This window comes from Ochlerotatus camptorhynchus, unplaced genomic scaffold (assembly GCF_037179485.1).
Source record: "Ochlerotatus camptorhynchus isolate MF236.1 unplaced genomic scaffold, CSIRO-AGI_Acam_v1.1 ptg000070l, whole genome shotgun sequence".
Lineage (NCBI taxonomy): Eukaryota > Metazoa > Arthropoda > Insecta > Diptera > Culicidae > Ochlerotatus > Ochlerotatus camptorhynchus.
This window is the reverse complement of record NW_027040560.1, coordinates 7,688,630-7,760,718: the sequence shown is the minus strand read 5'-3', so window position 1 is coordinate 7,760,718 and position 72,089 is coordinate 7,688,630. Positions and strand designations below refer to the sequence as shown.

General features: G+C 39.7%; 3 protein-coding genes and 1 long non-coding RNA gene across 4 annotated transcripts; all 4 read right to left on the bottom strand.

The window, feature by feature from the left end:
* Window positions 1-13,935: 13,935 nt before the first annotated feature.
* On the bottom strand, window positions 13,936-34,136 carry LOC135697443 (melanization protease 1-like). Its single transcript, XM_065217177.1, has 7 exons — window positions 33,883-34,136; window positions 21,878-22,322; window positions 21,604-21,815; window positions 21,317-21,535; window positions 14,811-15,255; window positions 14,539-14,750; window positions 13,936-14,470 (listed from the first exon to the last, which is right to left on the bottom strand). The coding sequence occupies exons 1-7, from the start codon at window positions 33,959-33,961 to the stop codon at window positions 14,055-14,057; spliced, it is 2,028 nt and encodes a 675-aa protein (XP_065073249.1). The 5' UTR covers window positions 33,962-34,136; the 3' UTR covers window positions 13,936-14,054.
* A 3,801-nt stretch (window positions 34,137-37,937) lies between these two features.
* On the bottom strand, window positions 37,938-55,325 carry LOC135697398 (serine protease grass-like). Its single transcript, XM_065217013.1, has 4 exons — window positions 54,907-55,325; window positions 38,790-39,234; window positions 38,516-38,727; window positions 37,938-38,447 (listed from the first exon to the last, which is right to left on the bottom strand). The coding sequence occupies exons 1-4, from the start codon at window positions 54,983-54,985 to the stop codon at window positions 38,032-38,034; spliced, it is 1,152 nt and encodes a 383-aa protein (XP_065073085.1). The 5' UTR covers window positions 54,986-55,325; the 3' UTR covers window positions 37,938-38,031.
* Window positions 55,326-58,305: 2,980 nt separating this feature from the next.
* On the bottom strand, window positions 58,306-63,803 carry LOC135697308 (uncharacterized). Its single transcript, XR_010517421.1, has 3 exons — window positions 63,335-63,803; window positions 63,192-63,278; window positions 58,306-59,126 (listed from the first exon to the last, which is right to left on the bottom strand). It is a non-coding gene; the product is annotated as an uncharacterized LOC135697308 (long non-coding RNA).
* Window positions 63,804-67,593: 3,790 nt separating this feature from the next.
* LOC135697489 (serine protease grass-like) lies at window positions 67,594-68,660 on the bottom strand. Its single transcript, XM_065217238.1, has 2 exons — window positions 68,369-68,660; window positions 67,594-68,300 (listed from the first exon to the last, which is right to left on the bottom strand). Exons 1-2 carry the CDS (start codon window positions 68,631-68,633, stop codon window positions 67,885-67,887), a joined length of 681 nt encoding a protein of 226 aa, XP_065073310.1. The 5' UTR covers window positions 68,634-68,660; the 3' UTR covers window positions 67,594-67,884.
* Between the last annotated feature and the right edge of the window lie 3,429 nt (window positions 68,661-72,089).

The following is a 72,089-nucleotide window of genomic DNA, read 5'->3' as shown; positions in this document are numbered from 1 at the left end:
CTTCTGTGTTCTTGGATATCAAGGGGGCTTTTGATTCAGTATCCGTTGAAGTTCTTTCAGAGAAACTCCACGCTTGTGGATTGTCTCCATTAATGAATAATTTTTTGTACAATTTGCTGTCAGAAAAACATATGAGCTTTTCTCATGGAAACTCTACAGCTTTTCGATTTAGCTACATGGGTCTCCCCCAAGGCTCATGTTTAAGCCCTGAGTGGTGCGAAGTGAAATTTTCTTCATGTTGGTAGTGTTGAAATAAACGTTTCATCACCGTCGGTTGGTAGAGAGAAGTGTCAAACGGCTTTTTGTGCAGAGCCGATTCGTGACTTTGTGATTGTTTGTTGACATTGTTCATAGCTGGAGTTTTTACGGAGTGGAATAAAATTCAGAATGAAGTGTTTTGCTCACTTTTGCAATTATAAAGATGGACACGACGAAAAGCAAAGCCTATTCAGGTTTCCAAGGATTCAGCAGTACGAAAAGAGTGGCTCAGTTTCTGTGAGGTGGATCTCAATTTTCAAATCAAACCCAGTGACCGGTTGTGCAGTATTCATTTTGATAAAAATTGTGTAAAACATCTGAATTCAGTTGCTTATCGTGATAAAAATGCTTTCCTTACACTGCGAACATATGATGATGGTCCATTTATCAGTGAAACAATTGACGAAAGTGATAAAGTTGTTAACGATGAAGATTGGCGATCGCCGGAACTGGAAAATATTGCAAAGCAAAGGTGAGACATTTTTTAAATTGAATTTGAAATCAACAAACAAAATAGGGTAGAGAGCCTCTGCGGCCTAATCCCCCATTGTTGGTCTATCGTGCAGGAAGAATTAAAAATAGTGTCGGTCAAGTTGGACACCGAAACGATGAAATCTACGACTTCGGCATTAACGAGTCAATTAGGAGTCTACTTTGGTCCAAAATACGCAATAATACTGTTATTTTTAATTGTTTGAGTCGTTTCGAATCACGTTTTTAAAAAGATCAAAAACATTACTGAAAAATATTTATTTTTTATTTTGGACGATAACAATACTTTTATCTATTTCAACGAACCACAATGATAAAAAAGTGGTTCGATTTGACAGCTCGAAAGTGGTTCGATTTTGAGGTCCGTCTTCGCACCACTCAGTTTAAGCCCCCTTTTGTACAATTTCTACGTTAGAGAAATTGATGTCTGTCTTAGTGACAATTGCACGTTGAGACAACTTGCAGATGACGGCGTAGTGTCTATCACAGGGCCAAAAGAGGTTGACCTGCAAGGACCCTTACAGGATACCTTGGACAATTAGTCTACTTGGGCTATTCAGCTAGGTATCGAATTCTCCACGGAGAAAACTGAGTTGGTCGTTTTTTCTAGGAAGCATAGCCCAGCACAACCGAAGCTTCAACTTTTGGGTAAACCGATCACTCATTCCATGTCTTTTAAATATCTCGGGGTCTGGTTCGATTCCAAATGCACCTGGAGATCCCACATTGAGTATCTGAGACGAAAATGCCAACTAAGGATCAATTTCCTTCGATCAATTACCGGAACGTGGTGAGGAGCTCATCCGCAAGATCTTCTGACGTTGTACCGGACAACGATTTTATCGGTTTTAGAGTACGGTAGTTTTTGCTTCCAGTCGGCAGCTAAAACGCACATCATCAAGCTGGAACGGATCCAGTATCGTTGTCTTCGTATCGCGTTAGGATGCATGCACTCGACTCATACTATGAGTCTCGAAGTGCTGGCGGGCATGTTGCCACTATCGGTCCGTTTTTCAGAGTTATCTCTGAGGCTCCTCACCCGTTGCGAAGTAATGAACCCACTGGTGATCGAAAATTTTGAGAAGCTTCTGGAGCTAAATCCTCAAACATGTTTTATGACTTTGTACTACCTATATTTAACACAGGATGTCAGCCCTTCAAGAAATATTCCCAATCGTGTAGTCTTCTCCGATTTCGGCAATTCAGTGAATTTTGATTTATCTATGACGCAGGAAATCCGCGGAATTCCAGAGCATCATCGTCCTATGATTGCTCCGTCATTATACGCTGCAAAGTTTGGCCATGTTGATTCTGCAAGAACGTTTTTCACAGATGGATCTCTAATAGAGGAGTCCGCTGGTTTTGGTGTATTTAATGAATTTCATAGCGCCTCTCGAAAACTTGAAGCTCCTTGTTCTGTGTATGTGGCTGAACTGGCAGCAATTCACTACACCTTGGAAACTATTGCTTCACTTCTTCCAGACCACTACTTTATTTTTACGGATAGTCTCAGTTCTGTCGAGGCTATCCGTTCCATTAGGCCGGTAAAGCACTTCTCGTATTTTCTCTTGAAAATACGAGAACTGCTTAGTACTTTATCCGTGCGCTCTTTCATCATCACCTTCGCGTGGGTCCCTTCGCATTGCTCAATTTTGGGCAATGAGAAGGCGGATTCACTTGCGAAGGTGGGCGCTATGGAAGGCGACAATTATGATCGACAGATCGCCTATAGTGATTTTTTCTCTATTTATCGTCAGCAGTCGCTCGTTAGCTGGCAACATCAATGGAGTGAAGGGAGCTTGGGACGATGGCTACATTCAATTATCCCTAAGGTGTCGAAGTTTGCATGGTTCAAAGGGTTGGACTTGAGTCGAGACTTCATACGCGTGATGTCTCGTCTCATGTCCAATCACTATTGTCTAAACGCTCACTTGTTCCGTGTGGGGTTGGGAGACAGCAATCTCTGTGAATGTGGACAAGGTTACCAGGACGCTGATCACATCCTTTGGTCTTGTGTGGAGTATCGTGGAGTCAGATCACATTTTTATGATTCCCTTCGGGCTCGAGGTAGACAACCTAATGTTCCAGTTCGGGATATTTTGGCTAGACGCGATCTGGAGTTTATGAAACTCATATATGTTTACTTTAAGGATATTAACCTTAGATTGTAAGTTTGATTAACCTTGTGCTTAGTTTGTATTTTGTACGTGTGGGTTTTTTTTTCAATGTTTGTTTTCAAGATGAATAGAAATAATTTCATGCTTTAGGATTAATTAAATAGTTGTATCGTAAACCACATTTCAAACCTCCTTCTTCCCTTTTCCCATCCAAAAAATTGTAAATCTCCACTAACCTCGAGACAACCGCGAGTACTCGGTCCAGTTCCTTTAACTTTAAATTTAAGACACTAATAATGTATAACGCAAAGGATAACTCGGCTCTGTAAAGTTTATTCGATTGAGCCTGTACAAATAAAGTAATTATAAAAAAAAAAAGTTCCAATCTGGATCGGGTATCAAAATTGGGTCTGCTTGTTTTCTGACAAACGTCAGTTTGCTCGTTTGTTTTTAAAAGCCAGCTCCGGTTGAGGTTCGCTCTGCCAAAAAGTTCGGTTTCGCACTGATAATAAACGAATTCGCTATAAATGACGCTAAATAGTTGCCTCATACAGGCTTGTTCGAGGTTACTCAAACATGAGTCAGACATTTTTATTTTCATAACTTCTTTTGAAACGTCAAAGCATGAGTAGTTGGGATTTCTGAATATGAGCAACATTGACTCAACAATAAATAAATAAAGGCAGATCTCAATTTTAAGATTTCAGCACATTGTTGACTTAAAAAGAAACAAACTGGAATTTTGAGCAGGCTTGAAAAATCTCATTACAGCTAAAACGCCACTCTTCAATATTATGAAACTATGAGTTATAATAATAATAATATTTTTTATGTAAGATGCAAGAAGAGGAGGTAAAGTTTGTATAGGACACATAAATCCTGTCAATTTTGCATTCACAGGGTCACAATTAGCTATTTTAGCTGTAATGAGATATTTCAATGAGTGAATACCCTTCGTTATAACTAATAGCTAATAGCTAACACTCTGGAAGTGACATTGACAGGTTTTATGTCCTACACAAGCTTTACCTCCTCTTCTTGTAGCTTACATATAAAAATTATTATTTCAATATCCCATAGTTTCATAATTTCTAAAAGTAGCATTTTAGCTGTAATGAAATTTTTCAGCCCTGATTGTGAAAATGTAAAAATACGAAGTTTTCCTTTCCGTCGTAGAAGAAAATTTGAAAATTTCGAAAGAATTTATTCGAAAATGATGCAAATTGCAGCCGCCGTGGATGCAGAAACGTACCGCAAGTTAAATGGTAATTGTTTTGCATTTTGTTTTATTTGATGCTTGATGTAACTGTTTTTCAGTTTTTGGTTTATTAATCCTAAAGAAAAAACGAAAAGACACGAAATATTTGCCCATTTGTGTATTTTTGACTCATTTTCTTATATTTTGGATTCAATGGAAATGAGTAGAAATAACTCATCAACAAGTACCTCGCCATTTTACTCAAAATTTAGTTCTGGCAATGTTACTAAATTTAGAGAAGATCCGGTTGTAATGAAATTGAGTGAGTTTTCACTAAATTTTGAGTAGCCATGAACGAGCGTGCACACATGGTCTAATTACAACGCGTTCAAGATGCATTTTGCCGAAGAGGTGTTGCGGATTTATCATCGGTGTGACATAAATTTATTCGGCGGCGTGGAAAATTTTTACTGTGGTGGCGCGCCGGTGCAATTTCATCGGCGGCGGCGGCGTATGAAAATCGTCGGCGGCGGCGGCGTGGCGTGGCGGCGCACAGGTCTATTGGACTCTTCTCATTCGATCTCCATACACTACACAACAATAGGCTTCTAACGCTGCTAACGTACCGCAACAATGGGCCGTGTGAATAAAAAGAGTTTACTTTACTTTCCCGTGCTTTTCTTACGGGAAAAGTAAAGTAAACGCTTTTATTCATACGACCTAATAGCCCAACTAACAATTTTCGCAATGTAAACGCTTTACTCATTTCATTTATACAGCCTCAAGCTGTATTCAAATGTTATACGATATGAGGAAACCTTTACCCAACCTCTATACAAGCAAATCTGGCGAACTTAGTCAGCTACTTATGGCTGTTGTGACGGTTGGTACAAGCTCTTATTGCATGTCTATTTACACTTCTATACAGCTGTTATCCTGCTGTTTAGTTGTATGTGAACTTGAAAGGCGCTTACTCAACCTTTACCCGATCGAATCTGCTGAAATAAATACTTTTCCAATTTTTAATCAAAAAACCCGAATTTATCCACCTATGGTGTGATCAGACCCTTCTTACTTATTCAAGTTTATTTATTTTATTGTCATTATCAGTGACCAAGCCCCCCACCCCCGTGTCATCCAGTGACGCTACGCCACTGCCTGGGGGTACCCGGAATATATCCGGGTGTAGTCTATTTGGTGAGGCTACCAATCACCTTATCATCGTATTTTAATGTGATTTAATGGGTTTTAATTCAATTCATATTCAAGCAACTTCCCCGGGGTACCCGGAACATGTCCAAGTGTGTCCAATGTGGTCTGGAACCAGCGTTGCCAGAATGTTTTAAAGCTTATCGGTATGAAAGGTTTTAAAAAATCGGTATATATCGGTATTTACTATTTTAAATAATTTTACATTTTTGCCGTTTTTGAAAGCGAAAATTTTAACTTCTGGAAGAAGTTGAAAGTAGGAGGAAGCTGAAAACAACATCCAGAGAAAGAAAAAAAAGCTCTTCTGGAGGAAATTTGAAGAAAGTTCTGAGAGAAGTCGGAAAACATCCGCGGAACTTCCAAGACAAAAATTGAGAAACTTCTGGCGACAATTTAAAGAAACTTTCAGAAAAAAAATCATATTCCACATTCAAAGAAAGGTAGAAAAATTTCAGAAATTGGAAGTAAATTCCAGAAGTAGCCATTTCCAGGGGAAGCCAGAAGAAGTAAAAAAAAAACTAACTGGACAAAATTCCAGAACTATACGAAATAAATTTCTGGAAGAAGTTTAATTGAACTTCCTGGAGAAGACGGAAGAAACTTCCTGGAGACGCTGGCAGAAACTTCCCAAGGTAGATTGGAAATAAAAATCTGGAAGAAGTCGGAAGCCAGAGCGCTAACGGAACAGTCGAAAGAAACAAGGACATGAATCCGGAAGAAAGGTCATAAAACATCCCTGAAGACACCGCAATGCCCCTGAAGTTTTTGGAACATTCCTGAAATGTACTTAGGAATATTCCATATTTCCTCGGAATTCCTTAAAAGTTGTTGAAATTTTCCTTAAGTTAACAGGGCTGTTTTGGAGTACTCTGATCATCTTTGAAATCCCTGATTATAATGAGACTACCGGAATATCTCTAATCAACTTTGAAGGTCTCTAGACTTTCTTGAAGATTAGGAAATTTCTTAAGCGCTCTCACAATTTCCTTGAATTTTTTGTAACATCAGCATTTAAGTTCTCGGATCTTCCCGATTCTTTTTATTTTTAAAAGTTATTGACACTGCCATTAATCCGTGCTTATTATAACTTCCCATAAAATGTTGTCAAAATGTGCTAATGTTCATGTAACTTCCCTTACGTTTCTTAAATGTGCGGAACATTGCTGAAGTTTTCGGAAATTGCCTGAGTTTCTCGGAACTCCTTTCCTTGAAATTTATTGATCTGTCCTGATGTTCTCGGAGCTGTCTAAAGTTCTCTCAATTCCCCTGACTGAAACTAAACTGTCCTGAAAACCATTAAATTTTCCAGAAGTTCTTTGGACTTGTGAAGTATCCAAAATATGTATGGTGTTTCCTTAAATTCACTGGAGTTCGCTGGACTTTCCTGAAATTTCCGGGATTTAGAATTGTAACAGAAGTTTTTGAAACATTCCTTAAAATATCGAAACTTAGGCCGTTCGCAATGCTGTTGTATTTTATAAGGACTGTTTCAATTTGAAACTAGAACAGAAACGCACCTCTCGCACCTCTGCTGAGTTGCAGTTTCATTATTCGAGCACTATTTTGCACCAGATTTGCAACTGCTCGACTATTCTGTTTTATTTCTGAGCGAGTTTGAAACACGAATGGAACTCTGTTTCAAATTTCTTTGGATGTGTTGAAGATGTTTCGAAGAGCTCCACAAAAAAAAACGGAGAACATCATAGAGAACAGTAAAGTTTATGGAACTTGATGATTACAAACATGTTTTAGAACTGTGCGTTGCGCTGATCGTGTTGCAGTTTTATTTTTGACAGTTTCAAATTATAGAATTGACGAGTAGTTTGAAACAATTTTGAAACTCAGCATTGCGAACGGCCTTACTCTAAAGTCTGGACTTTTCTGAAGTTTCAGAACTTCTTAAAGGTTCCTGTAGCTAGTGTGGTTCCGCAATCAAAATCTGGAAGCATCCCTGGGAAAGTGGAAAATAATTAACGATGTACGGTGGAAAAAAATCCAGGAACTTGAATAATGTATAAAAGTATTTCCCGATTCCCCCGGAATTACCAGAAAGAGCCATCGACTGTTTATAGATTCATGGGTAGCCAAAAACGGTGAGGAAATTGAAACATTAATCGACAGAGTATCCATTAGACATATTTGAGGATAATTTTTTTTTTTAGAATTTTAAAGGCTAAAAAAATTGAGATAGGGGAATTTACGTATTCTCGGCAACCTAAGCAGCGACCTTCTTTCTATAGCCTTTTTCTCTAAGGAACGCACACATATGCAGTATTGGTTTGTTTACAATCTTTTGCTGCCAGCTGCTCTAACAATTTAAGTCGAAAGAATTGTCAAAAACTGTTTTGAAACGCTTTTACAAAGCTCCAATCTTCTCTAGTGAGAGCGAGTATTGTCGGCAACCAGTTTTTCTTCGGCAACCGTTCCATTTGAGCTGCATGTAAATCTGCTGTTCTATTATCGGCAACTCGAAATCAGCTACAATTTGTAGTGCGTGTGTTTCATTTCAAGAAAACCTTGCTAGATTGCTTTTTCTCAGTGGTAAAAATATAGTCAAATTGAAGCTGAAAGCATAAAGAATCGTTTGCATGCATTCAGCGAAGTGTTTTCTTAAGAAATTCCAGTGAAAATAGTGTTTCAATTTGGGTTGCCGAAAATAGTCTGGCATGCCGAAGCCGTCATTTCCCCTATTCAAAAAGATACAAGTCCCTCACAATAATTTTCTACGCAATTCTGAGTGCGGGCAGGCAATAATCATTTCGATTATTAAAAAAAATCAGTATAAATCGGTATAAAACCTCAAAAATCGGTATTCTGAGGAACCTTATCTGTGTATCGGTATCTAGTTCGGAAATCTGTATAAATACCGATAAATCGGTATATCTGGCAACGCTGTCTGGAACACTTAACACGACTTGCATTGATCTTATTTTTGAATTCTGTAGTAATTTGATGTGTCGCATGATGGTTTTAATACGTTTTCCGTTAAATCCAGCTTGAAGGTCCATATTCACCGGATCTTATTCCGGCCATATCTCCGGAACCGGTTCACCGATTCCAAAACCGTTCAATAGCGTTCAATGGGACCCCAAGACCTATCATTTGGCGCCGAGTTTGTCCAAATCGGTTGAGCGGTTGCTGAGAAACGTGAGCGCATTCATTTCGTTACATACACACACACATACACACATACACACACACACACACACACACACACACACACACACACACACACACACACACACACACACACACACACACACACACACACACACACACACACACACACACACACACACACACACACACACACACACACACACACACACACACACACACACACACACACAGACATGTTCCGATCTCGTCGAGCTGAGTCGAATGGTATGTGACACTCGGCCCTCCGGGCCTCGGATCGATAGTCGGTTTTTCAAGTGATATCTATACCCTTCTTTGTAAGAAGGGTAAAACATTTAAAAAATGCGCAAATTATAATTTTATCACTGTTTTCATTAAATAAACGTGTTCCCCAAACCCAGTCATCATAAATGAGTACCACTTAGTTGCACATCATTCCGCTTAAACAGCGCTGCTTTCCTGCCTCTGCTCATTACCGCTTCAGACGGCGTGGTGCTAGGTCCTGCAGCAAGCAGGACCATGTCAGCGGTTCACATAAATGCGGATAGTGTACAAGCACTGTGCGTAGCCAACCAGCATAATGTAAGCAGGTCATCAGTGTCAACCAGTATGTGCTAGTTGGCTAGTAAACTAGCACTAGCTAATCCACACAGATTTAACGATTCCCTCGAGGCTGTTGTCAATTATCCCATACCACTTTTAATTTTTTTGTATGGTCAATTGTATACGCAGGGGATCGATCACCTTGACAACCAGTGATGTCGAAAGAGAGACGGTAACTATGGTATGAACGATGGAAATTATGTACACAAAAAACACCCCCCTCCTCCCACCATAATGGCAACCCGAAAAATACATGAACTTTGACGATCACTTTTTTTTTTGATAAATCAACTAACAATTAAATTAAATTAATTCCACCCGCTTGCCCAGAAACAAATTGTTCACCCAGGACATTTTGATGATATTCTGACTAAAGCATATCTGGTACCTCTTTATATGCAATTATAGATTAACATCCGAAGTCCATCCTTTTTTACATATTCTGCACAAAAGATACTTTCTGCCCCGCGCATTCATAAAAAATGGCGGGAAATCCGTTCAGTTGCTGGGCTTAGAAAGTATTTTTTGTGCAGAATATGTAAAAAAGGAGGGACTTCGGATGTAAATATGTAAAGAAGGAGGGACGTCAGATGTTAACCTAAATGCATATACCGTGCATCAAAGAGAAAGAAGTGCGTGGGAACTTGAAACGGTAGATGTATATGTTAGCCGAAGTAAATAATCACTGAGATTATTTCTAATATAGTAGTTTGCTGTAGTACACAATGCCTCTCAAAAATAATTACAGTGAATATTCACTTCCGCTAAGAGATACACGTACCGTTTTAACTTGCCCTGGTGTACCTTAACCACAGACAAACAGACATAACTCTTAGAAGAAAATTCTTCAAAAAATAACGACAAGCGTATTTTGCATGCGCACTAGCACCATCTATCATCCACATTCCCTAGCAATGTTTTGCAACCGGAGAATCCCTCGAGCATGCAATTTTTTCACTAGTTGCTTTTCCCTCGTTCTGTCAACGCGTCAGCTGTGTTGAATAAAAACAAAACAGATGGAAGTCAGTGATGTCGGTTCTACGAAATTTTCCGAAGATCTATAGAATTGATTGAATTCTGCAGAAATACGGATCCGTAGGAAAAATTCTCAGAAGCTAAGACTTTTTTTAGGGATTTGTTTTGTTTGCTTGGCGTGCTTTTTCTTTTGCTGGAAACAAGTTTTTAAACAAGGTAAGGCATCACTTATTAGTGCCCTTTCTACCATCGTTCATCACTTCAATGTGTACACAGAAGACAAAAAATAATGTATCAATCAATGATATTCATGGTGAAGTATTGAACATCAATAACTGGTAAAAATTGATAGAATTTTGCAGTCTTCAACACGATTTGTTATCGAATTCTGTGTACATCGTACAACGTAATATTAGGAACGGAATGACTAATGTGCAGCAGTTGTGATGTAATAATCAACAACCTCTTTTGCTGTATTCGTCAGATGTGGTATGCGTCTCCAGTGGGATGCCGTGACCACTTATCATTTTCAAGAGCTGACATTTTATAACTAGACGTGAAAAAGAACTGGCATCACTGATAAGTTAGAAATTCTCCCAGCAAAACTGCTACTCAACGCGAAATAGTAAAGTAAAATTCGAACCACAATTTTATCATATGGATGAATATTGCAGATGCTCATTATGATTCTATTTTCAAGCCGTTCGTAATATTTCCCAACGTTGCCATTTTTGTTGTGATTAATGAGTATTTTCAGTTCAGTTTCAGGAATCATGTCAGAATGTCCATTTTCAAGCATGTCAACTTGAATATAGCTCAGTTCAAACATCAATTTGAACGGATCAAAAAAAAATAATAATTGCTCAATTCAAACATGGAAGAAGAATAAAATTCAGTGTTTGGAGTTGTATTTTATGCAATGCTACCAACTGTAAGTAAATACAGCAATAGGCAGGGTGTCGACTCAAAGTCGAAAATAAAATTCCCTGACTTTCCCTGACTTTCCAGTCAGTTTTCAGAAAAATTCCAGTCCACAAAACTTCGTTATTTTAACCTAAGAAGCTACAACGTGATGTGCTTTATTATACCGTAGCGTAAATTAAGGTTAGTTTAAAATGAGCAGCAGGGTAAGCTTTCGAAAATATCAAGAATAGCATACTCATGGCACTTACAACAGAACTTGATACTAATACAATTTTTACAGACCATATGACCGACTACCTACGAAGGATGTGAATAGACCTAGGGCTTTAAATACATATTATAATATAATAATGAATAACTACTGCTCACAACTAGGCTCCCTATTCATTACTAAGTAAGGGTTACCACAAAAGATCAAATAATGGACGCAGCTCTCAATTTGTGTTCATAATTTCACAGCCAAATAAAAATCAACCCGTAGACGATCCTTTCTCTTTACATATAAATTATTGTAAAATAAATACAAAAAAAATAAAAGGCATTAGTCAGTTTCGTACTCTCTAGAACTCCATATGACAACCGCAGACATGGTAAAATAATTTAAGTTTAATTATCATTAACATTTTATTCTCTCAGTGAGTTCACATTACAACGAGAAATTGCAAGTTGAATATGTGTTAATTTTCGGATTACTTTTAAAAATGTTTATCATGAACACTTTTCTCCTGCAAACGACGATCCTTGTCTACATGGAAAGCGAATGCGATTTTTCGAACTCGCTGAATAATTTCATTCAAAATTTGTAAGTTTTCGAACCCGCTTGCATGAGTAACACCATCATGGATCTGACGTCGCACTACGACTGAAGGTCCAAACGCAATGTGGGCGGAAGCGGAACGGAAACGGTGTCACAAATGACATCAAGATGCCTAACCGCACTCGATTTGATTCTAAAGGCCGGCGCACAATAGATACGTTTTCAGGTTTTTTGACAGTTAGCCCATGCATTATCTGTCAAAAAACCCGAAAACGTATCTATTGTGCGCCGGCCTTAACTAGTTTTCAATCCGACAAATAGGCTTACTCAGATCGGGCTTTTCCGCTTCCACTGCCGTTCCGCTGTCATTGCGCTTGGGCCTTGACTCTTCCCTCATGTTTTCAAAGATATTCTGCATTTACCAAAAAACCTCTCGCTGCATTGGCGTTGCCATGCGATAAGCAGCAAATCATTTTCACAACCAACAATAGTTCTGAATACGCCGACCAATAACCTGTGCCAAAAAACGTCCAGTCGTTCCGTTTTTGCGATGATATTGATCAAATGTGCATTTACCTGTGCAATATTGTTATTATTATTTATTATTAGTCCATCTGACTTTAAAGTCTTAATAAAACACTTAAAGCTAAAAGTAGTCATACATTAAAATTGCCCGACATTAAGCGATTACGAAATCTGGATGAAGTGATGCCAAAATTGAATTGGTCGGATACCACGTTGAATTCGTTCAATTCGTTCCAGTCTATCTCGGACAAGGAACGTCGCAGCAAACGTAAATCAGTCTTCCGGAAGTTGAGACGATAGACAATCGAAGTTTCATCAAAGTGAAGTTGAGATCTATTTGCGATAGAAATATCCAAAGCAGGATGGAAGTTGTCAAGAGGAACGATGACATCAGGCGCCTCAGTAACGGTACAGTCAAGAAGTGAATTTTCACTAACGAACACCAAGTCTAGGAAATGAGACTGAAAGTTGGGAACTAGATTTATCTGCCTCAATCCATGAAAACCAGTACCGTCCACAAGCAAGCTGCTGGCCGGAGTAGTAACAGATGCTTTTGGATCTGGATATGCAAATCCCTGACCTGAGTGCGACCAGATAAGCCCAGGTTGATTGAAATCACCGAGCATAAGAATCATGTCCGAATAATTAGCCCTAGAAGAAGCAAATTCTACAACATCCATATGAAGTTGCATTATGCAATGTGGGCGGAAGCGGAACGGAAACGGTGTCACAAATGACAGACGAGACGTCGTTCAGAATGTACACCGTTCAGATGGTTAATATTAATAAACCTTTCCATAACGCCTCTAACCATTTGAGACATTGCGTTGCACAAAAAAGGCACCATAAAATGTCCATCTGAAATTCGCATTGAAATGGCTCAACTTCGACAGCAACTGATTTAAAGAAAGCTAGCTTAATACCACGTTCAGACTACAGAGTTATAACATGTTATAACGTTTGTCAAAGCAACACAGAAACCACCATCAAGATAGTGCTATAACATGTTATAAATCTGTAGTCTGAACGTACTATTAGCCATCAGCAGCGAGACATTCAAACAGTTTTTAACATCTTGGTAGGAAGCTGACGTTGGCTCAATTTTGTCTTTCTGGACGCCTTGAATAAATTTTCGTATTTGCGGAGTAATTTTGATTGCCCTCTGAACAGCAGCACTATTTTCCAACCATCGGTGACCGCAAAACTTTAGCGGGAATATGGTAGATCTTGCTGGTACATCTTTGAAGATATTGTAGATACCACGCAAATATTTGACAACATCCCAACTAATCCTGCGAACACTATCCTTGAATGTATTATGCAAAATATACAGCCCACAGCTTCCCAGATCTATCAGCTTCTCGCCACCTTTTTGTACCTCTAGCTTCAATTCACATTGGGCCCATCCATGGACACTTGCAGCAACTTGTTCGACGAAATACCGGTAAGGGCGTCCATAAACGCAGCGAGTAGATCTGATGCCCGGGATCTTCCCAAAAACTTTGACGTCATGCACTGATAAAATTTCAAAGATTGTTTTATGTGTCCCACACATGATTTTTTGCAATGTGATAAACATTATTTTTTTCCCTGACCTACATTAAAATTCCCTGACATTCCCTGACTTTCCAGATCATAAATAGAATTCCCTGACATTCCCTGACTTTCCAGGTTTTTTCCAGGTAGTCGACACCCTGAATAGGCTATGGTCTTTCTTTCAACAATAAAACCCATATTAATTCCGGTGAAATTTTATATCGGGCTTATTACGTAGTTTGTAGTTTTCTCGAGACCTGATTTTACTAACTACTGAAAGTTTTTTTTAACACATGTGCAGACTGTCATAATCACTACAACATTAGGGTTTAATGTGTTCCGCTATCCAATCCATATAGGCTGCCACCCGACAGTATATACCGGGTACGCTCTTTTGCCCACAGGAATCCACTCCGAGGGAAACGATTCCGAACTGTACGAATCGAGCACCGTTATAATTGGCACTGAATCCAAGTGGTCCGCCAGAGTCACCCTTACAGGTATCGACCCTATCCTTACCCCCAGCGCACAACTGCTTATCGCTAAGCCGAATGCTCAATCGGTTTTCATTCATTTTCAGCTGACACTCGGATATGTCCACATGGCGTAAAACTGCCTCCAGCAAAATATTGGACCCCGTTTGAGCTTCTGTGGTTCCCCAACCAGTAACAACATAGTTTTCAAACGCTTGTCTTTGTAGATCCGCCGTAACTGGTAAACATATTGGTTTTATGTGATCTGTAACAAAATTATGGGCAGTTTGACAAACATATCCAGAAACAAGATTTGCTTCATATGGTATTTACCGTTCATAGTAACATCTTTATCCAGTCGAATCAATCCAATGTCGTTGCTGTATTTCGGTCGATTGTAATCTTGGTGAACATCGAACGATTCAATCCCGAACTCCTCAATCGGTCCAGCGCAGTCCCTTTCGATTTCTTCACCCTTGCTATCATGATAAATGTTGCAATCAATGTCTTGGCCCTTGGTATGTTCTCCGAGTACGACGCTATGTCTAGAACAAGGAAATGATACAATGAATAATTCTTCGAGCAAAGTAGTTCATTCAACTTACATTGGCATAGTACTTCTGGTCTTGAGACAATGTGCAGCCGTCAAGATGTACCGCTTGTTGATCAGCGATCCACCACATCCATCTATGATTGCACCATTGTAATCGTACCGTAGAACAGCCATCCAGGGATAGCTAAACACTTTAGTAATATTTCCGTAAGCGAGCCTATCGTCGACTCTTAGGCCACAGTCTCTGGGTAGTAGATTCAAGTTTGCGCCTAAAGCAGGACTGGCCGTTGTCGTAGGCGGCTCCGGGATAACTTCTGCCGGCTGACAGCAAATACTACGCGTCACTCCCGGTAGCGTGCAGGCAGCCCTTTTGATGTAGTTAGCAATGCCCGTAGACGGTGGAGTTGGATTGCTAACTATGGTGTAGATGTTTCGGCACCGTTCGATCGAGACGCACGAACCGGGGTGCTTGGTTGGAGTTGTACATGGGGCACTTTCTGTTGAGTGGGTTTCGAAACTAAGTATTAGAGATTACTTTTGAACAGAGAGCAGATTATGGCAATGGTTTAAAAGGGAAGGTCCATTAATTATGTCACGCAAATTTGGCCCATTTTCAACCCCTTCCCCCTTTGTCACATTTTTTATATGGACCTTAAATTATTTTGAATGACTCTTCATAGTTTCCAACCCCCCCTCCCTTAAAGTGTGACATAATTAATGAACAATCCCAAAGAAGCACCTGTGACACCTTGCTGTGAGTGTCTGAATCACAACCAAACTTCTTCATCCAGAATTCCGAGAAACTCATCAGTGGTATTATAAAATGTATCTGGGGTTATGAAATCCCCATTCATCATTCAGGCTGACTCAGAATGCATTAAACATTAATTACGATGCCATGCTCATCAGAATAAAATTATTAATTTTGTTCTAAATGCATCAAATTTCAGCCAATCGATAACAAGAATATTTCATAAAGAAAAATTGGTGGGTTTCAAATAATCGTTTTTTTTTTTTGCGTTTTCGGCATCCTCCTACCTGAATTATCTAAAATCTAACATAGGATGTTTTCGGATATTCATTTGAGTAGCGATTTTTTCAACGAACGCCACCATTTTGGTAATTTTGCGAATTTCGAAAAAAAATCCTATGTTAGATTTTAGATGTTTTAATGAAGAACTCAAAACAATAATTATTTATTTTCTCTGATGTTTCAGTGCTGACAAAACATCGCCTGCATCTGTCTGGTGGCAGGGCTGCCAACATCGGGAAAATTAATATTTCGAGCTGAAAATTTTCGAAAATAAAGCTGAATGTTGCCTAATAACATACTGAAAACCCAAAGTGATTGCATTTTACTAATGTTATAAAAAAATTACAAAACAAACTGTTTATTAGGTATCTCAACAGGTGTATCACCTAAGGTTTTCAAATATAAATCGATCCTTAAAAATCATCCATGTTTAGGGGTCCCACATCAAATTGCATCACGAAAAAACGCTGTAGAAAATTACCTATTTAACTGATCCTTTTGAAACATTCAGATAATAAAAAATAACCCATTAGTAAGCTTCTGGAATATTTATTTCATTCAACTTCAATACCATAACCGTACACTCGCACCTTACGCCTAACTCCACTCAGTAGGTTCTGTACAACATCTGGCTGTAGCTTCTTCTGTACGGAAACTTACTTCATGTCTTCCTCAGATTTGACCTCCTTGGGATGCTTCCGTAGTGCCTGCTTCATAATAGTCCAGTATTTTCCGATGGGCCTTAGTTCCGGTGCGTTGGAAGGTGGGGGGGGGGGGGGTGTTCCGTAAAGTGACCCCGTTGGCTTTGTACTACTCCAGGACAACATTTGAATAGTGGCACGAAGCTACACAAGTAGCAATTTGGGTTTTATGAGGGTTCTGTAGACTATGATTTAGAATGCTGTAAAACCTCGATAAAACTTGCAATGCTACTTGGAGATCCGGCCAGAAGTAGGGTCCTCGTGTTGCTTCAACAGAGGAAGCAGACGCTTCTGTAGACACTCCTTGAAGTAGATCTCCCCGTTTACAGTCGCGGTAGTCACGAACGACGCACTCCATTTGTCACATGAGCAGATCGCTTGCCAAATCATGTATTTCTTGGCAAACTTTGAAAATTTCTGCTCTCTTACTTCCTCCGGAACATCAAACTTGTGCTGGGCGGTGAAGAACAGTAGCCCCAGAAGTTGCCGGAAGTCCGCCTTGACGTAAGTCTCATCGTCCATGATGAGACAATGAGGCTTCGTCAGCATCTGGGTGTACAGTTTCCGGGCCCGTGACTTTCCCACCGTATTTTGCCGTTCGTCACGATTTGGAGCCCTCCCGGTCCTTGGCTCTCTGAAAGAAAGACTTGGACAGATTCAACTTTTAGGCCATATCCCTGACCGAAGCATTGAGATTCCGCTTAAACACTTTCACGACACGCTTGTGATCCTGATCACTAATAGAACATCCATTCTGACCGTATTTCTCCTTCCGTTTGATGCTCAGCGTTTCGTAGTAACATTTAATCACACGACTCACCGTTGACTGCACGATTCCGCAGTTGTTTTCCGATGTCCCGATGAGAGAGTTGAGGATTTTCCAGGTGCTTGCGCAAAATCAATTCGCGACGTTGCTTTTCGGGTGACGCAATTTTTTCCAACTTTTGAAAAACTGACAGCGATAAAAATACAGTGTAAACAATGCACTCTAAACAACTTCTACCCTAATTTTCAAGAGAAAACCTCAATGGGTAATTTCTACAGCGTTTTCCCGTGATGCAATTTTATGTGAGACACCCTTTAATCGGTCTTAAACCGTTGTATGACAGAGATATTTTTTTCTACTCGGGTAGGACATCACGCCTCCAAATGGGTAGTATCGAAAAACAGAAATTTAATTTAAAATTAAACCAGCCATTCAATAAAAGATGAAGAGCCTTGACTTAAGACAACTATGTAGAACAAACCGGTGGAAAGTAACGATTTTAAAATGGCTCACTACTTGGCTAGCCTATTGGTCCCAAGCAAATCGACTAACGTACCCCATTCTAGCCGAAATTCTAGTACTACACCATGTTTGTTTTGATTCGCTATGAACGTTTGACAGATAAAATGAGGGGTTCGTGGGTTTTCCTATGTTTCGAGGGGTGCATCGATTAGCTTGGGACCGATGTTAGTACAAGAGCTGAGCCAAAAAGTTGAGCACGTTTCTTCGGGACCTTCTGGTCTTACACGGATAGAAATCTCCTTATACCTTTTGGCAAATTTCTATTGCTGATTATTCTTAAAATGTATAAGTCAACTAATAAGCAAACGCCTTGCAAAAAGTTAATGAAGATCATGTGTCAAATTGAATGTATAAGCGGTCACACATACCTTTTATGCATTCTTATAGGACCTATGTAGTGTCTTATGGAATGTATAAAGCTGATGTTTTGGCAAAAATGTATAAGTGAAACACATGGATAAAATAATTTATTTTCGTTTCGTGTAGAGTTACCTCTATGGTAAAACGGTCTAAACTGATTGACAACACACAAATAAATAAATTGGAACACAGCCATTTTAACCTGTTTCGCCCCAACTACCATATTCTCAATAAGAACCGTATCAGGTTCAGTTTCATCGTCATAATTACAAGTTATGAGAGTTTTCTTTCCTTTATTTAATGTCGGTCTCTGTTCCGCAATCTAGTCACCGACGGACATCGATTGTCATCCATTGACGGCAATTGAATGTGCGGGAAAGACAGCTTTCACACCTGCGTAGGGCTGGGACCAATGGCTTTACTTCCCTTCCGAAGGAAGACGTGACTAGAGATGTTTATGCCTCAGAAAAATCCCACCGACCTCGGCTGGGATTGAACCCAGCCCCATTGGGGGTGAGAAAGCAGTCACGCTTACCACTACACCACCGGCGCCGGCAAGTTATGAGAGTTATTTTTTACAAAATAAGGGTTTCTGAAGCAAAAGTTGCCTTCACCCCGACTTGTGCTATTCTGTACAAAACGAATCCATTACATTCGATGTCTGAGACTAAGTCTTTTTCATGTAAGTACGACGAATTTGATTAAGTTCCTTCTGTGGGAACAGTACACTGAAAATAAAATTTCGTTTGTTCTACGAATAAAATGGATTCCCTAATAAACGAGCACCATACATGAACCATACCACAAATCGTTCTACAATACCCCATATTGTTGAGATTATAACCCGAATAGGTTATTTGGCACTCCTTATGATTATTTTCGATGCGGGTTTGTACATTGTATGAAGCTAATTTCGTTAGAAGTGCCACACTCGCTATCGCTACACCCAACCAGCGGGCCACAAGTGTTGGTTGTGGAGACCGAAAAATGTGGAATGTGTTAGTGAGGATGGGTAAAAATAACTTCATCATTGGATGAAATAAACATGATAAAAATAAAATAAAAAAGGGTTCAGACCAGACTCGTATCATGAACCTTGCGATAGTCATATCTGTGCCTTGTCCATCGCTCTATCTGTGCTAACGAGAAATGGAAAGGCAAATAAGAAGTACTCATGGAGCGGTAATTCGATTTCGTTAGCTTTTTCTGCTGCTTGCATGTATTTTTTTCCTCTGACATAAAACCACTGCGACCAGTATTTTGATTTATAATGGTAGCTTGCATGTATTGGTCAAACTGACAATATTTCAAACAAAAAAAAAAGTATCCCATCCCCAACGCACAATCAGCACTTTATGAGACAATAAGCGCAGTTGTTGGTTTGATTGTACGAAGATGAATTTGTATATTATACGAATAAGGCGTAATATTGACATTGCGCCAGATTACGAAACGGTTTTCGGAGAAATAACGAAAATACATTTTCAGTGTAGCTACTAAATTATGCGATATTTAGGGAAGAGTGAAAACACTTCAACCCGTTCTAATTTTGAATAAAGCTCAGTTCAAACATCAATTTTTGATGCGGTTTTTGCATTGGCTTAGAGAAAATGACTGCTTCGGTACTTTTTTTTTATCTATTATCGTCAAGAGGGTAAATGAAGTCTTAGAGAAATCATTTTTTTTATGCAGAACAATTCTCTAGAATATGATACCCCTACACAGAGCTGGTAAATATCACGGTCGTCATTTGACAATGAGAAAACAGGTCCTCTCTCTATCATGAGACGAAACTACCTATCATTTGCTTTCTTGTCATTTTCCAATGACAAGCACTCATGAGAATAATTCTTATGCGGTTTTGACATGAACATTTCTAACTGATTTAGAAATGATTAGAGATGAATTTAGCAACCAACCATATGTAATCGGTAGAGTGAATATATTATAAAGTTTTCCTCGGTACAAGTAACTTTAATAGCAATAAATGAGCTAGTAATTACGATGATCACAACACTGTCACGTTCTGTCATGACAAAAATCGAAGAGATTTTGAAGAAAATCTCTATCAAGTGTTGGTTGTGCGAACTCTCTATCAAAGTTTTCTCATCCGATGATAGTGACAGAAGTATCTCTGTAAATATCGCGTGAAAATGACATTTGCCAGCCCTGCCCATGCATGCAATAAGTCAGTGCTGAAGGACTTAGTTTACCCCCTGACCATGATAGATAAAGAAGTGCCGAAACCGTAATTTTTCCTAAGTCAATGCAAAAACTGCACCAAAATTGATATATGAGCTATATTCAAAATTCGGAAAATCCTTACGTAACTTTATAAATATCCTCAATCCTCGAACGAGATTACACAAATCTTAAAAAGCACTTTTTTTTCTAAACGGATCAAAAAAATTATAATTGCTCAATTCAAACATGGAAGAAGCTTTTATTCAGTGTTTCGAGTTGTATTTATGCAATGCTACCAACTATAAGAGCAACCGTACCAATGAGTAAATAAGGCACATTTACCAACCTCTACCATAACGCTACTTGCGTACCGGGGGTTGCTATTCAGATTGGGGAAATAGCAATCCGCACCTTGGGAAGTAGTGAGTTCATAAATTTAGCAACCCGGTAGCAACGCATCAGACGGCTGCTATTTTGAATAAATGCCAAAAGTTTGTTTTGCCGGTGTGGAAAACGGTAACTTAAATTATGACTCTGATAGCAACGACCGGTATGGAGAGGAGTGATTAAGCCAAAATGGAAACGCTGTGCGTAAGAAAAATAGTGCCGCAAATGGCAACGACTGGTACGGCTGCTCTAAGTAAATACAGCAGTAGGCTATGAACTTTCTTTCAGCAATAAAACCCGCATTAATTCCGGTGAAATTTTATATCTGGTTTTCTCGAGACCTGATTTTACTAACTACCGAAAGTTTATGTTTAAACACATGTGCAGACTGTCATAATCACTTCAAAATTAGGGTTTAATGTGTTCCGCTATCCAATCCATATAGGCTGCCACTCGACAGTATATACCGGGTACGCTCTTTTGCCCACAGGAACCCACTCCGAAGGAAACGATTCCGAACTGTACGAATCGGGCACCGTTATAATTGGCAGTGAATCCAAGTGGTCCGCCAGAGTCACCCCTACAGTTATCGACCTTATCCTTACCCCCAGCGCACATTTGATTATCGCTAAGCCGAACGTACAATCGGTTTTCTTTCAATTTCAGGCGACACTCGGATATGTCCACATAGGGTAAAACTGCCTCCAGCAAAATATTGGATTCCTTTTGAGCTTCTGTGGTTCCCCAACCAGTAACAACATAGTTTTCAAACACTTTTTTTTGTAGATCCGCCGTAACGGGTAAACATATTGGTTTTATGTGATCTGTAACGAAATTATGCGAAGTTTGACAAACATATACAGAAACATGTTTTGCTTCATATGGTATTTACCGTTCATAGTAACATCTTTATCCAGTCGAATCAATCCAATGTCGTTGCTGTATTTCGGTCGATTGTAATCCTGGTGAACGTCGAACGAGTCAATCCCGAACTCCTCAATCGGTCCAGCGCAGTCCCTTTCGATTTCTTCACCCTTGCTATTATGATAAATGTTGCAATCAATGTCTTGGCCCTTGGTATGTTCTCCGAGTACGACGCTATGTCTGGAACAAGGAAATGATACAATGAGTAATTCTTTGAACAAAGTAGTTTTCATTTAACTTACATTTCCATAGAACTTCCCCTCTTGAGACAATGTGCAGCCGTCAAGATGTACCGCTTGTTGATCAGCGATCCACTACATCCACCTACGATTGCACCATTGTTATCGTACCGTAGAACAGCCATCCAGGGGTAGCTAAACACTTTAGTAATATTTCCGTAAGCGAGCCTATCGTCGACTCTTAGGCCACAGTCTCTGGGTAGTAGATTAAAGTTTGCGCCTAAAGCAGGGCTGGCCGTTGTCGTAGGCGGCTCCGGGATAACTTCTGCCGGCTGACAGCAAATACTACGCGTCACTCCCGGTAGCGTGCAGGCAGCCCTTTTGATGTAGTTAGCAATGCCCGTAGACGGTGGAGTTGGATTGCTAACTATGGTGTAGATGTTTCGACACCGTTCGATCAAGACGCACGAACCGGGGTGCTTGGTTGGAGTTGTACATGGGGCACTTTCTGTTGAGTGGGTCAATACTAAAGGCCCAAGCGCAATGTGGGCGGAAGCGGACCGGAAACGGAAAATTTGACAATTGTCGCTAATGACATCAAGATGCCTAACCGAAGTCGATTTGATTCTAACTAGTTTTCAATCCGACAAGTAGGCTTACTCAGATCGGGCTTTTCCGCTGTCGTTGCCGTTCCGCTTCCGCCGTCATTGCGCTTGGGCCTTAAGCATTGGATATAACTTTTGAACAGAGAGCAGATTATGAGAAATTTCATCCTAGCAATGGTTTAAAAGAAGCACCTTATTGCTGTGAGTGTCTGAATCACAACTAAACTTCTTCATCCAGAATTCCGAGAAACTCATCAGTGGTATTATAAAATGTGTCTGGGGTTTTGAAATTCCCATTCATCATTTAATTCAGGCTGACTCAGAATGCATTAAACATTAATTACGATGCCATGCTCATCAGAATAAAATTATTAATTTTGTTCTAAATGCATCAAATTTCAGCCAATGGATAACTAGAAGCCTTCATAAAGAAGGGTTGGTGGGTTTCAAAAAATCGTTTTATTTTTTCATTTTCGGCATCCTTATACACGGTTAGAAAAAAGTACCCAAAATTAAGTTCTTTTCACTCATCTCGGCACTATAGTGCAGGAACCCAAAAGTAAGTAAAGCGGGTCAAAGTAATTTTCATTTACTTGTGTGCAGTTCGTATGGAATTTTCCACTGGCTTTTTAACCAAAAGTATGTTACTTGTACCTAACAGTAGGTAAATATGATTATACTCAACGTTGGGTTCCCACACTTTACTACCCCTGTTGGGTGGTTTTGCTCCTCCGTTTTTGACAACATTAGAAGGAGAAAAGGAGACAAACTAGTCAAAAGTAGGTAAAAGTGAACCCAACCCAACGGCCAGGGTACTTTTTTCTTACCGTGTACCTTTTAGAAAGGTGTGTCAAAATGCCAATTCGCTACACAAAGAATGTAAGTCGCTGTTATTCGTTTTTTAAACGCACTTAAATATAACTTAAATCACGAAGACTATTCGATAGATCTACCCGCTTACAGTCGCGGTAGTCACGAAGGGCGCACTCTGTTTGCCACATGAGCAGATCGCATGCCAAATCACGTTTTTCTTGGCAAACTTTGAAAGTTTCTGCTCTCTTACTTCCTCCGGAATATCAAACTTGTGCTGAACGGTGAAGAACAGTAGCCCCGGATGCTGCCGGAAGTCCGCCTTGACGTAAGTCTCATCATCCATGATGAGACAATGAGGCTTCGTCAGCATCTGGGTGTACAGTTTCCCGGCCCGTGACTTTTCCACCGTATTTTGCCGTTCCAGCCCTCCCAGTCCTTGGCTCTCTGAAAGAAAGACTTGGACAGATTCAACTTTTAGGCCATATCCCTGACCGAAGCATTGAGATTCCGCTTAAACACTTTCACGACACGCTTGTGATCCTGATCACTAATAGAACATCCATTCTGACCGTATTTCTCCTTCCGTTTGATGCTCAGCGTTTCGTAGTAACATTTAATCACACGACTCACCGTTGACTGCACGATTCCGCAGTTGTTTTCCGATGTCCCGATGAGAGAGTTGAGAACTTTCCAGGTGCTTGCGCCAAATCAATTCGCGACGTTGCTTAACGGGTGACGTAATTTTTTCTAACTTTCGAAAAGGTGACAGCGATAAAAATACAGTGTAAACAATACACTCTAAACTAATTCTGACCAAATTTTCAAGAGAAAATACCCAATGGGTAACTTCTACAGCGTTTTTTTTCCGTGATGCAATTTGATGTGAGACACCCTTTATAGTATTTCTCATACACTCATAAAATAAATCACATAACCAGTGGAAAATATTCATGTGAATTTCACATAACTTTCATGTGATCCCATAACGTTATGTGTCCAATGAAATCTATATGATTTCTCATATAAAATTTCTAATGCTATGTGATATTCAGGTAAAAATCATTGTTTTTGTTTTTGGAAAAATACAATGTGCGTTCCTAATAGAAACTAAGTGAAAAAAATTTCAGTGTAGGTACCACACAATTGTTTCTGGCAATTAGTCAAAAAATCTGATCAACCTCCATGAATTTTAAAACATAATCATTTAAGGAAACGAAAAAATATGATACCAAATTAAGTCCTAATTTTAAAATTGCCAACATGGAAATTTTTTGCAAGGTTCGCTCAGATAAATTCGATATTTTTTTTCTCGGAGGCGAACCAGCCTCTGGCTGAAAACCTCCCTAATGAAGAAAACTTAACTTAACTTTTTTTGTGAACTAAGACTTGGAATTTGTTTAGGAGGTCTCGTGTGTGGTTTTCATTTTCAGTAGAGAAATTTATAATAGCCTACGTTTAAAATAAAAATCAAGTGATTACACCGGACGGATTAGTCTATGGTGACATTGGGCTATCGAAATCAGCTGACATAATCTTCTTGATAATTTATGAGAATAAGGGTCAGTCAGTGTAACCGTCTTTGTCGATCTCTTTACGTTTGTCATGGTCATTGTTATGAGTGTTTTCTCAATGTGTATATTCTTGTCAATGTCAATATTGTTATAAGTATCCATGGAAGTATTTATCCAGTTATTTACCACTTTTTCCACCAATTGGTTATAGTTCTTCCTAATCTCCTACTTTAAACTGCATTCAAAAATATTATGAGTATGAGCATGATTGACCGCCCACGGTTGCTACTCTGTTATTGCCAGACCAGCTATAATTACACAGAGAACCAATAGACGATGCTTGGGACTAGCAATCATCTTCAATGTGTAAAAACTGGTCATCTCAAATTAGGCAATACCAGCGCCGGCCGCGCCCGAACACAGGTCATGAAAGGAAAGGGTAGGAATGTGTTGACGTGACACTCGCTTTGGTGGAAACCGAGAACACCTCTGCACTTCCACGAGCAATCACTGGGATATTGGGTAAGATTGGGTTGGGTTGGGATTGCAGCAGGTTTCGTTTTGGTAAACGATAAGCTGAATTGATGTCCTAACGATCATATAACGCGAAGGAGCTTGGGATTGAACTCACGGTCTGCTGCTCAGTAAGCAAAAACGGTTACTCTAAGGCCACCGAGCCCCTCATATCACATTATACCGTTACTCAGGTTGTTGTAACTATTCAAACCCGGCATCGACGACAACGAATTTTTTTTACAAAATACACGATAAACAAGCGATATTACCAACCGGTGGAAACTAACGATTTTAAATTGGCTCACTACTTGACTAGCCTATTGGTCCCAAGCAAATCTATTAACGTATCCCATTCTAGTAGAAATTCTAGTACAACACTATGTTTGTTTTGATTCGCTATGAAAGTTTGACAGATAAAATGAGGGGTTCGTGGATTTTCCTATGTTTCGAGGGGTGCATCGATTAGCTTGGGACCGAAGATAGTACCAAAGCTGAGCCAAAAAGTTGAGCTCGTTTCTTCGGGACCTTCTTGTCTTAGAGTTACCTCTATGATATTACCATAGAGGTAACTCTAAGACTAGAAGGTCCCGAAGAAACGTGCTCAACTTTTTGGCTAAGCTCTGTTACTCTCTTTTGTCCCAAGCTAATCGATTCACCCCTCGAAACATAGGAAAATCCACTAACCCCTCATTTTATATGTCAAACTTTCATAGCGAATGAAAACAAACATAGTGTAGTACTAGAATTTCAGCTAGAATGGGGTACGTTAATCGTTTGCTTGGGACCAATAGGCTAGTCAAGTAGTGAGCCAATTTAAAATCGTTAGTTTCGTATTGATTGTTGATATTACCACAGACAAACAGATGTAACACTTCATTGTGTATCTTCGTTCACGCATTTAACGGTTGATTTGAATATTATCAGTTCCGCGAACTACTCGCCGCAGCGCTGGCATCGCATCACTTTGACGTTTCTATACATTCTATAGAAGTTTTATGCAATATTGTTTGCGAGTAAGAGAGCAAGCTTGTTTTCCGCGAGAAGCCCGCGAGGTGTCGTTACTGAGGTCCTATGTTTTGAGATACTATGTTTTCAAGACAAACTTTTTCAAAGAGTTACGTCTGTTTGTCTGTGATATTACCATACATGTTTAATATGAAAGGACCTGGGACCGCGTTTTTCTGCTCAGTAAACAAGCCACTGCAACCGACAATCTTTCAAATCCTAAACTAAAAGCTACGAAAGAGTACTTAGGCCTTCATTAAGTTCCACTTTCACGCGACGTTCAATGTTTTGATTTGCTCTTTACGCATGGTTCAGGCAATCATAACAAGCTATGACCGACGTGACGATTGTTTAAGCCCTGGTTAAACAAGCTATTCAAATGAAATTACGTTCTCGAATTTCACTTGGTATGTAATGAATAACAGAAATACGCGATAATTCTTATAGTTTCAGCCGTTGATGGTAAATTTTTAATATACTAACGGTACTGCCTACGGCGACTACGACGGCGAATACGACAGCGAATACGACGGGGAATACGACGGCGCCTACGGCAACGACAACATCGAATGTGTAACTTACCATTTGTCTAACACCTTTGCCCGGCACCTCCACTTGAGCTTCACCACCAAAACTCACGGCGGACACATTATCAGCACTTTCCCCAGCTAATTTACTAACCGGACCATGTTCAAACTCGCACACGGTGACGAGACTCTCGATAGAACTACACGCCAAAAGCGTAACATCCGAACACGGTGAACCGGCCTCCCGGTAGGCAACGAAAATCACAATCACACTTACACACCGCTGGTTACAAAAACACACCCGTGCAACGAAACGGATACAATGAACTACTTTAAACTGCATTCAAAAATATTATACATAAAAACAGCTTTGTTCAAGTACATACCTTAAAATGTCTAACTTTCTATCCACGTTTGTCTACGTTACTAATACTAAAATGCAAATCACAATGTTATGACAAAAAGTTATTCAAAAAAGCAGCCCAATGTCTAAACAATTACTAAAACTTTACCTAAATCATTTCCAATCAGAGCCGAACCTCAGATCAAAACCAAATCTACATCCCTATGCAACATATCGATGTAATTGCAATTTGACAAATCAAGACCAACAATTGAAAAGGCCTCAACTCCATTTTGTAAACAATCCTTGTAAGGCAATTTTCTCACAAACCAAAACCTAAATTCGCAATCCTAAAACACCATCGGGTAGAGGAGAATTTCCCCTACTTGGTCATTTTTTTTTGGTTTGCGTTGGCGGACTTCGGTTCGAGACAAATAGCCTTACAACGATTGTTTACAAAATGGAGTTGAAGCCTTTTCAATTGTTGGTGTTGAAATGACTGTAACTTGAGTTCTTGGCTTGGCCTGGAGTGTCTGACGCAATTCGCCATACCCTGCCCCCAGGACAACAGACCTCTGCTACTTGTCATGTATATTAAGGTTCTACAAAGGGATAGTAATTTAGTATTCTTCTTTTTTTAAATATCATTCAATTATCATCATTAGTATACACATACATTCATGCATTATTAATACGAAAATTTAAAACATGTTTTTCATGATTTTAGATCGAAAATTTCCTGGGTAAAACAGATTCACTGTATTTACTTACTTGTGTTATTGGAAGTATAGCACAATTACACGCAATCGAATACACGAAACTTAAAACTCAAAACCAATTCAACTTTACTGCTTTGCTAGCAATCGTGAAAGTATCCTTGAAGCAGCGGTGCCAGATGCATTGCTTCTAGCAATGAATTTAAGTTCATTGAAACAAGTAATTGCGATGTTTGACTCATTAACATAAATTAGTGGATGTATTTAATAGTGAATAAATATCAAAAACAGAATAAATCAAACAAAAACGACCATTTTAGACATTTTACAGGTCCAATTAAAAAAGTCACAGAAGATTGAATTAAACACTAACAGGAAAGCTTAAGAGATGAACTAGCCTATGGCTAAAAATCTCTCTAATAAAGGAAAAAAAAACTAACAGGAAAGATGGCAGCAGTGCACGTAACCTGTAATTCGCTTTCCCTCTCATGGCGGTTAGAGCCGGTGTATAATGAGTCACGCCAAGAGAAAAACAGTTGAACTCGCATTACGGTTTTCGAAAGATTCCCTTTCTTTGCCTTTGGCAACAGAGGACTTTTGCATCAACTTCAAATGACTTCTAGCGAGAAAAAAAGTAACGACTGTAGTACATCATTAAATTAGTGATTTTGTCAATTTTTTCTTAACGAAAAATAGTAGAAATTCTCATTACTGACCATTACGAAACGTATCGCATGACAAATGTAATGCCCACTGCGTGTTTATGATCATTTCTTCGTTTATATTTAATATTTAATTGCAATACCTTTCGTGGACCTTTCATAGCAACGTAATGCTTGTTTACTTTGCACGATAGGTAGCCGGTTTGACAGTTCAATAGGTAGACTTTGCTTCACTCTTGGCGTGACTCATTATACACCGACTCTAATGGCGGTAAGCTCCAACTCGGATCAACATTTCATACCGGTCCTGATTGAAGATGTGCCAAATGTTTGTTAAGGATCGTATGATTAACATCGACAACGACACCATAACAGCTTGACATTCGTGATCAGGATTTAATCCGAGGATAATACCGGTTGGAACTTACCACCATCAGGGTGTAAACACAATTTCATACAGATCTGACAATGTGATTTTGTTTGTGTCTACCTAGCCTTATGCACTAGGTAGTGTGACGTGCTGTTGTAGTGAAACGAAGGAAGAAAAGAGAAGGTTAAACATTCCTCACCATCCAGTTGATATTTATGAAATATGGACAGTTTTGGCGTGGTGACATGCACTTCCAATGAATTTTACCAATACATTTAGAAAATGATGATCGAAGAATATTTCAAAAAGAAGCAGTAAACAAATTATTTACCATTTGTAGAACCTTAAGGACTACTCAGCTAGTGCCCGGCCTTGCTCGGGATTCAATGTTAGCTTGAGCTCATGCGCCGATTAAAAAAGCATGCTCCTCCTCTTATCTAAGGAAATACCCCTATTGACCTCCACATGCCAAATTTGGTTCCATTTGCTTGATTAGTTCTCGAGTAATGCAAAAATTTCTGTTTCATTTGTATGGGAGCCCCCCCCCCCCCCCCCCCTTACAGAGGTGGGAGGTGTCTCGAACCATCATAAGAACCTTTCTCGGCCCCAAAAACCCCTGAATACAAATTTTCACGAAGAGCGGTTCAGTAGTTTCCGAGTCTATAAGGGTCAGACAGACAGGCAGGCAGACAGACAGATAGACAGACAGACTGACAGATAGATAGACAGGCAGAAATTCATTTTTGCATATATTATAATATAGAAGACTAGCTGAGTGTACCCGGCCTTGCTCGGGATTCAATGTTAGCTTGAGCTTATGCACCGATTAAAAAGAGCATGCTATATTGTACGTAGCCCCCTCCTCCTCTTATCTAAGGGGATACGCCTATGACCTCCACATGCCAAATTTGGTTCCACTTGCTTGATTAGTTCTCGAGTAATGCAGAAATTTATGTTTCATTTGTATGGGAGCCCCCCCCCCCCCCTTACAGAGGGGGGGGGGGGGTCTCAAACCATCATAAGAACCTTTCTCGGCCCTAAACCCCTGCATACAAATTTTCACAAAGATCGGTTCAGTAGTTTCCGAGTCTATAAGGGTCAGACAGACAGACAGACAGACATACAGATAGAGACAGACTGATAGACAGACAGAAATTCATTTTTATATATATACTAGCTGAGTGTACCCGGTCTTGCTCGGGATTCAATATTAGCTTGAGTTTATGCGCCGATTTAAAAAAAAAGCATGCTATATTGTACGTAGCCCCCCCCCCCCTATTATCTAAGGGGCTACCTCCTATGATTATCTCCTTTTACCCCCACACTCGCCCCCACATGCCTAATTTGGTTCCATTTGCTTAATTAGTTCTCGAGTTATGCAGAAATTGCTGTTTCATTTGTATGGGAGCCCCCCCTTACAGAAGGGGGAGGGGTCTCGAACCATCATAAGAACCTTCCACGGCCCCAAAAACCCCTGTATACAAATTTTCACGCCAATCGGTTCAGTAGTTTCCGAGTCTATAACGGTCAGACAGACAGGCAGGCAGAAAGGCAGATAGACAGACAGACTGATAGACAGGCAGAAATTCATTTTTATATATATAATAATAATAATAATATAGAAGACTAGCTGAGTGTACCCGGCCTTGCTCGGGATTCAATGTTAGCTTGAGCTCTTGCGCCTATTAAAAAAAGCATGCTATACTGTATGTAGCCCCCTCCTCCTCTTATCTAAGGGGATAACCCCTATGACCTCCACATGCCAAATTTGGTTCCATTTGCTTTACTAGTTCTCGAGTAATGCAGAAATTTATGTTTCATTTGTATGGGAGCCCCTCCCCCTTCCTTACAGAGGAGGGAGGGGTCTCGAACCATCATAAGAACCTTTCTCGGCCCCAAAAACCCCTGCAGACAAATTTTCACGAAGATCGGTTCAGTAGTTTCCGCGTCTATAAGGGTCAGACAGACAGGCAAGCAGACAGACAGACAGATAGACAGACAGACTGACAGACAGAAATTCATTTTTATATATATAATAATAATAATAATAATATAGAAGACTAACTGAGTGTACCCGGCCTTGCTCGGGATTCAATGTTAGCTTGAGCTTATGCACCGATTAAAAAAAAAGCATGCTATATTGTACGTAGCCCCTTCCCCCTCTTATATAAGGGGATACCCCCTATGACCTCCACATGCCAAATTTGGTTTCCGAGTCTATAAGGGTCAGACAGACAGAAATTCATTTTTATATATATAGAAGAAGAAGATTATAAAAATCCATCATTCACAGAAGAAGGCAAAACACACCGCGCTAAAACGTCGGATAGCAAAAACAAAATGAAAAAAAAAAATAGTAGGCTCTGCCCGCGGTCGATTTGAGCTGTCACGACTTTTCGTTTTTTTTCACGTGTTAAGTGGACCCTACACGATTGCTTTCATTGACAATAATCGTATTGTCAATACATTCAATATTGACGTCAATACATCGGTATTAACAATATTTCTGTATTCACATAATCAATATTAATTTCAATAATTCCCCTTCGCGTCAATATATTGATACGTGTGGGGTTCGCTTTAGTGATTTTTCGGTATTGAAAAACGTTAACGGCGAATGAGAACGACTCAAATTTGAGTTTAGTTCACTCATAATCGCCAAAAGTGCAGGAACTCAGCGATGAGCAAATTTGTCTCATGGTTTCCTGTGGAAAACCTAAAAAATCTGCCGAAAAATGAGGAAATTGACGAAAATTTTATTCAGTCTCGGAGTAGTACCAATAGACTGAATGAATCCAATATTTACTTTTCTCAAATTCGGGAATTTTTCCCTGGAAAAACATGAGGCAAATTTACTCATCGCTGAGTTCCTGCACTTAATGTGATTTATGAGTTGACTAAACTCAAATTTGGGTTGTTCTCATTCGCCGTGTGGCGTTGATTCGGTCATTTGTTTGTTTAGTGGAACATTGAGTAGCGTTTTTTGTTTGTTTGTTTAGGAGAGGCAGAGTGTTGCCCGTTCCAACAGTTGGAGGAGGAGGAGGAGAAGGAGGAGGTTGAGAGCTTTCGATGTCAATACCAATGCATAAATTTGAATATTGTGTGGCAAGCACAATGATACCTATGCCCAGGGAAGTCGAGAAAATTTCCAACCCGAAAGATTCCCTCTCGACCGGTCCGGGAATCGAACCCGCCGCCTCCAGCTTGGTAATACCGTGCCTTTATTGACTAGGCTATGAGGCCCCCAAGTCCGGTATCCAAGTTGTAGAATAACAGTGGGAGCGGGAGAAAAGGGAATTTTGAAGATGAGTTCAGAAGGGAAGAAAAAAGCAAATATCATGATGGTAGTGGAAGTTTGGTATATGGAATCGGTATTGTGAGTGGAAGAAGTGTATAGAAATCAGAAAACGGAGTGGTGAAAGTGGGCGGTCCGCATAACATTATATTAAGTTTGGAGAAGAACTGGATCCAGCGCAAAATTTTGTGAGATCCATCCATTTAATAAAATTTTAATTTATTCCAGTATATAACATAAAATGCATTTATAAATGCAACAAGGTTGCACCGGGTACCAGCTTCAGTTGGCTGCGGTGGCTCTTCTTTTCTTTCTACCCCTAAATAGATAGTGCGACTAAACTATTGAGCAGGGTTGGCAAAATCATCAATCAAACGATATTTTTTCGTTCTCATACACTCTCAATATGACGCGTGATAATGGAATAAAATATCATTCTTGATATTAATTTAACCGGATTTTTTGATATTGCGTTCTGGTTTGCTCGCAACGATTCTTGTTGAATCTTTTCAACACCAATTTGTTCCAAATGATGTGATGGCAAGATTCAAAGTGGCTTAATTTTTGCTCAAATGTGAATGATTGCCCATAACAAACGATCATGCGAAATTTCATGCAAATCGAATCGTCTGATCGCTTTGTCATTTGGCGTGGAAGTGCTCTTCTTTGATATACAGTGCCTTTTCGCTAAAATGTTTGCAACTGCCTTCTGGATAATTATTCATGAAATACGAGGCATCTCCAGTGAAATCACAAATTGAATAAAGTGTTCGATGAATTTTATAGAACACAAAGAAGACACAAATGTTTGCGTGCAACATTTCCGGTTTTGTTATGGTCTCCCAGTCCATTCTAAGTTTCGTGCACCTTCATAATAAAACCAAAAATGTTACTTGGGTTGTGTTGCCAAAAACTGTTCATTCGAGGTATATAAATGATATTTGGTTTAATGTATAGAATGAAGTTTGGATGCTAATTCAAATTCCAGTTTGATGACCCATCTAACCTAGTAATCACTGCTCGTATTCGCAAAAATGGCAACAATTACTACAATTAAATGATTAAGCAGATTTTTTTTTTCAATCTGGGGAAAAAGTGACACTATTGATTTTTAGTTGAATATAGTTTATTTTTTCGGTGAACTGGTGATCAGGTCACTTAAAAGTGTCTAAGCGTAACATGTTTCAACGGCACGTCGCAGAAATCATTTTCATGGGTTTCAATTACCATTATCGCTCACCATAAGATTGATACACAAGTTTCAATTTCAAGAATCGCCAAAGGCACACGAACACAACACGAACTGCAAAATACGGCGTCATCAAATTACCGGAATTGTTTCTGCCCGTGTTTGTTTACCATGAAGCCATTATTGATAACCCCCAGTGCCCAGCATCCTGCTCGCAGATGGGTGGAATTTGAGTAGCACTTAGACTACTTTGTTTCTACTGCTCTGACAATCCCGAAGAACATTAACAACCTCAATCAACATCAACCAATCGACTAAAGGTCAAGGTTTCGTCCTTAACATCTTCGTGATGCGTCGCCGTCCGAAATTTATAGCACAGTCATATATTTATCTTCTGCTCTTCTGCTTCTTGCGAACAGTAGTTCCTACAAAAGCAACCTAAAGTCATAATCTGCTCGTGGTGTTTAAAACTCGATAATCAAGTAAGCAATCAAAATCCATTAATCGTATACGTACGAGCTTTCACTCCTTCCCGGTAGAGGCTCAAGATCAGTATCGAACAGATCAGGATTTGAGAAAATGGTCCAGCCGTCATTTTCAGTTCCTAGCTGCACTACACACGGATGACCAGTTCCAAACGGGTGACAATTTCTTCAAGTTTCCAACTAGTTGCACCTCACTCACGCGTCGCGGTACAGATATTTGCGACCGAGCACTTGAACACCACTCGAAGAACTGATACGCGATCGTTGGCACGATCGTCGTCAAGCTATTTCTTGCGTCGAAGAGAACCCGGAGAGGTCTCTTCGGTTTGTGCATACATATGTGTGATCGGTCATCGGTCCGTGGATAGAGGAGACGGTTTTTGGTTCTACAGGGAATTTACGAGACACCCTATAAACCAACTATATAGGGATTCCCCTCATCGATTCACCGTCTTTGTAACAATAATGACAGCTTCTCCGGTACTGGCCATAGCTCTTAATAAATCGCCATAATTAAGAAAAAGGAGCAATTGACGCTAACACATTTCGTGCTATTTTCGCTACATCGATTGATAAAAGAAGGTATTACTGTTGGTATTACCTAGCACTCAAAACGTCAGACATAACTGATAATGTTCCTGCTGCTGAGTTGTTAACGAAAGTGAAAGTCGATGAAGCGAATCGATCGATGTAGGTAGGACGCATTGAAAAGTGACGCGAGATTTATAGGATGATTTGAAAATTTCCTCTAGATTTAACACAAAGCATGCCGCAATCCTTTCGACAGCCGAAAGGAATTAGTTGATCGTGTAGCCGATCAACAACGAACTCTCAAAGAGAGTGAGAGAGAGAGAGCTCAAAATGATTCAAGGCGCACAGAAGACGAATTCCGAATCCACAAAGGGAAACCCATAATCATAGTAGTTATCACTGACAACCGCAAAACGGTAACCGAACAGTGCGGGGCAGTGTGTTTTTCGAAAATCGCTGGGATTCCCCAGAAAGCAGTAGGCAAGATAGCGAAGAGTACACGGTTAGAAAAAAGTACCCAAAATTAAGTTCTTTTCACTCATCTCGGCACTATAGTGCAGGAACCCAAAAGTAGGTAAAGCGGGTCAATGTAATTTTCATTTACTTGTGTGCAATTCGTATGGAATTTTCCACTGGCTTTTTAACCAAAAGTGTGTTAGTTGTACCCAACAGTAGGTAAATATTATTATACTCAACGTTGGGTTCCCACACTTTACTACCCCTGTTGGGTGGTTTTGCTCCTCCGTTTTTGACAACATTAGAAGGAGAAAAGGAGACAAACTAGTCAAAAGTAGGTAAAAGTGAAGTTTCCGTCGGGTACTTTTTTCTTACCGTGTAGAAGATTGACGAGTGACAAGCTCACTCCTCATACAAACCAAGGTGGCTACATATAGGTGTTCTAATGTGTCAAATTCGTGATTCAGCCATGTTGGATTTTTGTATGGGACAGCGACCGAGTTTGTTTACAATTTGCTCTAAAACCGCATTTTTCCCCCCCGCGACCTCCTCGCCTATATAGTGACAAAGCTGTATCACCATTTATATACCCACCATGATACAAACGTTCGACTGGGTAAAATTATTGTGTATAGGGTACGGAACTACTTCGGCATTAGTGCGTATTTCCGTCATATAATATCAATGATTTTGATATGAACGAATCAATCATACGTTTGGTACGATACTTTAGTTCAAAAGCTACAAAGCAAAATATTTAAGAACGTACATCCATCATGATAGCACCATAGAGGTAACTCTAAGACCAGAAGGTTCCGAAGAAACGTGCTCAACTTTTTGGCTCAGCTCTGGTACTATCTTCCGTCCCAAGCTAATCGATGCACCCCTCGAAGCATAGGAAAATCCATGGACCCCTCATGTTATCTGTCAAACTTTCATACCGAATCAAAACAAATATAGTGTAGTCAACAATCAATACGAAAGTAAAGATTTTAAATTGGCTCACTACTTGCCTAGCCTATTGTTCCCAAGCAAATCGATTAACGTACCCCATTCTAGTATAAATTCCAGTACTACACTATGTTTGTTTTGATTCGCTATGAAAGTTTGGCACTCCTTATGATTATTTTCGATGCGGGTTTGTACATTGTATGAAGCTAATTTCGTTAGAAGTGCCACACTCGCTATCGCTACACCCAACCAGCGGGCCACAAGTGTTGGTTGTGGAGACCGAAAAATGTGGAATGTGTTAGTGAGGATGGGTAAAAATAACTTCATCATTGGATGAAATAAACATGATAAAAATAAAATAAAAAAGGGTTCAGACCAGACTCGTATCATGAACCTTGCGATAGTCATATCTGTGCCTTTTCCATCGCTCTATCTGTGCTAACGAGAAATGGAAAGGCTAAAGGCAAATAAGAAGTACTCATGGAGCGGTAATTCGATTTCGTTAGCTTTTTCTGCTGCTTGCATGTATTTTTTTCCTCTGACATAAAACCACTGCGACCAGTATTTTGATTTATAATGGTAGCTTGCATGTATTGGTCAAACTGACAATATTTCAAACAAAAAAAAAAGTATCCCATCCCCAACGCACAATCAGCACTTTATGAGACAATAAGCGCAGTTGTTGGTTTGATTGTACGAAGATGAATTTGTATATTATACGAATAAGGCGTAATATTGACATTGCGCCAGATTACGAAACGGTTTTCGGAGAAATAACGAAAATACATTTTCAGTGTAGCTACTAAATTATGCGATATTTAGGGAAGAGTGAAAACACTTCAACCCGTTCTAATTTTGAATAAAGCTCAGTTCAAACATCAATTTTTGATGCGGTTTTTGCATTGGCTTAGAGAAAATGACTGCTTCGGTACTTTTTTTTATCTATTATCGTCAAGAGGGTAAATGAAGTCTTAGAGAAATCATTTGTTTTTATGCAGAACAATTCTCTAGAATATGATACCCCTACACAGAGCTGGTAAATATCACGGTCGTCATTTGACAATGAGAAAACAGGTTCTCTCTCTATCATGAGACGAAACTACCTATCATTTGCTTTCTTGTCATTTTCCAATGATCAAGCACTCATGAGAATAATTCTTATGCGGTTTTGATATGAACATTTCTAACTGATTTAGATGAATTTAAGCAACCAACCATATGTAATCGGTAGAGTGAATATATTATAAAGTTTTCCTCGGTACAAGTAACTTTAATAGCAATAAATGAGCTAGTAATTACGATGATCACAACACTGTCACGTTCTGCCATGACAAAAATCGAAGAGATTTTGAAGAAAATCTCTATCAAAGTTTTCTCATCCGATGATAGTGACAGAAGTATCTCTGTAAATATCGCGTGAAAATGACATTTGCCAGCCCTGCCCATGCATGCAATAAGTCAGTGCTGAAGGACTTAGTTTACCCCCTGACCATGATAGATAAAGAAGTGCCGAAACCGTAATTTTTCCTAAGTCAATGCAAAAACTGCACCAAAATTGATATATGAGCTATATTCAAAATTCGGAAAATCCTTACGTAACTTTATAAATATCCTCAATCCTCGAACGAGATTACACAAATCTTAAAAAGCACTTTTTTTTTCTAAACGGATCAAAAAAATTATAATTGCTCAATTCAAACATGGAAGAAGCTTTTATTCAGTGTTTCGAGTTGTATTTATGCAATGCTACCAACTATAAGAGCAACCGTACCAATGAGTAAATAAGGCACATTTACCAACCTCTACCATAACGCTACTTGCGTACCGGGGGTTGCTATTCAGATTGGGGAAATAGCAATCCGCACCTTGGGAAGTAATGAGTTCATAAATTTAGCAACCCGGTAGCAACGCATCAGACGGCTGCTATTTTGAATAAACGCCAAAAGTTTGTTTTGCCGGTGTGGAAAACGGTAACTTAAATTATGACTCTGATAGCAACGACCGGTATGGAGTGATTAAGCCAAAATGGAAACACTGTGCGTAAGAAAAATAGTGCCGCAAATGGCAACGACTGGTACGGCTGCTCTAAGTAAATACAGCAGTAGGCTATGAACTTTCTTTCAGCAATAAAACCCGCATTAATTCCGGTGAAATTTTATATCTGGTTTTCTCGAGACCTGATTTTACTAACTACCGAAAGTGTTTTTAAACACATGTGCAGACTGTCATAATCACTACAAAATTAGGGTTTAATGTGTTCCGCTATCCAATCCATATAGGCTGCCACCCGACAGTATACACCGGGTACGCTCTTTTGCCCACAGCCACTCACTCCGAAGGAAACGATTCCGAACTGTACGAATCGGGCACCGTTATAATTGGCACTGAATCCAAGTGGTCCACCAGAGTCACCTCTACAGGAATCGACCTTATTCTTACCCCCAGCGCACATTTGATTATCGCTAAGCCGAACGTTCAATCGGTTTTCATTCATTTTCAGCTGACACTCGGATATGTCCACATGGCGTAAAACTGCCTCCAGCAAAATATTGGACCCCTTTTGAGCTTCTGTGGTTCCCCAACCAGTAACAACATAGTTTTCAAACACTTTTCTTTGTAGATCCGCCGTAACGGGTAAACATATTGGTTTTATGTGATCTGTAACGAAATTATGCGAAGTTTGACAAACATATCCAGAAACAAGATTTGCTTCATATGATATTTACCGTTCATAGTAACATCTTTATCCAGTCGAATCAATCCAATGTCGTTGCTGGCTTTCGGTCGATTGTAATCCTGGTGAACGTCGAACGATTCAATCCCGAACTCCTCAATCGGTCCAGCGCAGTCCCTTTCGATTTCTTCACCCTTGCTATTATGATAAATGTTGCAATCAATGTCTTGGCCCTTGGTATGTTCTCCGAGTACGACGCTATGTCTGGAACAAGGAAATGATACAATGAGTAATTCTTTGAACAAAGTAGTTTTCATTTAACTTACATTTCCATAGCACTTCTCATCTCGATACAATGTGCAGCCGTCAAGATGTACCGCTTGTTGATCAGCGATCCACTACATCCACCTTTGATTGCACCATTGTAATCGTACCGTAGAACAGCCATCCAGGGATAGCTAAACACTTTAGTAATATTTCCGTAAGCGAGCCTATCGTCGACTCTTAGGCCACAGTCTCTGGGTAGTAGATTAAAGTTTGCGCCTAAAGCAGGGCTGGCCGTTGTCGTAGGCGGCTCCGGGATAACTTCTGCCGGCTGACAGCAAATACTACGCGTCACTCCCGGTAGCGTGCAGGCAGCCCTTTTGATGTAGTTAGCAATGCCCGTAGACGGTGGAGTTGGATTGCTAACTATGGTGTAGATGTTTCGACACCGTTCGATCAAGACGCACGAACCGGGGTGCTTGGTTGGAGTTGTACATGGGGCACTTTCTGTTGAGTGGGTCAATACTAAAGGCCCAAGCGCAATGTGGGCGGAAGCGGACCGGAAACGGAAAATTTGACAATTGTCACTAATGACATCAAGATGCCTAACCGAAGTCGATTTGATTCTAACTAGTTTTCAATCCGACAAGTAGGCTTACTCAGATCGGACTTTTCCGCTGTCGTTGCCGTTCCGCTTCCGCCGTCATTGCGCTTGGGCCTTAAGCATTGGATATAACTTTTGAACAGAGAGCAGATTATGAGAAATTTCATCCTAGTAATGGTTTAAAAGAAGTACCTTATTGCTGTGAGTGTCTGAATCACAACCAAACTTCTTCATCCAGAATTCCGAGAAACTCATCAGTGGTATTATAAAATGTGTCTGGGGTTTTGAAATTCCCATTCATCATTTAATTCAGGCTGACTCAGAATGCATTAAACATTAATTACGATGCCATGCTCATCAGAATAAAATTATTAATTTTGTTCTAAATGCATCAAATTTCAGCCAATCGATAACAAGAAGCCTTCATAAAGAAGGGTTGGTGGGTTTCAAAAAATCGGTTTTTTTTTCATTTTCGGCATCCTTATATCTTTTAGAAAGGTGTGTCAAAATGCCAATTCGCTACACAAAGAATGTAAGTAGCTGTTATTCGTTTTTTAAACGCACTTAAATATAACTAAAATCTCGAAGACTATTCGGTAGATCTACCCGCTTACAGTCGCGGTAGTCACAAAGGGCGCACTCTGTTTGCCACATGAGCAGATCGCATGCCAAATCATGTATTTCTTGGCAAACTTTGAAAGTTTCTGCATCCTTACTTCCTCCGGAATATCAAACTTGTGCTGAGCGGTGAAGAACAGTAGCCCCGGATGCTGCCGGAAGTCCACCTTGACGTAAGTCTCATCATTCATAATGAGACAATGAGGCTTCGTCAGCATCTGGGTGTACAGTTTCCCGGCCCGTGACTTCTCCACCGTATTTTGCCGTTCGTCACGATTTTGAGCCCTCCCAGTCCTTGGCTCTCTGAAAGAAAGACTTGGCCAGATTCAACTTTTAGGCCACATCTCTGACCGAAGCATTGATATTCCGCTTAAACGCTTTCACGACACGCTTGTGATCCTGATCGCTAATAGAACATCCATTCTGACCGCATTTATCCTTCCGCTTAATGCTCAGCGTTTCGTTGTACCATTCATGGTGGGTATATAAATGGTGATACAGCTTTGTCACTATATAGGCGAGGAGGTCGCGGGGGGGAAAAATGCGGTTTTAGAGCAAATTGTAAACAAACTCGGTCGCTGTCCCATACAAAAATCCAACATGGCTGAATCACGAATTTGACACATTAGAACACCTATATGTAGCCACCTTGGTACCATTTAATCACACAATACACTCTAAACTAATTCCGACCAAATTTTCAAGAGAAAATACCCAATGGGTAATTTCTACAGCTTTTTTTTTTCCGTGATACAATTTGATGTGAGACACCCTTTATAGTCTTTCTCATCACTGAACTAACGAGAAACGTAAATTTCACCTGAAAAATCAGGTAACCTTTCAAAAATAGAAATCCAATAAGAATTACATGCTGCACATAAATATCAATGGCATGGTAATGAATTCCACTAGATTCACTGATGGAGTTCAAGTGTTATACAGATAAATGTTAAGTGAAGTTCACGTAAATTTTAAGTGGCCTCATGATGTGAAAACTGTTTTTGCGTATTTGTTAGTTCAAAATGGCGCCGGTTGAAAATAGGTGATTTTTGTTACTACGAGATTGGGGATTTTTAATGTTTATGAGCGTAAGTTTGATTAATATCAATATATGAATCCTGATTTTCAATACCCAAAATAAATTGAAGAGCGTAAAATCGGATTGAGCAGTCCTCACAAGCTTAATCGCCGAACTACAGGAGTGCTTACAACAAAAAGACGTCTATTGGAGACATGATGTCCTTTTCGAAGTCATCAGTTGTTGGAGAAAAATAAATGTAAGGATCAAACTTAATGTTTTAAATAAACCAATAACCAACTTTAACTTTATTCAGAAGCAGCAATTATTATAGAGCATTGAGGAGTAAACAAATGCAGAACGATCAACCTAACAACAACCTGTTGCACTGGGTATAGATTTAAGAATAGGTTTGATACTCACGATAGTTACTAAAAAGAACAATTTTATGTTGATTATAATAAAGTAAAAATTCAACAAATAAGTTAAAATTTATTTAAAAAAAATCCAGATGATATAATGCAATACCACTGCATTAAAACACATGAAACATACCACAAATTCACATAAATATTACTAAAAAAATCCAGTGACGATTACTAAACAATTCACGTAACTATTAAGTGAAGCTAATTTGACGATCATCGGAACGTCCGATAAAATTTACGTGAAAATCACTTGCTTTTCATATGAATCACTTGAAACAACATTTCATTCCCAAAACACGTAATATTCACCTGAAAAGTACGATGGAAAATATTTACGTACCTTTTCAGGTGAATATTACGTGAATTTTATTTGCAGTGTACAACACGATTGTTTCTGGCAATTAGTCAAACAATCTGATCAACCTCCATGAATTTTAAAACATAATTATTTTAGAAAACGAAAAAATATGATACCAAATTAAGTCCTAATTTTAAGATTGCCAAAATGGAAATTTTTTGCAAGGTTCGGAGTCTCAGATAAATTCGATTTTTTTTCTCGGAGGCGAACCAGCCTCTGGCTGAAAACCTCCCTAATGAAGAAAATTTAACTTAACTTTTTTTGTGAACTAAGACTTGGAATTTGTTTAGGATGTCTCGTGTGTGGTTTGCATTTTCAGTAGAGAAATTTATAATAGCCTACGTTTAAAATAAAAATCAAGTGATTACACCGGACGGATTAGTCTATGGTGACATTGGGCTATCGAAATCAGCTGACATAATCTTCTTGATAATTTATGAGAATAAGGGTCAGTCAGTGTAACCGTCTTTGTCGATCTCTTTACGTTTGTCAGGGTCATTGTTATGAGTGTTTTCTCAATGTGTATATTCTTGTCAATGCACTGTGGTCCAGAATGCAGATTTAGGTGGAATTATATGTTTTGAGCCTGAAATTGAAACTTTAGACTAAAAGTCCCTTCTACAAAGTAGTTCCTTATAGTTTGTAACCGTTCTGTTACAAAGGTTCAATACAATATTTTAAATATGCACCATGTGATCGAGCATTCAAATAAACTTGTGTAACACTTGCGGTGAAACCCACCCATGCTTAACGGCCGACTGCTGAATAAGGCGCGCATGGCCGCGGCAAAATGGTGACACGGAGTCACGGGTGATGAGCTGAAGGGTTCTGCGATGCTTAGAGAACGGCCATCGTGCACTTTATCTCAGGCGAGCGTGTAGACCAGAAGTGTCTGTGGAATACATGTTAACAGAAAACAGTGCGAGTAGTGAATCAAGGTGCAGTGGAAATCACCAATTCAGCTGATTCAGGACCTTTCTTTTCAACCAATCAAATGGTTTTCTGGTTGGCGAGTCAAGGACCGCCATTGCACGCTACGGTCTAGGTGACATTGAGTTACCTTGACCTAACCGTAAAGGACATTGTTCTCGGGCTGAAGGCCCTAAACGCCAAGGAGAATTTCCCTTCCCGGTTCGACAGAGGGCGGCCTTGCCGTCGTCGACCGGCTTCGTCAGAAGGAAGCGCCTGTGCATCGGAACCATCTCCACAAACCACTATACCAGCCCGGTAAAACCAACCCGCCATCGCACTACAGCCGACGTTCGGTCAGTCTCGCTTCGTCTGCCATTGTCGGAATTGTACCGGAATTTCACCGAGCGGTGGTACCGCCATCTTGCCGACAAGATCGGCCTTTAAGGATCTTTCCGGAACCACAGCGAGCGCTCGTTGGTCTGCAGTCGTCGTAGTCATAATCGTCATCAAGGAAATACAGTGTTTAAATTGATCCGCGTTGTGTTTTAGTTTAATTGAAAGCTTGAGTGCCTTTTCATCCGCGTAGCCCCTCCAGTTTGCCCAGTAGTGCGCCGACTCTGAGACACAGTTCAAGGAGTCTCGTGCTGCTGAGTTGTTGTCGGGCAGAACATTAGTTTCAAGTTAGGCCCTTATTTTTATGACAATGAATTCTAGGGTGGTTCGTATTATCATTTAAATCAAAAATATAACTTTTTTGTTTGAATATATAAAGGTATACATTCTTCGGCAAAGTTATAGCTGAGCTAATTTCAAGCAACTTTAAGAATATTTCAAATTTCTCATGAAAGTCATCTTCTAGAAACTTTTAAAACTCTTTAAGACGAATGTTTTATAGCGAAATTTGTTGTCTGTATCTCTTCTAATAAAAAAGATATACCCAAATATTGTAAAAAATTGAATAAATTCGAATTGATTTTATACGAGTTTAAAAAATAATATACCTGCAATTTTTTAATATTATTGAGAATAACATACGCCCTTTCAAATGCCGTAAAAAGACTTTTAGTTTGTTTGCCCCAACCAGAGATATTAACATTTGAAAAGTGCACATTTTTAGTATAAAAACGTCAATAAATCTTGATCGGCGAAAGATATTGACAAGCTTTCTGCAGCAAAAAATTGCGCCTTCTAAAGATCTAAAAGTCATTTGAAGACACCTTTGCTGAGATATTTGAAATAAAAAAACTAGAGCAAAATAACTGTTTTTTAGCGCCACCCTAACTCAATTCAAGAAAATAGCTCTAAATCGGCCAATTTAAGAGATACAAAAAAGTTGTTTCCTACAAAGTTGCTTGAAATTAGCTCAGCTATAACTTTATCGAAGAATGCATACCTTAATTTATTCAAACAAAAAAGTAAGATTTTTGATTTAAATGATAATAAGAACCACCCTAGAATTCATTGTCATAAAAATGAGGGCCTCACTATAAGGAACTACTTTGTAGAAGGGACTTTTAGTCTAAAGTTTCAATTTCAGGCTCAAAACATATCATTCCACCTAAATCTGCATTCTTGACCACTGTGCAATGTCAATATTGTTATAAGTATCCATGGAAGTATTTATCACGTTATTTACCACTTTTTCCACCAATTGGTTATAGTTCTTCCTAATCTCCTACTTTAAACTGCATTCAAAAATATTATGAGTATGAGCATGATTGACCGCCCACGGTTGCTACTCTGTTATTGCCAGATCAGCTGTAATTACACAGAGAACCAATAGACGATGCTTGGGACTAGCAATCATCTTCAATGTGTAAAAACTGGTCATCTCAAATTAGGCAATACCAGCGCCGGCCGCGCCCGAACACAGGTCATGAAAGGAAAGGGTAGGAATGTGTTGACGTGACACTCGCTTTGATGGAAACCGAGAACACCTCTGCACTTCCACGAGGAATCACTGGGATATTGGGTAAGATTGGGTTGGGTTGGGATTGCAGCAGGTTTCGTTTTGGTAAACGATAAGCTGAATTGATGTCCTAACGATCATATAACGCGAAGGAGCTTGGGATTGAACCCACGCACGCTATGTCTGAAGGCACTTTTTTTGCAACATTCATGTACCTCAGTTTTTAATTCACAGGATGTTAGTATTGATTCTAACAATCAAATCTGTGATGGTTTTAAAATATTTCATCTTGGGTTTTTTGAGAACAAGTGTTTTGAAGTTTACAAAGCTGATTATGAAGGCGTATATGGCCTATTGACCATACAACAGCATACAAATGCAGTCAAATATGGTTCAAAAGCTGATTGCATTAATCCAAATGGCATTAAAGAAATTTTCTTTGACTCCCAAGTAAGATCCATATTGATTTTGTCAACTTTGTGATAAACCAATTAATATTTGTTCGTAGCACAATATCATGTTTAATTTCTCTTCCCTCATAATAGTAAAAGAGAAAGAAGCGAGCAGGACAGTCCGAGACAGCCACGTAATCATAGTAGGCGTTGATTTTCGTCCTATTTCGAGTGTTTTTTTTAATTAATGTATCGTGTAGAAAATCTGGAAAAATTAAAAAAAATCTCATGAAGAAAATAGATAGCTCGCTTGTCGTGCTTCGAAAAGCGACGCTATAAAATAAATGAAGCCACTTTAGTAGCGACGATCGTTGAAAGATTTTTACCAGAGTTAAATAAAGGAGATAGTAGGTATCCGAAAGTTTTGTGTCTTGTACTCAGCAGCTGGCAAAGGTTGCATTTACCACTAAATCAAAAAAAAAATTGCTTTGATTTTTAAAAATAAATAGATATGTTTGACTCAACGGCGAGATCGAAAATAAATTCTGGCAATCATGACGATATTTTTTAAAAATCGTTTAACCGATAATGCCGATAATACAGGAATGAAACTCACATGAGGTTAGTTACTCTTACCCAGTGAGTTAAGGTAGCCCTCACCTTGAATTACTACAGAGTTGCTAGAGCTTCATTGCAGTTCCCATATTTTGTCTAAAGAAATTTTCAGGAAGGTTCAGCGACCTTCTAGGAAATTCTATGAACTATAGGGAACTGTAGTGAATGTTAGGAAAGCACTGCAAACTTTAAATAAATTCCTCCAATAAAGCAGAGAAATTCAACAACTTTCAGATAAGTTCATTGAACTTCAGGGAAGTTCTACAAACTTCATGAAAATTATTAAAACTTTAAAGATGTGCTTCGATCTTCAGAGAAGCTCTATAAACTACAGGAAAATTCTGCCGACTTCAGGGACGTTTTGTGAGCTTCTGGGGAGTTCAATGTCGTTCTGGTAAGCTCAACGAACTTCAAGAGAGTTCTGTGAACTATAGCAACATTATATGGATTTCAATGATGCTCTGCAAACTTTAGGATGGTATGTGAGCCACAGGAAAAATTTAATAGCATTAGGAAAGTACTGTGAACTTTAAGAAATATCTGAGTATTTCAGGAAAAAAGCCAAACTCAGAGACGGTCAAGAACATCAAGAAAGTTTGAAGAATTTCATCGAAGTTCAAGGAAATCAAAGAAAAACAGGGCTTTGAATTTGAATGTAACTTCTATAAGCTGTTTCATCGGGTCGTTGGTTGAACAACTCCTACTCTATGCCTTAGAAAACAGGTATAGTAGAAATAATTTCTTGTGATATCTCTTTCTCTTTTACGCTTCCCTTATGAAATATGATCGAGGGCATGAGCAGGGTAAAAATGAGAGTTCGCCACCTAAACAAATATCGTGAATACGACTTACGCATGTTACATTGCCGTTTACCGGTATAGAAAAGGGAGCAGTTTATGAAAATTGCGGTTCACAAATATCCAGAAGAAAGATGTTAACAAGAAGTTCAAACCAAACTCGACAGTCAAAGATGTGCGAGTTTGTAGATATTTGTTACAAAAAATCACCGCAGAAAAAAAGAAATTCATAAAAATTTGCAAATTATGTCTAACGCAGCTTTCTTCTATGAAACGCCATGCATGTAGTGAAAACCACTTTGTCGCCAAAAGCAGGCAAAAAACTATTCAAGGTTATTTTTGTAAACGTCGCAGGAAGACCAGGAATCAATGTTTTCAATATAAAATCCCAGTTTTTTAATAACATTTTTTACACGAATTTTTAATAACCTTTCATTTAATATTTTGATCTTTGAAATCAGCCAATAGTTCAAAAGTTAAAATTTAAAAAAAGAGGCATTTAAAAAATAAAATAATATATAAACGATTTTTGGACTACTCTAACGTTGAAATGGCCACCCTGATGACACAAAATAAAATAAAAATATTTTGCGATAAGGAATAAAATAACAATTTTTTACCAAATTTTAAGAACCACTATATCGTTTTGCAATGGAATGGCTGAATAAAAGTAAATTTATAGACTGCACAATTGTTTAATTATTTTATTAATTTAAACATTATGATATCATGACAAAGCTACAATATCTTACGGTACCGGAAAGGGAATCTTACTTTACCAGTATTTTGACAACTTTAGTTCCATTTTGAATAATTTTCAGCTGAATTTGTTTCGATCCGTAACAGTTTTGTATCATCAATAGTTCGTATACGCCTTTGTAAACGACTATGTATACTTCAAAACACTTTTTCTCTAAAAACCCAAGATGAAATATTTTAAAACTATCACAGATTTGATTGTTAGGATCAATGCTAACATCTTGTGAAGAAAAATATGAGGTACATGAATGTTGCAAAAAAAGTGCCTTCAGACATAGCGTGCCACGGTCTGCTGCTCAGTAAGCAAAAACGGTTACTCTAAGGCCACCGAGCCCCTCATATCACATTATACTGTTACTCAGGTTGTTGTAACAAGCGATATTACCGTAGAGGTATCTCTAAGACTACTGGGTCCCGAAGAAAATCATTATTATTTTTGGCTCACTCAGTACCAGAACAACGGTCCCAAGCAGTCCCAAGCTATTTCACTCACCCCTGCATGTTCTGCATGAATCCACACACCCCTGATGTTATCTGTCAAACTTTCATAGCGAATCAAAACAAACATAGTGTAGTAATAGAATTTCAACTAGAATAGGGTACGTTAATCGTTTGCTTGGGACCAATAGGCTACTAAAGTGGTGAGCCAATTTAAAATCGTTAGTTTCGTATTGATTGTTGATATTACCGTAGAGGCATAGAGGTAACTCTAAGACCACTGGGTCCCGAAGAAAATCATTATTATTTTTGGCTCACTCAGTACCAGAACAACGGTCCCAAGCAGTCCGAAGCTATTTCACTCACCCCTGCATGTTGTACATGAATCCACACACCCCAGATGTTATCTGTCAAACTTTCATAGCGAATCAAAACAAACATAGTGTAGTAATAGAATTTCAACTAGAATAGGGTACGTTAATCGTTTGCTTGGGACCAATAGGCTACTAAAGTGGTGAGCCAATTTAAAATCGTTAGTTTCGTATTGATTGTTGGTAGAGGTATCTCTAAGACTAGAAGGTCCCGAAGAAACGCGCTCAACTTTTTGGCTAAGCTCTGTTACTCTCTTTTGTCCCAAGCTAATCGATTCACCCCTCGAAACATAGGAAAATCCACTAACCCCTCATTTTATATGTCAAACTTTCATAGCGAATGAAAACAAACATAGTGTAGTACTAGAATTTCAGCTAGAATGGGGTACGTTAATCGTTTGCTTGGGACCAATAGGCTAGTCAAGTAGTGAGCCAATTTAAAATCGTTAGTTTCGTATTGATTGTTGATATTACCACAGACAAACAGACGTAACACTTCATTGTGTATCTTCGTTCACGCATTTAACGGTTGATTTGAATATTATCAGTTCCACGAACTACTCGCCGCAGCGCTGGCATCGCATCACTTTGACGTTTCTATACATTCTATAGAAGTTTTATGCAATATTGTTTGCGAGTAAGAGAGCAAGCTTGTTTTCCGCGAGAAGCCCGCGAGGTGTCGTTACTGAGGTCCTATGTTTTGAGATACTATGTTTTCAAGACAAACTTTTTCAAAGAGTTACGTCTGTGATATTACCATACATGTTTAATATGAAAGGACCTGGGACCGCGTTTTTCTGCTCAGTAAACAAGCCACTGCAACCGACAATCTTTCAAATCCTAAACTAAAAGCTACGAAAGAGTACTTAGGCCTTCATTAAGTTCCACTTTCACGTGACGTTCAATGTTTTGATTTGCTCTTTACGCATGGTTCAGGCAATCATAACAAGCTATGATCGACGTGACGATTGTTTAAGCCCTGGTTAAACAAGCTATTCAAATGAAATTACGTTCTCGAATTTCACTTGGTATGTAATGAATAACAGAAATACGCGATAATTCATATAGTTTCAGCCGTTGATGGTTAATTTTAAATATACTAACGGTACTGCCTACGGCGACTACGACGGCGAATACGACAGCGAATACGACGGGGAATACGACGGCGCCTACGGCAACGACAACATCGAATGTGTAACTTACCATTTGTCTAACACCTTTGCCCGGCACCTCCACTTGAGCTTCACCACCAAAACTCACGGCGGACACATTATCAGCACTTTCCCCAGCTAATTTACCAACCGGACCATGTTCAAACTCGCACACGGTGACGAGACTCTCGATAGAACTACACGCCAAAAGCGTAACATCCGAACACGGTGAACCGGCCTCCCGGTAGGCAACGAAAATCACAATCACACTTACACACCGCTGGTTACAAAAACACACCCGTGCAACGAAACGGATACAATGAACTACTTTAAACTGCATTCAAAAATATTATACATAAAAACAGCTTTGTTCAAGTACATACCTTAAAATGTCTAACTTTCTATCCACGTTTGTCTACGTTACTAATACTAAAATGCAAATCACAATGTTATGACAAAAAGTTATTCAAAAAAGCAGCCCAATGTCTAAACAATTACTAAAACTTTACCTAAATCATTTCCAATCAGAGCCGAACCTCAGATCAAAACCAAATCTACATCCCTATGCAACATATCGATGTAATTGCAATTTGACAAATCAAGACCAACAATTGAAAAGGCCTCAACTCCATTTTGTAAACAATCCTTGTAAGGCAATTTTCTCACAAACCAAAACCTAAATTCGCAATCCTAAAACACCATCGGGTAGAGGAGAATTTCCCCTACTTGGTCATTTTTTTTTGGTTTGCGTTGGCGGACTTCGGTTCGAGACAAATAGCCTTACAACGATTGTTTACAAAATGGAGTTGAAGCCTTTTCAATTGTTGGTGTTGAAATGACTGTAACTTGAGTTCTTGGCTTGGCCTGGAGTGTCTGACGCAATTCGCCATACCCTGCCCCCAGGACAACAGACCTCTGCTACTTGTCATGTATATTAAGGTTCTACAAAGGGATAGTAATTTAGTATTCTTCTTTTTTTAAATATCATTCAATTATCATCATTAGTATACACATACATTCATGCATTATTAATACGAAAATTTAAAACATGTTTTTCATGATTTTAGATCGAAAATTTCCTGGGTAAAACAGATTCACTGTATTTACTTACTTGTGTTATTGGAAGTATAGCACAATTACACGCAATCGAATACACGAAACTTAAAACTCAAAACCAATTCAACTTTACTGCTTTGCTAGCAATCGTGAAACTATCCTTGAAGCAGCGGTGCCAGAAGCATTGCTTCTAGCAATGATTTTAAGTTCATTGAAACAAGTAATTGCGATGTTTGACTCATTAACATAGATGAGTGGATGTATTTAATAGTGAATAAATATCAAAAACAGAATAAATCAAACAAAAACGACCATTTTAGACATTTTACAGGTCCAATTAAAAAAGTCACAGAAGATTGAATTAAACCGAAGACAACAAATCAAGAAGACTGGCAACTCTTCCATTTTCTCATACGAACGCTATGAGATAGGTACAATCGCGTCATCTGCCGCTCAAAGGTAAATGCTTCGAACGAATTTGATAGCAAAGATTACAGAAAAAGGGTTTGAGTATTTGCTCATTTTTCTATGCGTTGCTTCCACCTTCACTCAAGCGCAGCGCCATTGTGTCTGTCGCTTGGATTCTGGCAAAGTTGCCAGTCTTCTTGATTTGTTGCCTTCGATTAAACACTAACAGGAAAGATAGCAGCAGTGCACGTAACCTGTAATTCGCTTTCCTTCTCATGGCGGTAAGCTCCAACTCGGATCAACATTTCATACCGGTCCTGATTGAAGGATGTGCCAAATGTTTGTTAAGGATCGTATTGATTAACATCGACAACGACACCATAACAGCTTGACATTCGTGATCAGGATTTAATCCGAGGATAACGGTTGGAACTTACCACCATCAGGGTGGACTAGGTAGTGTGACGTGCTGTTGTAGTGAAACGAAGGAAGAAAAGAGAAGGTTAAACATTCCTCACCATCCAGTTGATATTTATGAAATATGGACAGTTTTGGCGTGGTGACATGCACTTCCAATGAATTTTACCAATACATTTAGAAAATGATGATCGAAGAATATTTCAAAAAGAAGCAGTAAACAAATTATTTACCATTTGTAGAACCTCAGCTACTCAGCTAGTGCCCGGCCTTTCTCGGGATTCAATGTTAGCTTGAGCTCATGCGCCGATTAAAAAAAGCATGCTCCTCCTCTTATCTAAGGAAATACCCCTATTGACCTCCACATGCCAAATTTGGTTCCATTTGCTTGATTAGTTCTCGAGTAATGCAAAAATTTCTGTTTCATTTGTATGGGAGCCCCCCTCCCCTCCTTACAGAGGTGGGAGGTGTCTCGAACCATCATAAGAACCTTTCTCGGCCCCAAAAACCCCTGAATACAAATTTTCACGAAGAGCGGTTCAGTAGTTTCCGAGTCTATAAGGGTCAGACAGACAGGCAGGCAGACAGACAGATAGACAGACAGACTGACAGACAAACAGAAATTCATTTTTATATATATAATAATATAGAAGACTAGCTGAGTGTACCCGGCCTTGCTCGGGATTCAATGTTAGCTTGAGCTCATGCGCCGATTAAAAAAAGCATGCTATACTGTATGTAGCCCCCTCCTCCTCTTATCTAAGGGGATAACCCCTATGACCTCCACATGCCAAATTTGGTTCCATTTGCTTGATTAGTTCTCGAGTAATGCAGAAATTTATGTTTTATTTTAATGGGAGCTTGAGCTCATGCGCCGATTAAAAAAAGCATGCTCCTCCTCTTATCTAAGGAAATACCCCTATTGACCTCCACATGCCAAATTTGGTTCCATTTGCTTGATTAGTTCTCGAGTAATGCAAAAATTTCTGTTTCATTTGTATGGGAGCCCCCCCCCCCCCCTTACAGAGGGGGGGGGTCTCGAACCATCATAAGAACCTTTTTCGGCCCTAAACCACTGCATACAAATTTTCACAAAGATCGGTTCAGTAGTTTCCGAGTCTATAAGGGTCAGACAGATAGACAGACAGACAGAAAGATAGACAGACAGATAGACAGACAGACTGACAGACAAACAGAAATTCATTTTTATATACATAATAATATAGAAGACTAGCTGAGTGTACCCGGCCTTGCTCGGGATTTAATGTTAGCTTGAGCTTATGCACCGATTAAAAAAAGCATGCTATATTGTACGTAGCCCCCTCCCCCTCTTATATAAGGGGATACCCCCTATGACCTCCACATGCCAAATTTGGTTTCCGAGTCTATAAGGGTCAGACAGACAGAAATTCATTTTTATATATATTGTGAAGAAGAAGATTATGAAAATCCATCATTCACAGAAGAAGGCAAAACACACCGCGCTAAAACGTCGAATAGCAAAAAATAAAAAAATAAAAAAAATAGTAGGCTCTGCCCGCGGTCGATTTGAGCTGTGGACCCTACACGATTGCTTTCATTGACAATAATCGTATTGTCAATACATTCAATATTGACGTCAATACATCGGTATTAACAATATTTCTGTATTCACATAATCAATATTAATTTCAATAATTCCACTTTGCGTCAATATATTGATACGTGTGGGGTTCGCTTTAGTGATTTTTCGGTATTGAAAAACGTGCACGGCGAATGAGAACGACCCAAATTTGAGTTTAGTTCACTCATAATCGCCAAAAGTGCAGGAACTCAGCGATGAGTAAATTTGTCTCATGGTTTCCTGTGGAAAACCTAAAAAATCTGCCGAAAAATGAGGAAATTGACGAAAAATTTTTATTCAGTCTCGGAGTAGTACCAATAGACTGAATGAATCCAATATTTACTTTTCTCAAATTCGGGAATTTTTCCCTGGAAAAACATGAGGCAAATTTACTCATCGCTGAGTTCCTGCACTTAATGTGATTTATGAGTTGACTAAACTCAAATTTGGGTTGTTCTCATTCGCCGTGTGGCGTTGATTCGGTCATTTGTTTGTTTAGTGGAACATTGAGTAGCGTTTTTTGTTTGTTTGTTTAGGAGAGGCAGAGTGTTGCCCGTTCCGTCGATGACAGTTGGAGGAGGAGGAGGAGAAGAAGGAGAAGGTTGAGAGCTTTCGATGTCAATACCAATGCATAAATTTGAATATTGTGTGGCAAGCCCAGGGAAGTCGAGAAAATTTCCAACCCGAAAGATTCCCTCTCGACCGGTCCGGGAATCGAACCCGCCGCCTCCAGCTTGGTAATACCGTGCCTTTACTGACTAGACTATGATGCCCCAAGTCCGGTATCCAAGTTGTAGAATAACAGTGGGAGCGAGAGAAAAGGGAATTTTGAAGATGAGTTCAGAAGGGAAGAAAAAAGCAAATATCATGATGGTAGTGGATGTTTGGTATATGGAATCGGTATTGTGAGTGGAAGAAGTGTATAGAAATTAGAAAACGGAGTGGTGAAAGTGGGCGGTCCGCATAACATTATATTAAGTTTGGAGAAGAACTGGATCCGGCGCAAAATTTTATGCGATCCATCAATTTAATAAAAAATTAATTTATTCCAGTATATAACATAAAATGCATTTATAAATGCAACAAGGTTGCAAAGGGTACCAGCTTCAGTTGGCTGCGGTGGCTCTTCTTTTCTTTCTACCCCTAAATAGATAGTGCGACTAAACTATTGAGCAGGGTTGCTCAAATGTGAATGATTGCCCATAACAAACAATTATGCAAAATTTCATGCAAATCGAATCGTCTGATCGCTTTGTAATTTGGCGTTGAAGTGCTCTTCTTTGATATACAGTGCCTTTTCACTAAAATGTTTGCAACTGCCTTCTGGATAATTATTCATGAGGCATCTCCAGTGAAATCACAAATTGAATAAAGTGTTCGATGAATTTTATAGAACGCAAAGAAGACACAAATGTTTGCGTGCAACATTTTCGGTTTTGTTGTGGTCTCCCAGTCCATTCTAAGTTTCGTGCATCTTCATAATAAAACCAAAAATGTTACTTGGGTTGTGTTGCCAAAAACTGTTCATTCGAGGTATATAAATGATATTTGGTTTAATGTATAGAATGAAGTTTGAATGATAATTCAAATTCCAGTTTGATGACTCATCTAACCTAGTAATCACTGCTCGCATTCGCAAAAATGGCAACAATTACCAACTCTTAGGACTACAATTAAATGATTAAGCAGATTTTTTTTTCAATTTGGGGAAAAAAGTGACACTATTGATTTTTAGTTGAAAATAGTTCATTTTTTCGGTGAACTGGTGATCAGGTCACTTAAAAGTGTCTAAGCGTAACATGTTTCAACGGCACGTCGCAGAAATCATTTTCATGGGTTTCAATTACCATTATCGCTCACCATAAGATTGATACACAAGTTTCAATTTCAAGAATCGCCAAAGGCACACGGACACAACACGAACTGCAAAATACGGCGTCATCAAATTACCGGAATTGTTTCTGCCCGTGTTTGTTTACCATGAAGCCATTATTGATAACCCCCAGTGCCCAGCATCCTGCTCGCAGATGGGTGGAATTTGAGTAGCACTTAGACTACTTTGTTTCTACTGCTCTGACAATCCCGAAGAACATTAACAACCTCAATCAACATCAACCATTCGACTAAAGGTCAAGGTTTCGTCCTTAACATCTTCGTGATGCGTCGCCGTCCGAAATTTATAGCACAGTCATATATTTATCTTCTGCTCTTCTGCTTCTTGCGAACAGTAGTTCCTACAAAAGCAACCTAAAGTCATAATCTGCTCGTGGTGTTTAAAACTCGATAATCAAGTAAGCAATCAAAATCCATTAATCGTATACGTACGAGCTTTCACTCCTTCCCGGTAGAGGCTCAAGATCAGTATCGAACAGATCAGGATTTGAGAAAATGGTCCAGCCGTCATTTTCAGTTCCTAGCTGCACTACACACGGATGACCAGTTCCAAACGGGTGACAATTTCTTCAAGTTTCCAACTAGTTGCACCTCACTCACGCGTCGCGGTACAGATATTTGCGACCGAGCACTTGAACACCACTCGAAGAACTGATACGCGATCGTTGGCACGATCGTCGTCAAGCTATTTCTTGCGTCGAAGAGAACCCGGAGAGGTCTCTTCGGTTTGTGCATACATATGTGTGATCGGTCATCGGTCCGTGGATAGAGGAGACGGTTTTTGGTTCTACAGGGAATTTACGAGACACCCTATAAACCAACTATGTAGGGATTCCCCTCATCGATTCACCGTCTTTGTAACAATAATGACAGCTTCTCCGGTACTGGCCATAGCTCTTAATAAATCGCCATAATTAAGAAAAAGGAGCAATTGACGCTAACATATTTCGTGCTATTTTCGCTACATCAATTGATAAAAGAAGGTATTACTGTTGGTATTACCTAGCACTCAAAACGTCAGACATAACTGATAATGTTCCTGCTGCTGAGTTGTTAACGAAAGTGAAAGTCGATGAAGCGAATCGATCGATGTAGGTAGGACGCATTGAAAAGTGACGCGAGATTTATAGGATAATTTGAAAATTTCCTCTAGATTTAACACAAAGCATGCCGCAATCCTTTCGACAGCCGAAAGGAATCAGTTGATCGTGTAGCCGATCAACAACGAACTCTCAAAGAGAGTGAGAGAGAGAGAGAGCTCAAAATGATTCAAGGCGCACAGAAGACGAATTCCGAATCCACAACACGCTAACTTGAAAGTACTCATTAATGAGTAAAAAAGACCCATTATGAAGAAAAGTAGCATAACTCATTAATGATTAAACAATTTTACCCATTAATGAGTATCTGTTACCCATTAATGATTAACAATTACTCATTAATGGGTAACAGATACTCATTAATGGGTAAAATTTTAATGATTTAAGCCATTTTTCTTCAAAATGGGTCTTTTTCAACCATTAATGGGTACTTTCAAGTTTGCGTGAAGGGAAACCCACACGCTAAGAAAAAAGTTGCATTAATGTTTAAACTTTAACCAGTTTCGAGAAAACCCGCACATATTCATAAAATGAATAAACGCTGTTTACTCATCGGATGAATAAACACGTTTTTCTCGAAAGTGATTATATTTTAATCATTAATGAATAAAGACGTTATTCTCAAAAGTGGTTAGATTGTATGCACTGGAAGGAATTTTAATGGCTGATTTCGTTTATTTTAAACATATATTATTATAAATTACAATCGAATAAAATCCAATAAAAAGTAACGTTTATTTCAAGATTCTGGTTTGTGTTGCTGTTTGGTCCACCGCCTTAGTGACCTTGTACACGGTGACCGGGGAATACTCCGTTCTTCTGCTGCCGGCTGGTCCCCTTGGTTTCAACGCAGAATCCATCATGTGATTCGCGAGGCTGTTCATATCGGCAATGGTTGGCAATGGTCAGGAAGATACTCTGCTGTGGTGGCGTTGTTTCTGCCCTTGGTGGTGATTCAATGTTGGGAACATGCTGCTCCTGGTGAATCTATCCTAATTGCGTACAAAGCAGTGTAGTCCGATCACGGAACACCTTAGCACAATCCGGAATCGGATGTTTCCTTGTTTTCGCGATCCTTTCGTCGACCTTCCCGTTCCATTGCCCGGCGAACTCCATCCGGATCATTGTGCTGCCGTTTGAAGCCCTATGTAGTGGGAATCAAAAGTTTTGAAATAACAAAACAATGTACCTTGTTAGATATACTTACTATTATCATCGACCATCTCTTTGGCCTGATCCCACACATTCTGTCCTGTTTCCAAAGTCGGAAACAGAATCGGAAGAAAACTTTATTTTCGTTCCGGCACTTGATTGCGAAGGAAGCCGCAATTTCTGGTGCTCACTAGACGATGATGACTTCATCTTGGAGTTCTCACCGCACTCTGGAAATGAAAACAAAACTATAAGTTAGTTTTAAATTGTATAATAATAATATAAACAATCTATCTACCTGCGAAAAGTTGATGAATGATGGCCGCTGCGGTTTCGGAAAATAATTGCTGCCAAGTTTTTTTTCAGCCACTGGTGAATAAAATTTAGACACTTATTTTACAAAATGGTTTTCTCTGGAAATGTCTAAATTGTATACACTTTTTTGCTATAAATTTCAACCACTCTATGACAGCTCGAACAAGCTCCCAAAAGTGGTTAAAAAATAGTCATCAATGCATAAACTCGTTTTTCCGTGCATAATCATAGTAGTTATCACTGACAACCGCAAAACGGTAACCGAACAGTGCGGGGCAGTGTGTTTTTCGAAAATCGCTGGGATTCCCCAGAAAGCAGTAGGCAAGATAGCGAAGAGTAGAGTAGATTGACGAGTGACAAGCTCAATACATACTCCTCATACAAACCAAGCTGTCTACATATAGGTGTTCTAATGTGTCAAATTCTTGATTCAGCCATGTTGGATTTTTGTATGGGACAGCGACCGAGTTTGTTTACAATTTGCTCTAAAACCGCATTTTCCCCCCCGCGACCTCCTCGCCTATATAGTGACAAAGCTGTATCACCATTTATATACCCCCCGAATAGAAATTTACATTAGCCCAACGTTTGATTTTGATGTCTACATCAGCATCGAAATCAAATGTATGCCTGATGTCAAACATTAGGAAACATTATGATTTAGTTGTATTTAAGCAACGTAACATGGTGTATACATCAGAAATTTTGGAACAAAATTTTGCCATTCTAATGTCGGTCTGACGTCAAAAATTTCAATCTATTGACATTAGAACCAAACGTTTTAAGGATGTTTTCAGATGTACAAAACGTTAGAACTAAACGTTGTTCGGATGTTTTTAAATGTAAACGTTTTCTGATGTTTTCTAATGTAGATGTTTCCTGATGTTAGAAACAAACGTTTTCTGATGTTTTCTAATGTAGAGGTTTCCTGATGTTAGAATCAAACGTTTTTCGGTTGTTTTCGGATGTAAAAAACGTTAGAACTAAACGTTGTTCGAATGTTTTTATATGTAAATGTATTCTGATGTTTTCTAACGTAGATGCCTCCCGATGCTGGAACCAAACTTTTTTTGGATGTTTTCGGATGTACACAACGTTAGAACTAAACGTTGTTCGGATGTTTTTAATTGTACTTCGTGTTTGTTGTTCTCTGATGTTTTCAGATGTACAAAACGTTTAAAGTAAACGTTGTTTGAACGTTTTCAAATGTAGATGTTTACTAATGTTTTTAGATATACAAAACACTAGAATCTTACTTTTCAAATGCTTTCAATTATATTTACAACACATTAGAATTAGAAACATGATCGTGTAAACACTACACACCATTGTTGTTAGATAACATAATAAAAATGCGTACATAACTGTCAATGCTGAAGCTCCCGTTTCCCACCAGTCAGTTAACTGACCTTAGCTAACCTAATATCATTGCGGCAACTCTCTATGCGGCAGGGGAACTATGCCATTAGCGCGCTAAGAGTTGTTAGACCACTGACATAGGCGCCAATTTGTAGGTGACGAGGCACTTGGTGACATTACAGCGAGCTTGACGATTGTTGCAGCATTTTTTTTTAGCAAACTACCAGTTAAGGTGTGTAGTGTTTACAAGATCTTGTTTCTAGCTCTAATGCTTTGTACAATTGAAAGTATTGAAAAAGTTAATTCTCATGTTTTGCACAACCGAAACCATCAGAAAACATAAAATTGTACAAAAAAAAGTCATCCATTCTGGTAGACTATCTCTTAAATGCATAAAGAATAGCCATTGCTTAAGCTCCCGTTTCCCACCAGTCAGTTAACTGACCTTAGCTAACCTAATATCATTGTGGCAACTCTCTATGCGGCAGGGGAACTATGCCATTAGCGCGCTAAGAGTTGTTAGACCACTGACATAGGCGCCTATTCGTGGGTGACGAGGCACTTGGTGACATTACAGCAAGCTTGGCGATTGTTATAGCATTTTTGAGTGAACTACCAGACAATCATGACAATGTGATCGCTGCGCCTCCAGATCTCTGCCTGTTCTACAGATGATCCAAAAATGCGGAAAGTTTTGGGCTGCCAGTCTTCTACCTTATTGACGAACTGCAAATATATAATAAACAAAATTATTGTGCATGAAAAATATGACAATGGACAATGCTTGAGGAGCACTGGGAGTTTTCGAACGATGCGTGCTTAGGACCATCTTTGGCAGGGTATATGAAAATGGTGTGTAGAGGAGAAGAATGAACCACGAACTGGCGTAACTTTATGGCGAACCCAATATCAAGAAAGTCGCTAAAGGTGGAAGGGTACAATGGGCGGGACACGTTGTAAGAATGCCGGACAACAATACCGCAAAAATGGTGTTTTTCCTCAAATCCGGCCGGTACAAGACGCAGAGAAGCACAGCGTGCTAGGTGGTTAGACCAAGTGGAGCAAGATGTAGGAAGTGTGGGACGCTCGAGAAATTGGAGATAAGCAGCCAGGGACCGAGTTAGTTGGCGCAACTTTGTTATACAAAACCAGATTTAATGCCTTATTCATACTCGAATCGGTTGAAAAATACACTTAATCTTCTAGGTTACTCGATATCCATCCATTGCAAACAATATTTTGATAATTGTTTGTTTTGAGAGCTGGTGCGCAGGTAGATTGAGGTTAAGGAAACGCCACTGCTTGTGGCCAATCTTGGGTACCATCATAAGGCTTGATGAAACTTATTCCACCCGGAAACATGTTTTTTTTCGGAATTATGAAGTCATTATACGTTATGATGACATTTTGTATTTTTAAGTTACAAGAGGACGTTGCAAAGGATGAGTTTGACGTATAAAACCTGTGGATTTAATTTTCAGAGAGTCGCAATCAGCGTATTCATTAAATCACTTATGGCTAAGCTCCAATCGGTATTATCCTCGGATTAAATAACGATCAAGAATGTCCGGCTGCTTTGATGTCGACATCAGTTATTCGCTATACAAACAATTCTCAGATCATCCAAACAGGGGCGGTATTAAAAGTTAATCCGAGTTGGAGCTTACCGCCGCTTACTCTCTGAATCCAATATTGATAGGCTGAAAAAATGGTTTAAAAATGGAACCTAAATCCAAAATTTCATAAATTTTGGTTCACATGAACCACAGAGAACAGACATGGAGGCTCGAACAAAATTTCTCTAAAAACTTGTGTAAAGATTCCTATTCGACTTAAGCGCCACTAACAGCGACTTCCCCACTTAAAAAAATCTCTTTGAAAACATGATGGCGCATGCGTTGCACAAATTACACTAGACACTAAGTGCTAGTAGCGCCAAGTGGCTATTTTCAACAGAAAATTTATAGATACTAGCGCCAAATTGGTCGAAAGTGGAAAATTTATAGAGAAAATCAGGAGATGCTAACACCACGTAACGGCGTCCGACACATAGATATAATTTGTATTGCAAAAGTAGGACATATAGAAACAATCTTTGAAATTTTATCAGTGTACAGGAATCCCCATCAAGACCCGTATTCGGTTTCCCGGGACCCGTATTCGGTTTTCCCATCGGGATCCGTCTACGGAATCCCCATCAAGACCCGTATTCGGTTTCCCCATCGGGATCCGTCTACGGAATCCCCATCAAGACCCGTATTCGGTTTCCCTATCAAGACCCGTATTCGGTTTCCCCATCGGGATACGTATTCGGTTTCCCCATCGGGATCCGTCTACGGTATCCCAATCGGAATCCGTATTCGGTTTCCCCATTGGGACCCGTATTCGGTTTCCCCATCGGGATCCGTATTCGGTTTCCCCATCGGGATCTGTCTACGAAATCCCCATCAAGACCCGTATTCGGTTTCCCCATCAAGACCCGTATTCGGTTTCCCCATCGGGATCCGTATTTGGTTTCTCATCAGGATACGTATTCGGTTTCCCCATCGGGATCCATCTACAGAATCCCAATCGGGATCCATATTCGGTTTCCCCATCAGGATACGTATTCAGTTTCCCCATCGGGATCCGTCTACGGAATCCCCATCAAGACCCGTAGTCGGTTTCCCTATCAGGATACGTATTCAGTTTCCCCATCAAGATCGGTATTCGGTTTCCTCATCGGGATCCGTATTCGGTTTCCCCATCGGGATCCGTCTACAGAATCCCCATCGGGATCCGTATTTGGTTTCCCCATCGGGATCCGTATTCGGTTTCCTCATCGGGATCCATCTACAGAATCCCAATCGGGATCCGTATTCGATTTCCCCATCGGGATTCATATTCGGTTTCCCCATAGGGATCCGACTACGGAATACCCATCAAGACCCGTATTAGGTTTCCCCATCGGGATCCGTATTCGGTTTCCCCATCGGGATCCGTCTACGGAATCCCCATCAAGACCCGTATTCGGTTTCCCCATCAGGATACGTATTCAGTTTCCCAATCAAGATCCGTATTCGGTTTCCCCATCGGGATCTGTCTACGAAATCCCCATCAAGACCCGTATTCGGTTTCCCCATCAGGATACGTATTCAGTTTCCCAATCAAGATCCGTATTCGGTTTCCCCATCGGGATCCGTCTACAGAATCCCCATCGGGATCCGTATTTGGTTTCCCCATCGGGATCCGTATTCGGTTTCCCCATCGGGATCCATCTACAGAATCCCAATCGGGATCCGTATTCGATTTCCCCATCGGGATTCATATTCGGTTTCCCCCTCGGTATACGTATTCGGTTTCCCCATTGGGACCCGTATTCGTTTTTCCCATTGGGATTCGTATTCGGTTTCCCCATCAGGATCCGTATTCGGTTTCCCCATCAGGATACGTATTCGGTTTCCCCATCGGGATCCGTATTCGGTTTCCCCATCGGGATCCGTATTCGGTTTCCCCATCGGGATCCGCCTACGAAATCCCCATCGGGATCCGTATTCGGTTTCCCCATTGGGACCCGTATTCGGTTTTCCTATTGGGATCCGTATTCGGTTTCCCCATCAGGATCCGTATTCGGTTTCCCCATCAGGCTACGTATTGGGTTTCCCCATCGGGATACGTATTCGGTTTCCCCATAGGGATCCGTATGCCGTTTCCCCATTGGGACCCGTATTCGGTTTTCCCATCGGGATCCGTATTCGGTTTCCCCATCAGGATACGTATTCGGTTTCCCCATCGGGATCCGTATTCGGTTTCCCCATCGGGATCCGTATTCGGTTTCCCCATCGGGATCCGCCTACGAAATCCCCATCGGGATCCGTATTCGGTTTCCCCATTGGGACCCGTATTCGGTTTTCCTATTGGGATCCGTATTCGGTTTCCCCATCAGGATCCGTATTCGGTTTCCCCATCAGGATACGTATTCGGTTTTCCTATTGGGATCCGTATTCGGTTTCCCCATCAGGATCCGTATTCGGTGTCCCCATCGGGATCCATATTCGGTTTCCCCATCGGGATCCGTCTACGGAATCCCCATCAAGACCCGTATTCGGTTTCCCCATCAGGATACGTATTCAGTTTCCCAATCAAGATCCGTATTCGGTTTCCCCATCGGGATCTGTCTACGAAATCCCCATCAAGACCCGTATTCGGTTTCCCCATCAGGATCCGTATTCGGTTTCCCCATCAGGATACGTATTCGGTTTTCCTATTGGGATCCGTATTCGGTTTCCCCATCAGGATCCGTATTCGGTGTCCCCATCGGGATCCGTATTCGGTTTCCCCATCAGGATACGTATTCGGTTTCCCCATCGGGATCCGTATTCGGTTTCCCCATCGGGATCCGTATTCGGTTTTCCCATCGGGATCCGTATTCGGTTTCCCCATCGGGATCCGTATTCGCTTTCCCCATCGGGATCCGTATTCGGTGTCCCCATCGGGATCCGTATTCGGTTTCCCCATCGGGATCCGTATTCGGTTTCCCCATCGGGATCCGTATTCGGTTTCCCCATCGGGATCCCTTTACGGAATCCCGTTATCAGGATCCGTCAACGGAACCCGTCATCGGGATCTGTCTACGAAACCCGTCATCGGGATCCGTCTACGGAACCCGTCACCGGGATCCGTCTACGGAACCCGTCATCGGGATCCGTCTACGGAACCCTTCATCGGGCTCCGTTTATGGAATTCGTCATCGGATTTCCATCGGGGTCCACTTATATTTAATTGTAGCTTTTAGTAAAAACACTCACTAACCTGCAAAAGAGATCCGGCTGCAAACTTCCCGCCGGGATCCAGCTTCAGACTCCCTACCGGGAGTCGGCTTGGGACTGGTACACTTTCCTAAAAAAAAAAACAAAATTATATTACATTACATTAATAAGTTCACATTTACTTACCAGAAAAACATTGAAACTCGCGACGGACACATTATCGGCACCATGGTGGGTATATAAATGGTGATACAGCTTTGTCACTATATTAGCGTGGAGGTCGCGGGGGGAAAAGTGCGGTTTTAGAGCAAATTGTAAACAAACTCGGTAGCTCCCTTTTTATGGCACAGAAACAAACTCGGTAGCTGTTCCATACAAAAATCCAACATAGCTGAATCGTGAATTTGACACATTAGAACACCTATATGTAGTCACCTTGATCGGCACTTTCCCGCGGGCTAATTTATTCGTCGAAAAACCAAACTTCTGGATCAACAATAGAAAAGGGCCCATCAGCATTTGCAAACAAACCGTTCCAAAGCCCATTCCTCACAAAGCGAAGGCCACCCACGCAAACCAGCACCATCATCGGATAGGGGAAACTTCCACCTACACGATGATGGTGTTGGTTTGTGTGGGCGGCCTTCGATTTGCGAGGAATGGGCTTTGGAACGGTTTGTTTACAAATGCTGATGGACCCTTTTCTATTGTTGATCCAGATTTTTCCCACTGATGCGAAAACAAACTGTACACGGCTAATGAGATCAACGCAAATTTGAGGACAGTGTACTCAATAGCGAAAAAAGTGCAGGATGAGTAAATTTGCCGCATGTTTTCCTGTGGAAAACCTCAAAAATCTGCCCTAAAATAAGGAAAATTGACGAGAATCCAGAGAATCCAATCATGAACATGAACATGAGGGAAATTAATTCAAAACTGAGTTCCTGTACTTTTTGCGATTTATGAGTGAACTAACCTCAAATTTGGGTCGTTCTTATTCGCCGTGTAGTGCTGACTCAGGACAAAACAAACTTTGCATGCGGCGAGAGACCGAGGGACAACAATTTACATCGTGATGAACTTTGATTCTAATGTAACGTTTGGTTCTGTTGTCATTGGATGTATTCTGATGTTTTATGCGTGCAACAAATTACATCGTGATGATGTTTGATTCTAATGTAACGTTAAGTTCTGTTGTCATTGGATGTATTCTGATGTTTTATGCGTGCAACAAATTACATCGTGATGAAGTTTGATTCTAATGTAACGTTAGGTTCTGTTGTCATTGGATGTATTCTGATGTTTTATGCGTGCAACAAATTACATCGTGATGATGTTTGATTCTAATGTAACGTTAGGGTCTGTTGTCATTGGATGTATTCTGATGTCAAATTTTACATCGTCAAGACGTTTGATTCTGATGTAACGTTTGAGGCTAATGTATTTTTATGTACTTGGACGTCACACTGAAGTCTGAATACATTAAGGTTACAGCAATACACGTTAAAATATAATGTATTGAAGATGTCTGCTGATGTTTCCTACATTACAATTTCTATTCGGGCCACCATGATACAAACGTTCGACTGGGTAAAATTATTGTGTATAGGGTACGGAACTACTTCGGCATTAGTGCGTATTTCCGTCATATAATATCAATGATTTTGATATGAACGAATCAATCATACGTTTGGTACGATACTTTAGTTCAAAAGCTATAGAGCAAAATATTTAAGAACGTACATCCATCATGATAGCACCATAGAGGTAACTCTAAGACCAGAAGGTTCCGAAGAAACGTGCTCAACTTTTTGGCTCAGCTCTGGTACTATCTTCCGTCCCAAGCTAATCGATGCACCCCTCGAAACATAGGAAAATCCATGGACCCCTCATGTTATCTGTCAAACTTTCATACCGAATCAAAACAAACATAGTGTAGTCAACAATCAATACGAAACTAAAGATTTTAAATTGGCTCACTACTTGCCTAGCCTATTGGTCCCAAGCAAATCGATTAACGTATCCCATTCTAGTATAAATTCCAGTACTACACTATGTTTGTTTTGATTCGCTATGAAAGTTTGGCACTCCTTATGATTATTTTCGATGCGGGTTTGTACATTGTATGAAGCTAATTTCGTTAGAAGTGCCACACTCGCTATCGCTACACCCAACCAGCTGGCCACAAGTGTTGGTTGTGGAGACCGAAAAATGTGGAATGTGTTAGTGAGGATGGGTAAAAATAACTTAATCATTGGATGAAATAAACATGATAAAAATAAAATAAAAAAGGGTTCACACCAGACTCGTATCATGAACCTTGCGATAGTCATATCTGTGCCTTTTCCATCGCTCTATCTGTGCTAACGAGAAATGGAAAGGCTAAAGGCAAATAAGAAGTACTCATGGAGCGGTAATTCGATTTCGTTTGCTTTTTCTGCTGCTTGCATGTATTTTTTTCCTCTGACATAAAACCACTGCGACCAGTATTTTGATTTATAATGGTAGCTTGCATGTATTGGTCAAACTGACAATATTTCAAACAAAAAAAAAAGTATCCCATCTCCAACGCTCAATCAGCACTTTATGAGACAATAAGCGCAGTTGTTGGTATGATTGTACGAAGATGAATTTGTATATTATACGAATAAGGCGTAATATTGACATTGCGCCAGATTACGAAACGGTTTTCGGAGAAATAATGAAAATACATTTTCAGTGTAGCTACTAAATTATGCGATATTTAGGGAAGAGTGAAAACACTTCAACCCGTTCTAATTTTGAATAAAGCTCAGTTCAAACATCAATTTTTGATGCGGTTTTTGCATTGGCTTAGAGAAAATGACTGCTTCGGTACTTTTTTTTATCTATTATCGTCAAGAGGGTAAATGAAGTCTTAGAGAAATCATTTGTTTTTATGCAGAACAATTCTCTAGAATATGATACCCCTACACAGAGCTGGTAAATATCACGGTCGTCATTTGACAATGGGAAAACAGGTCCTCTCTCTATCATGAGACGAAACTACCTATCATTTGCTTTCTTGTCATTTTCCAATGATCAAGTACTCATGAGAATAATTCTTATGCGGTTTTGATATGAACATTTCTAACGTATTTAGATGAATTTAAGCAACCAACCATATGTAATCGGTAGAGTGAATATATTATAAAGTTTTCCTCGGTACAAGTAACTTTAATAGCAATAAATGAGCTAGTAATTACGATGATCACAACACTGTCACGTTCTGCCATGACAAAAATCGAAGAGATTTTGAAGAAAATCTCTATCAAAGTTTTCTCATCCGATGATAGTGACAGAAGTATCTCTGTAAATATCGCGTGAAAATGACTTTTGCCAGCCCTGCCCATGCATGCAATAAGTCAGTGCTGAAGGACTTAGTTTACCCCCTGACCATGATAGATAAAGAAGTGCCGAAACCGTAATTTTTCCTAAGTCAATGCAAAAACTGCACCAAAATTGATATATGAGCTATATTCAAAATTCGGAAAATCCTTACGTAACTTTAAAAATATCCTCAATCCTCGAACGAGATTACACAAATCTTAAAAAGCACTTTTTTTTCTAAACGGATCAAAAAAATTATAATTGCTCAATTCAAACATGGAAGAAGCTTTTATTCAGTGTTTCGAGTTGTATTTATGCAATGCTACCAACTATAAGAGCAACCGTACCAATGAGTAAATAAGGCACATTTACCAACCTCTACCATAACGCTACACTCAAAAAATATTGAAATCTAAATAGTATTAAAGTTACGCTAAATAGCAACTCTCCGTACCGACGCAAAGGTCGGTATAAAGGGAAAGAATGCAAACTTAGTATAAAAATGGTTTATGCGTGCCATAGTATAAAATCGAAATATACTCACAATGCATAGATACGGTTTATTCAAGAGAATGTATTTTTCGCTTCTTTATTTCATTTATGGTAAATATTATTGTTTTCAAATGAAAATAAAAATTGTCTCAGGAAGCTTTTTTCATTAGTTTATTTTCTATTAATAATACTTAAAGAAATACTTACAATTTCGATGCTGCCCAGCAGATTACAGGCGCAGTAGGAATCTGCTGGGACAAAGCCCATCACCAGCACGAAGCTCCGAAGGGAATCCAGATGTTCTTATTCCTGTCATTTTAGTAAACACTGATCGAATTCCACTCCGTTATTCGGACTTAGTATAATTTTGACGAAAATTTTAATCGAACCAATGTATAAATTTTGAAAAACCATAAAATGCATAAAATTTAATCTATATTCGTTTTGTAATATTTTTGAGTGTACTTGCGTACCGGGGGTTGCTATTCAGGTTGGGGAAATAGCAATCCGCACCTTGGGAAGTAATGAGTTCATAAATTTAGAAACCCGGTAGCAACGCATCAGACGGCTGCTATTTTGAATAAACGCCAAAAGTTTGTTTTGCCGGTGTGGAAAACGGTAACTTAAATTATGACTCTGATAGCAACGACCGGTATGGAGAGGAGTGATTAAGCCAAAATGGAAACGCTGTGCGTAAGAAAAATAGTGCCGCAAATGGCAACGACTGGTACGGCTGCTCTAAGTAAATACAGCAGTAGGCTATGAACTTTCTTTCAGCAATAAAACCCGCATTAATTCCGGTGAAATTTTATATCTGGTTTTCTCGAGACCTGATTTTACTAACTACCGAAAGTGTTTTTTAAACACAAGTGCAGACTGTCATAATCACTACAAAATTAGGGTTTAATGTGTTCCGCTATCCAATCCATATAGGCTGCCACCCGACAGTATACACCGGGTACGCTCTTTTGCCCACAGTCACTCACTCCGAAGGAAACGATTCCGAACTGTACGAATCGGGCACCGTTATAATTGGCACTGAATCCAAGTGGTCCGCCAGAGTCACCCTTACAGGAATCGACCTTATTCTTACCCCCAGCGCACATTTGATTATCGCTAAGCCAAGCGTTCATTGTGTTTTCTTTCAATTTCAGGCGACACTCGGATATGTCCACATAGGGTAAAACTGCCTCCAGCAAAATATTGGACCCCTTTTGAGCTTCTGTGGTTCCCCAACCAGTAACAACATAGTTTTCAAACACTTTTCTTTGTAGATCCGCCGTAACTGGTAAACATATTGGTTTTATGTGATCTGTAACGAAATTATGCGAAGTTTGACAAACATATCCAGAAACAAGATTTGCTTCATATGATATTTACCGTTCATAGTAACATCTTTATCCAGTCGAATCAATCCAATGTCGTTGCTGTATTTCGGTCGATTGTAATCTTGGTGAACATCGAACGATTCAATCCCGAACTCCTCAATCGGTCCAGCGCAGTCCCTTTCAATTTCTTCACCCTTGATATCATGATAAATGTTGCAATCAATGTCTTGGCCCTTGGTATGTTCTCCGAGTACGACGCTATGTCTGGAACAAGGAAATGATACAATGAGTAATTCTTTGAACAAAGTAGTTTTCATTTAACTTACATTTCCATCTTGTGACAATGTGCAGCCGTCAAGATGTACCGCTTGTTGATCAGCGATCCACTACATCCATCTCTGATTGTACCATTGTAATCGTACCGTAGAACAGCCATCCAGGGGTAGCTAAACACTTGGGTAACGTTTCCATGGGAAATTCTATCGGTGACTATTCGGCCACAGTCTCTGGGTAGTAGATTAAAGTTTGCGCCTGAAGCAGGGCTGGCCGTTGTTGTAGGCGGCTCCGGGATAACTTCTGCCGGTTGACAGCAAATACTACGCGTCACTCCCGGTAGCGTGCAGGCAGTCCTTTTTAAGGAGTTAGCAATGCCTGTAGACGGTGGAGTTGGATTGCTAACTATGGTGTAGATGTTTCGACACCGTTCGATCGAGACGCACGAACCGGGGTGCTTGGTTGGAGTTGTACATGGTGCACTTTCTGTTGAGTGGGTCAATACTAAAGGCCCAAGCACAATGTGGGCGGAAGCGGACCGGAAACGCAAAATTTGACAATTGTCGCTAATGACATCAAGATGCCTAACCGAAGTCGATTTGATTCTAACTAGTTTTCAATCCGACAAGTAGGCTTACTCAGATCGGATTTTTCCGCTGTCGTTGCCGTTCCGCTTCTGCCGTCATTGCGCTTGGGCAATGAGCTCATTGGAGATAACTTTTGAACAGAGAGCAGATTATGGGAAATTTCATCCTAGCAATGGTTTAAAAGAAGCACCTTATTGCTGTGAGTGTCTGAATCACAACCAAACTTCTTCATCCTGAATTCCGAGAAACTCATCAGTGGTATTATACAATGTGTCTGGGGTTTTAAAATTTCCATTCATCATTTAATTCAGGCTGACTCAGAATGCATTAAACATTAATTACGATGCCATGCTCATCAGAATAAAATTATTAATTTTGTTCTAAATGCATCAAATTTCAGCCAATGGATAACAAGAAGCCTTCATAAAGAAGGGTTGGTGGGTTTCAAAAAATCGTTTTTTTTTTCATTTTCGGCATCCTTACCTTTTAGAAAGGTGTGTCAAAATGCCAATTCGCTACACAAAGAATGTAAGTCGCTGTTATTCGTTTTTTAAACGCACTTAAATATAACTAAAATCTTGAAGACTATTCGGTAGATCTACCCGCTTACAGTCGCGGTAGTCACAAAGGGCGCACTCTGTTTGCCACATGAGCAGCTCGTATGCCAAATCATGTATTTCTTGGCAAACTTTGAAAGTTTCTGCTCTCTTACTTCCTCCGGAATATCAAACATGTGCTGAACGGTGAAGAACAGTAGCCCCGAATGCTGCCGGAAGTCCGCCTTGACGTAAATCTCATCATCCATGATGAGACAATGAGGCTTCGTCAGCATCTGGGTGTACAGTTACCCGGCCCGTGACTTCTCCACCGTATTTTGCAGTTCGTCACGATTTGGAGCCCTCCCAGTCCTTGGCTCTCTGAAAGAAAGACTTGGACAGATTCAACTTTTAGGCCACATCCCTGACCGAAGCATTGAGATTCCGCTTAAACACTTTCACGACACGCTTGTGATCCTGATCACTAATAGAACATCCATTCTGACCGCATTTATCCTTCCGTTTGATGCTCAGCGCACAGACAAACAGACGTAACACTTCATTGTGTATCTTCGTTCACGCATTTAACGGTTGATTTGAATATTATCAGTTCCGTGAACTACTCGCCACAGCGCTGGCATCGTATCACTTTGACGTTTCTATATATTCTATAGATCTTTTATGCAATATTGTTTGTGAGTAAGCGAGCAAGCTTGTTTTCCGCGATAAGCCCGCGAGGTGTCGTTACTGAGGTCCTATGTTTTGAGATACTATGTTTTCAAGACAAACTTTTTCAAAGAGTTACGTCTGTTTGTCTGTGCTCAGCGTTTCGTTGTACCATTTAGGCTCTGAACCATTTGGTGGATTATTTTAACTTTTGGTTAAAATTTGACAGATGGAAAGTTATCGATTAACCCTGCTATCTGAGCATGGTTATTTCTGACAAACAAGAAGTTAAATTTTGACAACCGTGGCTCGAAAACCGGTCGATCGACAGCACAGGGATTTTCGAACATAGAAAATAACTTTCGAAATGTCACTTTTAACCACGAGTTAATTTTAACTCGGCAAATGGTTCACAGCCTTAATCACACGACTCACCGTTGACTGCACGATTCCGCAGTTGTTTTCCGATGTCCCGATGAGAGAGTTGAGAATTTTCCAGGTGCTTGCGCCAAATCAATTCGCGACGTTGCTTAACGGGTGACGTAATTTTTTCTAACTTTCGAAAAGGTGACAGCGATAAAAATACATTGTAAACAATACACTCTAAACTAATTCCGACCAAATTTTCAAGAGAAAATACCCAACGGGTAATTTCTACAGCGTTTTTTTCCGTGATGCAATTTGATGTGAGACACCCTTTATAGTCTTTCTCATACACTGAGAATAATTGTGTAGCAGTTCGTACAAGATAAGCGTGTTTAGTTCTACCAACAATCAATACGAAACTAACGATTTTAAATTGGCTCACCACTTTAGTAGCCTATTGGTCCCAAGCAAACGATTAACGTACCCTATTCTAGTCGAAATTCTAGTACTACACCATGTTTGTTTTGATTCGCTATGAAAGTTTGACAGATAAAATGAGGGGTTAGTGAATTTTCCTATGTTTCGAGGGGTGAATCGATTAGCTTGGGACCGAAAAGAGTACCAGAGCTGAGCCAAAAAGTTGAGCTCGTTTCTTCGGGACCTTCTGGTCTTAGAGTTACCTCTATGGTTCTACCATAGAGGTAACTCTAAGACTAGAAGGTCCCGAAATAACGTGCTCAACTTTTTGGCTCAGCTCTGGTACTCTCTTCGGTCCCAAGCTAATCGATTCACCCCTCGAAACATAGGAAAATCCACTAACCCCTTATTTTATCTGTCAAACTTTCATAGCGAAACAAAACAAACATTGTGTAGTAGTAGAATTTCGACTAGAATGGGATACGTTAATCGTTTGCTTGGGACCAATAGGCTAGTCAAGTAGTGAGCCAATTTAAAATCGTTAGTTTCGTATTGATTGTTGGTTCTACCATGTCACAAAACGGTTGAAATTACGAAAAAAATTTATTGCTTTTACCACATTTCAGTAGAAATTACCATTCATTAGTTAGAAATAAAATAGTATTTGTGACCATTAACTGTAGTTGAGATTTTCGGCTCATAGTTAACGTTATCATGTTTGTTACCGTTTGGGTAGTTTACCCTATATCACCAGCACTGAGCAATGCGAGTGAGTGTAGGTATCGGCAATCCATACTGCTATTAAGTATGAACGAGCAAGGCCGACTGTTGCTAACAATAGTCTATTGAGTTATCTATAATATTAATCTATTTATTTAACGGTTATGCCGAAAGTTATTGTTTATTTACTTAATGTTCTATGTTATAA

Excerpts from the sequence above, each read along its gene's own strand:
- LOC135697443 (XM_065217177.1), bottom strand. The coding sequence starts at position 33,961 with ATGACGGCTGGACCATTTTCTCAAATCCTGATCTGTTCGATACTGATC. Across the intron at positions 22,323-33,882 it reads CCGGGAAGGAGTGAAAGCTC|AAAGTGCCCCATGTACAACT; the intron begins GTACGTATACGA and ends CCCACTCAACAG. Across the intron at positions 14,471-14,538 it reads TAAAGATGTTACTATGAACG|ATCACATAAAACCAATATGT; the intron begins GTAAATACCATA and ends ATTTTGTTACAG.
- LOC135697398 (XM_065217013.1), bottom strand. The coding sequence starts at position 54,985 with ATGACGGCTGGACCATTTTCTCAAATCCTGATCTGTTCGATACTGATC. Across the intron at positions 39,235-54,906 it reads CCGGGAAGGAGTGAAAGCTC|AAAGTGCCCCATGTACAACT; the intron begins GTACGTATACGA and ends CCCACTCAACAG. Across the intron at positions 38,728-38,789 it reads ATGAGAAGTGCTATGGAAAT|ACATAGCGTCGTACTCGGAG; the intron begins GTAAGTTAAATG and ends TCCTTGTTCCAG.
- LOC135697489 (XM_065217238.1), bottom strand. The coding sequence starts at position 68,633 with ATGAAAACTACTTTGTTCAAAGAATTACTCATTGTATCATTTCCTTGT. Across the intron at positions 68,301-68,368 it reads TAAAGATGTTACTATGAACG|ATCACATAAAACCAATATGT; the intron begins GTAAATATCATA and ends ATTTCGTTACAG.